This window comes from Macaca mulatta, chromosome 2 (assembly GCF_049350105.2).
Source record: "Macaca mulatta isolate MMU2019108-1 chromosome 2, T2T-MMU8v2.0, whole genome shotgun sequence".
Classification (NCBI taxonomy): domain Eukaryota; kingdom Metazoa; phylum Chordata; class Mammalia; order Primates; family Cercopithecidae; genus Macaca; species Macaca mulatta.
In genome coordinates this window covers 80,598,567-80,670,655 of record NC_133407.1, presented here as the reverse complement: position 1 = coordinate 80,670,655, position 72,089 = coordinate 80,598,567, and positions in this window count along the sequence as shown.

The window sequence follows — 72,089 nt, the reverse complement described above, 5'->3', positions numbered from 1 at the left end:
GGGACTACAGGTACGTGCCACCAGACTTGGCTAATTTTTGTATTTTTTGTAGAGATGGGTTTCAGCATGTTGCCCAGATAGGTCTCAAATTCCTGAGTGCAAGCAATCCACCCACCTTGGCCTCCCAAAGTGCTAGGATTACAGGTGTGAGCCACTGCATCCTGCCAAGTCCATCACTTTTCTATATCTCAGCAATAAACAAGTGGAATCTGAAACCAAAAATGCAATACCGTTTACATTAGCACTCCAAAAAATAAAACACTCAGGTATAAATCTAACAAAGTGTGTACAAGTTCTACATGAGTAAAACTAGAAAACTCTGATGAAAGAAAGCAAAGAACCAAATTAATGGAGATATTCCATGGTTATAAACAGAAAAATGACATTGTCAATATGACAGTTTTTTCCAATTTGACATACAGGCTCAGTGCAAACCCAATCTAAATCCCAGCAAGTCATTCTATGGATATTGACCAACTGAGTCTCAAGTTTAGATGGAGAAGCAAAAGACCCAGAAGAGCCAACACAATGTGAAAGGAGAACAAAGTTGAAGGATTGATGCTACCTGCTATAAAACCATAGTAATCAAGACAGTATTATATTATTAAAATAATAGAAAAACAGATTAGTGGAACATAATGGAGAGCCCAGAAATAGACCCACATACTATAAATATAGTCAAATGACCTTTGATGAAGAATTAAAGGCCATACAATTGAGAAAAGATAGGCTTAAAAATTATGTTGAAATAAACAGACATCCACATGCAGTAAATTAAGCTGGACACAGACCTTACACCCTTTATGAAAAGTAACTTGAAATGAATCACAGACCTAAAAGTAAAACACAAAGTGATAAAACTTCTAGTAGATAACAGAAGAAAATTCTAGATAGGCTAGGGTAGGTGATCGCTACTTAGATATAAAACCAAAGACAGTCTATAAAAGAAAGGATTGATAAGCTGAATGTCATTAAAACAAAAAAATTTTACTTCATAAAAGTTAAGAGAATGAAAAGAAAAGCCACAGACTGGGAGAAAATATTTGCAAAAGGCAAGTTTGGTAAAGGACTATTATCCAAAATATACAAAGAACTTTTCAAACTCAACAATAACCCAGTTTAAAAATGGGCCAAAGACTTACAGACACCTAACCCAAGAGGACATATACGTGAAAAACGAGCATATAAAAAGATGCTCCACATAATATGTTAACAGAGAAATGCAAATTAAACAGCAGTGATATACCACCTCATACTAGTAGAATGGCTTGAATCTAGAACACGAACAATACCAAATGCTAACAGGGATGTGGAACAGCAGGAACTCCTGCTCATCACTGGAAGAAATTCATTGCAAAGTGGTACAGCCACTTTGGAAGATAGTTTAGTGATTTCTTACAAAACTAAAAATACTCTTACCTTAAAATCCAGTAATTATATCCTTGTTATTTACTCAAACAAGTTGAAAACATTATCTACACAAAAAAGTTCACGCAGATATTTTTAGCAGCTTTACTGATAATTGCCAACACTTGGAAACAACCAAGTTCACTTTCAGCAGATAAGTCAATAAATAAATTGTGGTACATCCAGACAACAAATATTCAGTGCCCAAAAGAAATGAGCTAGCAATTCATAAAAATACATGGAAGAAATTTAAAAGCATATTACTCAGTAAAGGAAGCCAATGTGAAAAGGCCACATACCACGTAATTACAACTATATGACATTCTGAAAAAGGCAAAGCTAAATTAGTGATTACCAGAAATGAGACTGGAAGGAGGGATAAATAGGTGGACCAGAGGGTATTTTTAGGGCAGTGGATCTATTTTGTACACTGTAATGGTGGATACATGTCACTATACATTTGTTCAAACTCACTGAATGTAAAACACCAAGAATACACCCTAATGTAAACTGTGGACTTCCAATTATAATGATGTATTAATGTAGATTAATCAGTTGTATCAAATGAACTACTATGGTGGTGAATGTTGATAAAAGAGGAGGCTATGTGTTTGTGGAGGTTGGGGTTATGTGGGAAAACTGTGCTGTATTTTGTTGTGAATCTAAACTGCTCTAAAAAATAAAGTCTATTAAAAATATGGGTAAAAGCTATATTCTAAAATACATAAAAAATTTTTAAAAGAAAGACCTAAATGAATGGAGCAATTACATTATATTCATAGATTGTTGAAAGACTCAATGTTGTTGAAATTAAAGTGTCGATTGAATTCAATATACATCAAAATCCCAGGGGCTTTTCAGAAAAACAAAAGTTTTTCTTCTGTTTTTCTAAAATTCATATGAAAAGTCAAAAGCTCTATCTGGAAATACCAACAGAATGTTATAAAAGAGCAGCAATGTTGGAGAACTTACAGTAACTGAATTTAAGATTTACTTATTATAAAGTTATCTTAAACAAGACTGTGGTATTGGCATAAGAATAGACAATAAGTTAAATAGAACAAAACGGAGATTCTAAAAATAGACTGACGCATACATAGTCAACTGATTTTTGACAAAGGTGCCACAGTAATTCAATGGAGAAAGGTTGGACTTTTCAACAAATGATGTCAGAAAACTGGATATCCAAATGGAAAACAAAAATTAACTTCGGTCTTTAACTCAGCCACATATAAAAATTATCTCAAAATGGACAATAGATTTAAATATAAAAGCCAATGCCATAAAAATGTCTTTAAAAAAAGTGTAAGAGAAAATCTTTGTAACCTTGGAAAAGGCAAAGATTTCTAGAATACAAAAGCACAAACATAAAAAGTTGATAAATCTGACTTCATTAAAATTTAAAATGTTTTAATATTCAAAAGTCTCCATGAAGAAAATGAATAGGCAAGACAGAGGCTGGCAGAAAATCTTCACTGTACATACATCTGAGAATAATATGTATTTTACAATATAATAGTAAAAAATACAAATCCAGTAAGAGTGAGTAAAAGACTTGAAAGTTTTACCAAAGGTATATAAATGGTGATTAAGTCATGAAGAAATGTTCAAATGCATTAGTTCTCACGTAAATGCAAATTTAAACTGCATGAGATACCATTACACACCACTGAAACAGCTCAAATTACAAAACTAAAAATACTCTTACCTTAAAATCCAGTAATTACAGTCCTTGTTATTTACCCAAACAAGTTGAAAACATGTTATCTACACAAAAATCTTCATACACATGTTTTTAGCAGCTTTACTGATGATTGCCAACACTTGGAAACAACCAAGACCACTTTCAGTAGATAAGTCGATAAATAAATTGTGATACATCCAGACAATAAATATTCAGTGCCCCAAAGAAATGAGCTAGCAATTCATAAAAATACATGGAAGAAATTTAAGAGCATATTACTCAGTAAAGGAAGCCCATACGAGAAGGCTACATACCACACGTAGTGGCAAGGATGCGGATGTGGAGAACTATGGGAATGTAAAATTGTACATCCCTTTGTAAAACATTTGTATAGTTTCATATAAAGTTAAATATACACCTACCACATGACTCAGCACTTCCACCTCTAGAAATTTACCTAAAAGAAAAAAATACTGGGAAGGGTATTGGGGGGCTGGGGAAGAGGTGGGGATGCTTAACGGTTACAAAAAAGATAGAAGGAATAAATAAAATACACAATTTGGTAGTGCATCAGGGCGATTATAGTAACTAATAACTGAATTGTACTAAAATAAAGAGTGTAATTGGATTGTCTGTAACTCAAAGGATAAGTGCTTGAGGGATGGATACCCCATTCTCCATGATGTGCTTATTTCACGTCACTTGCCTGTATCAAAACATCTCATGTAGCGCATAAATACATATATCTACTATGTAGCCACAAAACTTAAAAACAAAGAAAAATATAAAAATAATTTTAAAACTGGACAAAAAAGAAAAAACACATACATGTCCATACAAAGTTCTTTCATAGCAACTTCATTCTATAATTGGAAACGAAGTATTCAACAGGTAATTATGGAAAGCCATACAAATAAATACGATGCAATGATAACGAATAAATTCCTGATATGCAACAATATGGGTAGCTTTGAAAAACATTATGCTGAGCAAATCATACCAGAAAAAAAGACTTCATACTATATATTCATTTTATATGAAATTCTAATGCATAGTGATAGAAATCACACTAGTGGTTGAGAATAGGGTGGAGATTACTGGGAAGAGCACAGGAAATATTCTGGGGTAATAGAAATGTTCTAAATCTTCACTTCGGTGGTAGTTACAAGGGTCTATAGATACGGTCAACCCTCTGTAGGTTTTGCATCCACAGATTCAACCAACCACATATTGAAAAATTAAATAACAACACAACAGTAAAAGAATAGAAATAAAAATACAGCATAACAACCATTTACATAGCATTTGTATTGCGTTGGGCATAATAAATAATCTAGAGATGATTTAATGTGTATGAGAAGATGTGTGTAGTTTATACAGAAATGCTACACCATTTTGGCTAAGGGAATTGAGCATCCGAGGATTTTGGTATCTGAAGAACATTCTGTTCTTCAGATGTTCGCCAGATATAGAGGGATAACCATATATATTTGCAGTGATGGTTACATAGGAACATTTTATCATGTATAGATTATACTTCAATAAAGTTGATTTGTTTAAACAGCTTTCAGCTTACTGAGAAAGATATGCATACATAATACAACATGAAATGCTAATATATCATGATATGTTTCTAAAACCATGAGACAGTTACTCATTCCTGCAGTTATGTCATTAGATTTTTCTGCTTCCAAAATTTTTCTTTTAGAAATTCTGTCAAAAATTTATATTGAAAAATTATTAGAATTTTGTTGCTACTTTCTCAGACCTATTGCCCTGGTAATGAGAAAGTCATCTTTACCCTTTAGAGGTGCATTGGCTTCGGACCTAAAGCTTCACATTTGAATTAACACAATTTTAAAAATTATTTTATGTCAAAATAAGTAACAAAGGGAATAGCAAAGCAGTTTTTGAAGGGTGTTTGGCCTTCTTTGTAGCTGTGCTCTTTATATCGGCTGTGAGGAAACAAGATAATATCCTATTTCTCCCTATGTAGAAGAAGGATGCTTGGGGAATCACACCTGTGAACAGTAGTTTGTAGATGTGGAATCAGATCCAGAAAAGAAAAGTCAAACTCCACTGACAGATTAAATGAAAAGTAAACAGGTTTGTTTAAGGTAATGACAATGAGATGGGTGTTTTGACAGGATTCATGGTGATGAAGAGTTAAAAGAGTCTTTACCCAGCTTGGGATCTGTCTTCCATCTCACCCTTAGTCCCCTAGTCTTTCACCATGTGAAGGGCAGATGGTAGATAATGTCATCATGACAAGCAGCATTTAACACACATCAGACAGTCATCAGTCTATTCTCTCATTATTAGAATCTGTACTTCACTGTATTGTTTTTAGTGGGGAACAGAATACACAACAAACAGTCCCACTAAACCAGATATCATGTACTGATTGATCTCATTTTACAACCTGGTTCTTATATGACCTTGTCTTTCTGCTCTCACTATGTGATATGGCCAGACTCTGCTCTTTGTGAGTGACAATCAGCTCTTATTTCTCCAAAGTAATATTTATAAGAATCTCAGAAAATAAAAAATACCTACTCCTCAAGAAAAAGTCAGCAATGTTATTACTAATGACTAGTACAATTAATACATTAGCATTACAGACTGAAAGTATAGGAGACTAGAAAGCAAAGTGGTTATGCCAGAAGTTTGGGAATTGGGTTGACAGGTTTGTTTCCTGGTTTTCCTGCTTTCTAGCTTTGTGATCTTTTGAAAGCTACTTTTTCGTATTTCACATGAGAGTTCTAATATCTACTGTAGGCTGTTTTTTGAGGATTCAAAGAGATAAGGAATGCAAGCACTGAGGACAGTTCCTGATACACTGTTTGATGTATAGTAGCTTTGATTATCATTACAGATTTTATAAGGAATTTGGATTCCTGACTCCTAATGCTCATGGACAGCTCCAGCAACGAGCAAATCTTAATTTTATGCCCAAGTTTTGTTTTCTATAAATTAGGGTATGACACCTTTCCTGTCTATCCAGAGGGATCATTAAGAGAATCTAATGGGAAGGAACTCTGACACGTGCAATGGCTAATTAATAGTGTGCCCACTTTCTCTGTATCTATGGTGGGAGTAAAGAGTGGGAGTCAGAAAAAGTGAAATTTAAAATAATTTTGTTTTTAAATTGACTCAGAGAGCATTTTAGAGAAGAGAAATGCATAACTGCATAAATTACAAAGTTTGAGGAAGACGACGAGCGTGAGAAACATGATTCTATTAAAATCAGAATAAAAAATCATGCATTATCCTGAAAGTATACACAAATGTGAAGAATGTTGGATTCCAGGAAATTATTTTTTAAGATTATTAGGAAGTTTTACTCGGTTCTTTGTTTGGCCTACTTCACCACACACATACACGCAGGCACACACACGCGCGCGTACACACACACATACTCTTAATTCCATGTGATTAAGAGCTCTGTTCCTGTCATTTTCAACATGCCACTGCTTCCCAGAACTTGAGGAGGCTTTGCGAGATAGGGCTCCCTAGTTCTTAAGTGTCTCTCTTTGCATAACTCTGGTTTCTGAAGAGGTACGCCAGAGGCAAAGTGCACATTGTGTCATTTCCAGGATTTATGGGGAACCAAACGCTTGAGTCAGAAGTTGCCAAGTACACATTTCATTTTGATTTAAAAGACAGTTAATGTCTAAAGTTGAAAAGAACACAAACGATTATTAATAAAATAAGTAACAGTAACTAACAGCTGAGAAGCAGATCTTTTTTACATGCAGCAGATGATGCTAATTTGCAGTTAGGTAGCTAAAGTGGGCTCCTAATAAAATGAGAATCAGTTTTCTGAATGATGGTACAGTAAGGCATTGGATTCTCTTTGAAGATAAAGAGGCAGAAGGGGCATTTTGATATGTCACTGGAAAAATCATTTTCTCTAGTTGTACTATAATGTTCTGTTTATACCCCTAACTTCAGTGCCACAACGACTTGGCAAGGAGCTACAATGGCTCACAAATGAAGGCTTATGGGGGCATTAAATGGTGCAGGCTTAGTTGCAGACTAGAGAAAATGAAGGGGCTGATGGTAACTGTAAATGTGGACCTTTCCAGTGAATGGTGATATATAAGACTGATGACTAATAAACATACCCTACATGGGAAACATTTGAGTGATGACATCTTTTTTCTTTCACCCTTTTAACTAGCCACAATAGCTGGGATTTTACTTAAGGAATATATGGGAAACAGACTAAGCCCCAAGGCAGATCACCCTGGCAGCTGTAGAAAGAGAAGGCTACACTTTCTCATGTGTGTTATCTGCATTTTTCTATTGATTTAACATCTGCCAGGGGGATCAGTTTGGTCCCTTGCATGCTGCACATTGAATGCCCAAGTCTGGTGGACAACAGTAGCTTCCTGCTCTAAGAGAAATGAGACAGGTTATTCAACTGTGGCCATGAGGCCCCTGGCTCCAGCCATGGCCATGCTGTTTGGTTTTTTGGACAAATATACCCACAAAGATTCCCTGTTATCTTAGGCACAATTCATGTCTAAACTACTTCTTTCCCTATGTCTCAACAAGGAAGATATGTGCACTTCCTTGATACTCATTCATAGGGATATTATGATGATCAAGTGACAAAATTATTACAATTTTGCAAAGCATAAATCATAGTACAAGATGTCATATTATTGGCTAATGCTATTTTGAAACAAAGAAAGAATTTCTTTAAAACTTGTCAGTGTGATTTATTATGTCCTAATATTTGCCTGTAGATATATATTTTGGAGTGCAAAATTAGCTTGGTATGCTATTAGACTCTATCACATCACTAAGCATATTCTTACCCTTTTTATCTACTCTGTTTCCTCCTATGTTGCTGTACTAGTCCATTCTTTCTTTGTTATAAAGAAATGCCTGAAACTGGGATGTCTAATTGGCTGAAGTCTCTGCAGTCTCTACAGTAAGCATGATGCTGGCATCTGCTGAGCTACTAGGGAGGCCTCAGGAAGCTTACAGTCATGGTGGAAGATGAAGCACGAGCTAACACATCATATGGTGAGAGCAGGAGCAAGAGAGAGAGAGTGAGCAAGGAGGTGCCACATACTTTTAAACAATCAGATCTGATGAGAACTCACTCGCTATCATGAGAACAGCACCAAGGAGATAGTACTAAACCATGCATGAGAAAACCACCCTTATGATCTAATCATTTCCCACCAGGACCCATCTCCAACACTGGAGATTACAATTCAACATGATATTTGGGCAGGTACACATATCCAAACTGTAACAGTTGCTGAAATCAACCTGGTGCAGTGGCATGTGCCAGCTACTCAGGAGGCTGAGGCAGAAGAATCACTTGAGCCCAGGTGCTCATGTCCAGCTGGAAGACAGTGAGGACCCATCTCTAAAAACTAAAATACACAACTTGCTATTTCTTTCTATTTTTGAACCTAAGTTAGATGACTTTAAGCACGCAGGCAAATCATTTCAGTTTTTTTTGATATTTTCAGCAACTTGCTTTTCTCTCACTAGAAAAAAAAATCACTTTAGGATAAAAAGAACATGTACCTGTTTATCCTCTTCCGGTCATTCTAGGACCATATTCTTGGTCCCTACCATCAGAGAAGGGAAGGGGGGCCTGCTTTGCTCAGATATACGCTTCTTCATATCAACATAAACATAAACTGTTTCTTGATAGCTATAGTACCTCAAAGTCTATGGGTCTTCTTATTTTACCTTTATTACACTCAAAGCAGATTCAAGGGTCCAGCCTCTGTGTTAGAGAACTAAATGGAAGATGTTAAGGTCAGCATGACTTAACATGACAATCAGGTCAACATGACCCTTTTCAGGACTAAGTGCTAATCCTGTGGCCAGCTCAAAGAATAATGCTGTCCCCCTCCCCACAGTTTTTCCTTTCATCACATTTGTTACGAAGACAAACTGTTCTATTTAGAGTCAAGATTGCCTATTTAACGGGATGTGGAAAAAGAAATTATAAAGTGATTTAAAAAGTTCTTCCTCCCTACTCTCCATTCTCCACCATTACCCTGCCCAACTACATAAACATTAAAATCCAATCTCGCCCTCATTGTGAGACTTAGGAAGGCATGTTTCTATTGGCAACCAAGTTCCTTAACATCAGTGCACACTGACTAGAAAGGAATCAGGATTGACGAAAACACAAAGGTAAGATTTGTTCTAGATGATTTATTCTGCTGTAATTTCTTCCAAAAGCTCCCTATCCCCAGAACACACACCCCCCCTTTTTTTCCCTTAAATAAATAATGAGCTTTGGAAGTCCTTTAACCTGTTTTTCTTATAGACATCTTTCTAAAAGAAAATAGAGACAGTATATTCTGAAGTTTATATAAGTTCCAAAAAAGGAGTCACTCTGGTGCAGTTTCAACCCTCACCTACAGCAGGTTTCTTTATGGTGAGTATGACAAAGGGCAGGCTGTGCTGCAAAAATGCCAGCCATCTCTGTGTTCAGAAACCTTCTATCACTCTTCTTGATTTGACATGAAATATTAAACACCAGTTACCAGCAAAAACTTATTGAACACAGATGTCCACTATCACTTTCAAATTGCTAAAGTCAATTTAGGTTTATATATTTTCTTTGCTTCAGCATTCGCATGCAACACAAATGTTCTGTGACAGTAATGATTTCGCAATATAGCGTTTCAATTAGGAAAGCACGTTGTATATGTGTTTTCATTTTTAAAATGCCTATTTTTTTTTTCATTTTGAAGCTCTGTGTCCCTCAATAATAATGGGACCCTGGATTGAAAAATAAATAAAAAGAAAGAGCTCCACCTACTGATTCATTTTACAAACGTTGTTTCTGTTCTACTTGAATTGAAAATGCTCTTTGGCACAACAGGGACCTTGTGAACATGTAACTCAAACTGTTTGGTTTGAAAAAAAAAAAAAAAAAAAAGATACAGGACTTGCCCCCATGGAAAGGAATTGGTTAGAATGGAGCTCTGTCTGTCTCTGTGACTTAAAAGGCCCCCTCCCCATTTTCTGTGCCCCTCAGAAGACCTAATTAATAAGTCTGCTTCAGGTTTAGTGCTCCCCAGGGATATAGGTTAACTGTGGCATTCCCTTTTGCTGGGTTTAACAGAATTCTGGCGAGTCACACATTTTGCTCTACTACAATAATCGTATTCATGTCACTGGCTGCCCCTTCCTTCTGAAGGACTTGGTGGGCGCCTTTTGAAAGGATTTACAGGGCCATTTCTCCCACTGGTGAAGCTGGAATTGTTCAGTGCCTACCATACTACTTCCCCGCCCCCACCAGCATCTAGACTCAAGTGATTTCATAGGGAAGTGAAGAAAAACATCCACTGGGAACCTGGGGTAACTTAAGGAGGCCAAGATTAATTACTTGAGGAGGAACCGCCTGGGCCGGACACTGGGGGTGCTCGTTGGGAGCAGCAGCTGGAATGATGGCCTGTTGTGATGTCTGCCAGCTCTGGTCCTGCTAGCTCAGTTGCTCAAAAGCTTCCAGAACCATTTTTAATTTCTGCCTTGGAGCTACTTTTAAGGACGTGTCCCCAGGAGTCTCTCATTGTGCGCCAACCCACGCAGTTTTCTGGTTGTATCACATCAGACAGATGTGACTTATTGGGGGAATATTCTAACCTCTTGACAGGTCACAGTGTCCTGGGCCTTCCAGTTTGAACCCTGCTTCCTACATTATAGAATTTCTTTTAAGATGAACAAACCCTAGACTGTATTCGTCTCATACATTTGAGAAGTGACTATAGAAAATATTACCAATGGGCAACAAGATGATATCTAGAAACACACAATGGAGTGGTTTCAAGTCCCCTATCTTTGAACCTGTCTGCTCAGTCATGCATTCCATAGACATGATTAACTAACCATAGGACCCAGGTACTCAAAGTCTGAATTTGAACTGTTTATTCTTCCCCCAAATGATTCACACGTCACCTATCACTGCAGAGTTGCCAAACTCTATGGTTTTCTTGTCACACATAAATTCAATAGCTGACCACAGCCAGGGACAGAGATTTCTTATAAATCAAATAACTACAAACATTAGAGAGAGAGGGAGGGGACTCACTGCCACATTTCAGTCAATCAAAAATATGTGTAATGAGAGTCTACTTTGTTTAAGGTGCTGTGCTTGGTGCTATGAGAATATTTAATAAAATATGACTGGCCCTAACTTTGAAGCAAGGGAAATATCTACCTCACATTGGTGCTATGAGGATTATATGCAATTACCCAGCCCAGTGCCTAGCACATAGTTGGTGACAGGTAAATGGCCACTATTATCTTTTCTAGTAATGTTATATTTAGGCAATATTTTAAAAATAAAAGAGATGCCCAAAATGGAAGAGATAATGGATTACAAAATAGTTGACCAAGACACTGATTGTTTCGAGATCAGAAAAAAAAGGAAAATTCTTGGAATCGAAATAGGTTTGCTTCATGCAAATTATATTTTAGCCCTAATTACAATTTACCATTTTGGGAAGCTCAATAAGTTCCAGATGCTAGGCTGAGCTCTTGACAATTTCATTTCTTTTTGACTTTCACAACCAAATGATGTAGATATGATCACTCCTATTTTACAGATGAGAAAATGGGGCTCAGAGAAGCTTAGTCACAAAGGTCTGACACTGATGCACACGGTTTTTCCACCTAATTAAACTGTCTCCATCACAGAATTATAGTCTATTAGAGCTAGAAGGAAATGCAGAGGCCAGCTTCTTCTAATTGCTAACTTGACAGGTAAAGAAGGAGAGGTCCAGAGAAGAAAAGTGATTTGCACAAATTCACACATTTAGTGACATAACTGAAATTAGAAACCAAGGCTTTTGGTTCCAAGTTGGTGTCATTTTCAATATTTTCACATTTTTTTCCCAATGAATCTTAAATCAATAGCACTTATAAAATGCAAATATAAAAAGACTGTGCTGAGAAAAATCTTTGTGCTTCATGTCAATTTTATATTACCTGTCTTCTTGTCTGGGTAAATACTTAATGATTTCCTATTTCTGAGAAATCATTCTCTACCTCACAATCCACTCCATTTCACCAACAGCACACCCCCAACACTCACAATACACACGCCCTATTTTAATTCAGAAGGTAAAATGCAGGCTAAATTTATATCCCAGCATGTGGGGCTTCTTTTTAAGCCCAGGCTTAATTGAACCATTCCCTGCCCAAACTCACTTTTCTTCGGGATTTGGAGCTAATCTGTTTACTAAGAACTCAGCAACCTAGGACAAGTATGAAAAATATCTACTAACAGATATTAATAATTGATCACAGAATCCTTTTACCCTTCTCTCATGAATGGTCCCAAACTCAATCAGAATATCAATCAATCAGATTGTCAAGTGAGATGAAAACTTTTTGTTCTCCCTAATCCTTTTCCTTGGTCTAAAATAATTTTACTGCTTTGTCCCTCTTTTGTTTCTGTTATAGTGCTCTACCATTTTCTAAAGTTTCCTTAAGCACAAAAGCAAATCCAAAAATCAGTAGTTGATTTGCTTTATCTTATCTTTCAGTTCTTGAATTCAATCCTTTTTTTACTTTTAGGAAAGTGCAAATGTTTGTCAGAAAGCAAACACCTGTGTAACCCTCAAGACTAGCAAATAAAATATTGTCAGTGCCCTTTGTGCCCCCTCTCAATCATGGCCTCTCAAAGTTACCATTACTGTGAATGGTAGGCAATTGCTTTTGTTTATACCATCTAAGCTGGCATTGTTAAACATTTCATTTTGTCCTGTTTTTGAACTAGATTTAAATTGAGTCTTACTATACATATACATATACACACACACACACATAAACACATAAACAGCGTGCGCACACACACACATATATATGGCTTCTTGCACTCAACATTATTCCATGCACTCATGGATATTCCCCATGTTTAAAAATTCTACTATTAAAGACATTGAGTAGTTTTTAGTTTTGACTATGGTAAGAAACACTGCTATGAACATTTTTATGCGTATCTCCTAATATAAATATTTCGCATTATCTTAGGTATATATTAAAGAGTAGAATTACAAGGTCATAACCTACGTGTATTTTCAGCTTTAGTAGACACATTTTTTCCAAAGTGGTGTAGCAGTATACAACCTGATCTCTCTAATATTGATTAGTGGTATTTTAAAATTTAGGCTTTTTGTATAGGCGGTTTTCATTGGCAGTTTCCTCATTACTAATGAGGTTGAATATCTTTTCCTATATTCTGTGTCTTTACTCCATATTTGTCTATCATTCTGTGTGTGTGTGTATGTGTATGTGTGTGTGTGTATGTGTGTGTGTGTGTGTTTAGTGCCTTTTCAGTTGTCTTGTCCTTTTTTCTATTGGGTTGTCTGCCTCCTTGCTATTCACATATGGAGTTCTTTATATAATCAGGAAACAAGTTCTTTGCCGGCAATATGTGTTGAAAGTATGTTTTCCCTCTTAGTATTTTTGCCTTTTCACTTTTTTATTTTTATATATTTATTTATTTTTCTGAGACAGAGCCTCGCTCTGTCTCCCAGGCTGGAGCACGGTGGCACAATTTCAGCTCGCCGAAATTTCTGCCTGTTGGGTTCAAGCAATTCTCCTGCCTCAGCCTTCTGTGTAGCTGGGACTACAAGCATGCACCACCATGCCTGGGTAAGTTTTGTATTTTTAGTAGAGATGGGGTTTCGGATGTTGACCAGGCTGGTCTCAAACTCCTGATCTCAGGTGATCTGCCCGCCTCGGCCTCCCAAAGTGTTGGGATTACAGGCGTGAGCCACCACACCTGGCCCCCTTTCACTTTTTTAATGGTATGTTTCAACGAACAGAAATGTCCAGTTTTTATACATGAGCTGATTTATCAATCTTTCTCTTAAAGTTAATAATTTTGCTTCCCATTTAATAAATTTTTTGCCTGTAGAGATATTATGACTATATATTACTATATTATCTCTTAGATGCTTTGTTATTTTCCTTTGCACATTTAAATTTTTGATACATATGGAATTGATGTTTGGGTATTATGTAAAGCAGGGATCAAGCTTCTGTCATTTGTCTCTTTGCATTGTAAGTTTTCCCAGTACATTGTTAAAAACACCACCACACCACCATATCCCTAATATTATAGTACCACTACTGTTGTAAATCACTTGTCTCTCTCTCTGTGTATGTGTATGTGTGTGTGTGTGTGTGTGTGTGTGTGTGTATATATATATCAGTCTGTGGATGGGTTATTGATCGTATTAATTTGATTATTTATATCTTTATAAACCAACACCATGCCCTTTCAATTACTGTAGCATTTTAAGTTTTGACATACAGTAGAGCAATGCCAACCATTAATGGTTAGTTAAGGTGGAGATGAGTGTGCAGAAAATACAAAGAAAGAACATCAGAGAAAGAATGAAATATCCAGGGCTCAATCCTTGGACCACTTCTCTTTTATGCCTACACATTTTCTAGGTCATCTCATCTAGTCTCATGGTTTGAAATGTCATCTGTATACTAATGGATCAAAACTTTATTCCTGGACTTCTCTGTATTCTGGACTCAACTCTCCCAGAGCCTAAATAGCCACTTGGAAATCCAAGAGTCATCTCAAATTTAACATGTATCAAACTGCCTCCTCATGTCTACCTCTCTCTAACAAACTTTTAGCTCTTTTGCAGTCATTTCCATCTCAGTTAAATAACAATTCAATTATTCCATAAATCTTGGTGTCATTTTAAACTCTCTCTTTCTCACAGTCCACACCCATTGCATCAGCAACTTCTTTTTGTTGTGCATGAAATTATATCCCAAATTAACGACTTCTTCCTACTCCTACTGCTGACACTGTGGTCTAAACCACCATTTTCTTTTGCAGCTTCTAGCTGGTCTCTCTGCCTCTGCCTGGAGAGAAGTCTCCCATAATCTATTCTCTACGCAGAAAACCTAATTATTATTGCATTATTGTTCCTTTTGAAAATAGCTTAATGAATTTTACTTAGAGTAAAAGCCAAAATACTCATTATGTTAAACAACCACCTAAATAATCTGATTCTCTGATATCTCTTTGATTTCATGTATTAACATTTGTCCTCTTACTCTCTCATTTCCAGCTACCTTGGCCTCAGACATTCCACGCATGTTCCCTTCTTGCTGCTTTCACTTGAGTTGTTCCGTCTGCCTGGAACATCATCAGTTGTCTCCCTGCAGATAGCTATGTATCTGAATTCCTTATTCTGTTTTGTCCTTTACTCCAAAGTTATCTTCTCAGCGAGACCATTCGTGGATACCCTATCTAAAATTTCATAGTCTGACATCCTTTCATATTTATTTCTATGCCCTATTTTTCTCTCAAACACTTGTAACATTTAACATATTCTCTAACATGCATATTTTACTTATTTATAATACTTATGACCAGGAGGGGAATATGGTAAAAGTCCACATAAGTGAGTTTATGAATCTGGTTGGTTGAGGAGTCCATAATCTACTCGATAGAATGTGCCTAGATGCTGCTACATAGTATCTCCAAAAGGCTTGGCTGGGAAGACCGAATTTCTTTGAACTAGGTTTTGAAAGACTTATTCCTGATTGTTCACTTCTGTGCTTTATGAACATATTTGGACACTTTGTCTTTTAAATATAGTTGAAAGTGGGGAAGATGAAGAGGTAGAACAGGGACAAGAAGAGAAAAATATGCATATGCAAGTCCAATGTAAGCTCACTTGAGCTTAAAAATTCTTGGCAATTTAAGAAGTAGTTGAAAGTTATATCTATAGATTTAGTTATGATGGTGTCAGTGCAAATGTAGTAAAGCCTGAAATCTGATTGGCTTTATAAAAGGCCCAGATAGTTAATTCCAGGTCACTCGCAGTAAATATAAGTTACAGTGTTGTTAGAAAATATTAGCACTATCCAAGCACTACCACTCTCCTATGAGGCACTCAATGAGTGAGGTGACTTTCTAGATGAACAAATGGACATTTTGGATTCAAAGACTGTCTGTTACGGATTAAGTAATGCCTCCCCACCAAAGATGATGAAAGTATTATCCCATTACCTGTGACTGTGACCTTTATTTGGGAATTGGGTCTTTGCAGGTGATCAAGTTAAGAGAAGGTCATTAGAGTAGAGCCTAATCCAATGTGACTGGTATCTTTATAAAAAGGAAATTTGGACACAGACTGACATGCACATGGGAGAATGCCATATGAAGATGAAAACAGTGATCAGGGTGATGAATCTACGAGCCAAGGAATGTCAAAGATTGCCAGCGAACCACAAGAAGTGAGGCAAGAGGCATGGAACAGACTCTTTCTCACAGCCCTCAGAAAGAACCAACCCTGCCAACACTTTGATCTCATACTTCTATCCTCCAGAACGGTGAGACAATAAATTTCTGGTGTTTAAGCCACCCAGTTTGTGTTACTTTGTTATGGCAGCCCTAGGAAACTGATACAGTCCCTATTCTATTATAGGACAACTTGAGTAAATAACATTTGACGTGACCATGTTCAAAGGAAAATAATTTTCATCAAGTAAGATTGCCAAGCATTGAAGAGTCATTATTTTAAAAATAAACTTTCTTTTGTAGAACAGTTTTAGATTTAGATAAAGATTGCAGGCTGGACACGATGGAGTGCACCATTGCACTCCAACCGGGTCAACAGGGCAAGACTCTGTCTCAAAAAAAAAAAAAAAAACCTTGCAGAGATACTACAGAGAATTTCCATGTCCCCCCAACCACATAAACACATACATTCGCCTATTATTACCATCTTACATTAGTATGGTATATTTGTTATGACTAATGAACAAATATTGACACATTATTATTTACCCTTATGAATGGATTAGTGCCTTAAGAGCTGCAGGCAAGTAGTTTAGGCTCTTTTTGCTCTTTTGCTCTTCTAAGAGCAAGGCATTCCTCGCCTCCAGAGAGTGCAGCATCTTGGAAGCAGAGAGCAGTCTTCGCCCAGCATGCAACCTGCTGGTGGCTTTAATCTTGGACTTACTAGCCTCCAGAACTGTGTGAAATAAATATTTTGTTACACCAGCACAAATGGACCAAGATATCATGTTACATTTAGTTGTCATGTCTTTTTAAGCTCCTTTTGGCTATGACAGTTCTTGACTTTTCTTGGTTTTGATGACCTTCACCATTTAAAGGAGTACTGATCAGGTATTCTGCAGAATGACTCTCTATTGTGATTTGGCTGTTGTTTTTCTCGTGATTAAACTGAGGATGAGTCTTTTGGGAACAATCACGGAAGTATGTTACCCTTTTCATCACATTGTATAAAGGGTACATACTATCAACATGCTGACATAATTGTTGATGTTATTCTTGATCACCTAGCTGAAGGAATATTTATAAGAGTTCTTCACTGTAAAGTTACTCTCTTCATTCCCTCTTTCCATACTGTATTATTTGGAAAGATGTCACAATGAGCAGCTCATACTTCAGTAATGGAAAGTTATGCTTCACTTCATTTAGGGTGGAGAATATACATGAATTATTTAGAATTTATCAGAATGATAAATTTATCTCTTTTAGTCCACTTATTTATTTATTTAACAATGTCTTATATCAGTGTAGACTCATGGATGAACATTCATGAGTATATTACACAACATTATTATAGTTCAGTATATTATAGTTTGAATATATTATAGTTCCATCATAATTCAACACTGGTGATTTTATTGTTGAAATTGTTACACCTTTAGTCATTGGAAATCCTTTCAGTTGCCTTCTGTGTTCTTTTGACTATTAAAATTATCTCTTTCTTCTTGAATGAACTTATCTCTTTCTTCTTTAGTTTTTGCCTTTCAAAAAAACGGTCCATTGAATCTAAGTTATCAAATTTGTGGGCATAGAGTTGTTTGTAGTATATTTTCATTATTCCTTTAATGTCAGTAGGAACAGTAGTAGTTGTGACCCCTCTTTCATTTCTCATATTGTTAATTTTTGTATTTTTTTCTTGATTAGATTACTTAAAGGTATAGCAAAGTTATTGATCATTTCAAACATTTGTGCCCTAATTTCTATTATTTCATTCTATTTGCTTTAGGCTTAAATTGCTCTTTCTGTATTTTCCTAAGTCAGAAGTTTGATTATTTATTTGGGATCCTTCTTTTTTTCTAATTATTTGCATTTTATGCTATAAATGTCACTCTAGGCCGGGCACTGTGGCTCACACCTGTAATCCTAGCACTTTGGGAGGCTGAGGCGAATGGATCACTTGTTGCCCAGGTGAGACCAGCCTGGGCAACATGGCAAAATCCCGTCTCTACAAAAATTACAAAAAATAGTCAGGCATGATAGTGGGCACCTGTAATCTCAGCTACTCAGGAAGCTGTGGTGAGAAGATCATCTGAGCCTGGGAGGTCAAGGTTATGGTGAGCTGTGATCATGCCACTGTATTCCAGCCTGGGTGACAGAGTGAGACCCTGTTTAAAATAAATCAATAAATCAATAAAGTCATTCTAAGCACTGCTTGTTTTGTATCCCATCCTTTTTAATATTTTATTTTCATTTTTATTCAGTTCAGGATATTTTTTATTGCCCTTAAGACTTCTTTGACCTATGTGTTATTTAAAAGTGTGTTGTTTAATTTCTAAATACATTGGCATTTTCCATCTGTCTTTCTTTTATTGATTTCTAGCTTAATTCCACTGTGATCTCAGAGCATCCTTATATGATTTCTGTTATTTTAAATTTATTAAGATGTGTTTTGTAACACAGAATATGGTCTATCTTGGTGAATTTTCCAAGTAAGCTTGAAAAGAATGTTTATTCTGCTGCTGTTGGATGAAGTATTCTATCAATGTCAATTAGATGCAGTTGATTGATGCTGCTGTTCAAGTTAACTATGTCCTTACTTTCTGGCCTGTTTGATTTATCAATTACTGAAAGTGGTGTGGTGAAGTCTTCTATTATAAGAGTAGATTGTCTATTTCTCCTTGCAGTTCCATAAATTTTTGCCACGTGTATTTTTATACTCTGTTGTTAATTGTATACACATCAAAGATTGTTATATCTTATTGGAAAATCAACCCCTTTACCATTATTTAAGGCCTTTCTTTATCTCTGACATGTTTTCTTGTTCTGAAGTCTGCTTAGTTTGAAATTAGTATAGCGACTTCAGCATTCTTTTGATTAGTGTAATGACATATCTTTCTCCATCTCTTTAGTTTTAACCAATCTGTGCCATTATATTTAAAGTGGCTTTCCTGTAGACAACATATGGTAGTGTTTGCAAAAAAATCCACTCTGACAATCTCTGTCCTTTAAGTGGTGTATTCAGATAATTCATATTTATTTATTTATTTTAATTTTTGCTTTTTTTTGGGTAACTTTTATTTTAAATTCAGAGGGTGCATGTGCAGGTTTGTTATCTGAGTATATTGTGTGATGCTAAGGTTTGGGGTAAAAATGATCCCATCACCTGGGTACTAAGCATAGTACCCAAGAGCCTTACAACCCTCATCCGCCGTTTCCCATCTAGTAGTCCCTGGTCTACTGTTACCATCTTTATGTCCATGAGTACCCAAAGTTTAACTCCCATTTATAAGTGAGAACGTGCAGCATTTCAGATCATTTACATTTAAAGAGAGTATTGATGAAGCTAGATTAGTATCTACCATGTTGTAACTGTCTTCTATTATTTGTATTATTGTTATTTGTTCCCACTCATTTTATTTTGTGCTTTCTCTAATTTAATTGAGAATTTTATTTAGCTCCATTTTATCTCCTCTCTTTTCTTGAAAAAAAAAGTCAGCGGTTACCCTAGAGTTTGCAATATATATTTTTAATGACTCTAAGTTTAACATAAAATAGTACTCTACCATTTCACTTGTAGGGGAAGTATCTTGTAAGAGATTATTCCCAATTCCTCTTCCCATTTTCAATGACATTGCTATCATTCATTTCACTTATTTATATGCTATAATCATTCAGTAATTTATTACTATAATTGCTTTAAACAATTATCTTTTAGATAAATTAAGGATAAGAAAGATAAAAGATTTTATCTTACCTTCATTTATTTCTCCTCCAGTGTTTTTCCTTTATTGATGTAGTTCCAAGTTTCTGGACCAATGTAATTTTCCTTTTTATTTGTCTGAGAATGTGCTTATGTCTCCCTCACTTTTGAAGAATGATTCTGGTGGATACAGAATTCAAAGTCGGTGGTTTTATTTTTTCAAAACTTTATAAATATTTCACTCCACTCTACTCTTGTTTGCATGGTTTCTGATAAAAAGTGCATTATAATTCTTATCCTTGCTCCTCTCTAAGCAAGGGTATATTTCCCCCCTCTGGCTTCTTTTTCTGTATTTTTTTAATAGAGTATTGCTCTGTTGCCTAGGTTGGAGTACAATGGCCCGATAATAGCTCATTACAACCTCCAGCCCCCGGGTTCAAGTGATTTTCATGCCTCAGCCTCCCGAGTAGCTGAGATTACGGCATGCACCACCACGCCTGGCTAATTTATGTATTTTTAGTAGAGATGGGGTTTCACCATGTTGGCCAGGCTAGTCTCGAACTCTGGCATCAAGTGATCTGCCAGCCTCGACCTCCCAAAGTGCTGGGATTATAGGCGTGAGCCACAGTACCTGGCCCCCTCTGGCTTCTTTCAAGATTTTCTTCTTGTCCTCAGTTTTTTACAGCTCAAATATAATATATAAAGTTATATATTTGCTGTTATTTATCCTGCTTAGTGTTCTCTAAACTGTGTCTGCCATTCATTTTGTAAAATTTTCAGCGATTTTTACTTCAAATATTTCTTCACTTAAGCTTCTTTTTTTTCCCTTCTGGTATTAAAATTACCTATACATTATACCTTTTAAAATTGTTTCACAGTATTTGGATGTTCTTTTCTAACTTATTTTTCTATCTTCAAGTTCACTGATTCTTTTCTCAGCTGTGCTTGGTGTGTTCATGAGTTCATCAAAGGCATTCTTCATTTCTGTTAGTGTTTCTGCTTTCTAGGATTTCCTTTTGATGATTTCTTAGGGTTTTATCCCTCTGCTTGCTTTATCCATGTGTTTCTGAACGTTGTCAACTTTTTGCATTATAGCCCTTTTGTATTATTTATAGTTGTTTTAAAGTTCTCTGTCTGGTACAGGTTGAGCATTCCAAATCTGAAAATTCAAAATACCCCCAAATTCAAATCTTTTGAGTGCTGATATGATGTTCAAAGGAAATGCTCATTGGAGCATTTTAGATCTTGAATTTTCAGATTTGGGATGCTTAACTGGTAAACATAGTGCAAATATTCCAAAATCTAAAAATATTTCTGCCCTAAGCATTTTGGTTAAGGATATTCAAAAATCTATGCCATACTCGAGTCAGATTTTTGATGTTTTTCTTGTCTGTTCAGATTGTACTTTTTCCTGCCTTTCAGCATGACTTGTAATGTTTCTTTTAAAAAAAAAAAAAAAAAAGGTGTGTCAGGTAATGGAAAGTAAGGTGAGTATGTTTTAGTGTGAGGATTTATATTAGTCCAGCTAGGAGTTGGGCTTTATTTAATATTTGCTATGGCTGTGCGTTCCAGAGGCTTAAAACTTTTATAGTGTCGTTTTTTTGTCTCCCCTATTTTCTTTGGACTTTTCTTAAGAAATTCTTTGATAGAGTCTGCATCTTGCAGTTATTTCAGCTATAACCCACTGTTATTAAATGGAGTCCTGTTGGTATGGTTGTAAAATACTGAAGAGGGGAAGCTTTCTATAATCTTATGATTACATTTCGGTTCTTTTAGTGGGCCCGTATCCCTGGCCTGTGTCCTTCACAACTGTTTCTTAGCTTTTCACATCCCTTAAGTGACACAGGAAGGCTGGGGATAAGGGGGTAGGCTAGGAGCAGGGGGTAGGCTGGGTTGGAGTCAGGAAAATGCTTTTCCCTCAGGTGATTTTGGCAGAGGTTTTGGCAGACTATTTTCATCCGAAAAGTAGGCTTTTGTTATGGAGAACACTCAGAGCATATTTCACGATGATTACTTTTCACCTCAAATTCCCAGAACCACAAAGTGATCTTTCTTGGCTCTTTACCATGAGAACCTGGTGGAATTCCTAGAGGTCAAACCCACTACAGTGTTGAGGCCCTCACAGGACAGTGATTGCCCCAGGAGAGAGAAGCTAGCAGCCATAGTTTAAATACAAACACTCCTTGACTTACAATGAGTTGAGCTCTATTGTAAGTTGAAGATATCATAAGTCAAAGATGTATTTAACACACCTAATCTAACAGATGTCATAGATTAGCTTAGCCTACCTTAAACATGCTCAGAACACTTCCATTACCCTACATTATGGGAAAAATCTAACACAAAACCATAACAGAAGTACTGTTCACACTGAATGCATATCACTTTTGCACCATTGTAAAGTCAAAAAATTGCATATTGAACCATCATAAGTTGGGGACTATCTGTATTCCTAAGGGAAAATTCAGTGGAAAATAGAGTTTCAATCCCCACCAGGACTCAGACAAAGCCCCTAGGTTGATCTGTTCTAGAAATTACAACTCTGTCTCAGGAACATAATTGGGCAATTGTTCTATTATGTGGTATGGGTTTGGTGCCCTATTCTAAGATATTCGTATTTAATTTGCAGATATCTTTCACAAGCTATCATGCATAATTAAAGATTCAAATCAAATCAAAATGTGAAAGCCATCATTTAAAATTTCATAAATCTGTACAAGTAACATCTATTGTTATTTGGTATTACCTACTCCATGATCTTTGAATACAAATAAAGACTCAATGCAAATAAAGATTCATTTCTTTTATTTCTCAATCCTTACCATTCTTCCCTTACCAGATTAATTCTTAGAAGCAATGATCCATCTTTTCTTCTTGAAACTCTCTCTCTTTCTTGCTGCTGTTGTTTTAATAGGTGTTATATTTTAGAGCAGTTCACAGAGAAATTTAGTGAAAGGTACAGAGTTCCCATATACTCCTTGCCCCTACACGTACATAGTCTCTCCTACTATCATCATCCCACATCAGAATGGTTCATTTGTTACAACTGATCAACTTACATTAATACATCATCAGTCTTTATCTATAGTTTACATTAGGGTTCACTCCTAGTATACATTTTATGGATTTCACAGATGTAGGATGACATGTATCCATTAATATAATATCATAAAGAATAAAGAATAGTTCCACTGGCCTAAAAAGTACTCCTCTAATTCATCCCTCCTTCCCCACATTCCCCGACAACCACTGATTTTTTTTACTGCCTCCATAGTTTTGCTTTTTCCAGAATGTCATGTAGTTGTAATCATACAATATTTAGGGTTTTCAGACTGGCTTCTTCCACTCAGTAATATGCATTTCGGGTTTCTCCATGTGTTTTAATGGCTTGATGGTTCATTTCTTTTAGTGTTCAATGATATTCTATTATGAAAATGTACCACCATTTACTTATTCCTTCACTCTACTGAAGGATATCTTGTTTGCTTCCTAGTTTTGGCAATTATGGACAAAGCTGCTATAAATATCTGTGTGAAGCTTTTTGTGTGGATGTAAGTTTTCAACATTTTGGGTAAATACCAAGAAACTCACTTGCTGGGTCATATGGTAAGACTACTATAGCTTTATTGTAAGTCTTAGAGTTGGGTATTACTAGTCCTTCAACTTTGTTCTCTTTCAACATTGTGTTGGCAAGTCTCTTGTTGTCTCTCACATAAACTTTAGACATAGTTTACCAAAATTCACAGAATGATTTGCTGGAATTTTGACTGGGATTACACTGAATATAGATCAAGGCAGGAAGAACATCTTGACAATATTATATTTTTCTTAATGAATGTGGAATATCCATTTATTTAATTCATTGATTTCTTTCAGCAGGATGTTTTATGTTTCATCATATAGATCTTGTACAAAATGTTGTTGGATTTATTCCTAAGTGCATACCTAAGGTATATTTAAGGCATAACTTGTTTTATTGTGTTTCACTTTATTGCACTTCACAGATACTGTATTTTTTACAGTTAAATATTCATCCAATCTTGCATCAAGCACGTCTATTGGTGCCATTTTTGCAACAGCATGTGCTCACTTCACGTCTCTCTGTCATGTTTTGGTAATTTTCACAATATCTCAAACTTTTTCATTATTATTATGTCTGTTTTCATTATCTGTGATCCGTGATCTTTAATGTTACTATTGTGATTGTTTTGGTGTGCCACAAACTGTTCATATGAGATGGTTAACTTAATCAATGAATGTTGTGTGTGTTCTGACTGCCCCATCATCCAGCCATTTCCCTGTCTCTCTCCCTTGTCTTGGCCTCTCTATGCCCTGAAACACAAAAATATTAAAATTAGGTCAATAAATAACCCTACAACGGCCTGTAAGAATTCAAGTGAAAGGGAGAGTCACATGTTTCTCACTTATTTTTTTTTTAACTTTTAAGTTTGGGGTATATGTGCAGATTTGTTACATAGGCAAACTTGTATCATGGTGACTTTTGTACAGATTTTTTCATCATCCATGTAGTAAGCTGTTTCTCACTTTAAATCAAAAACTAGAAATGATTAAGTTTGGTGAGGAAAGCATGTCAGAAGCTAAGGTAGGCCAAAAGCAAGGGCTCTTCTGGAAAAGATTCAATTGTCCACAATTTTCCTTTGCATTGTGAACTCTCTTTAATTCTATAAAGATTGAGAGAGGTAAGGAAGCTACAGAGGAAATGTGTGAAGCAAGCAGAAGTTTGTTCATGAGGTTTAAGGAAAGCAGTTCTCTCCATAACATAATGGTGGAGGGTGAAGCTTCAAATGCTGATGTAGAAGTGACAGCAAGTTATCCAGAAGATCTAGCTAAAATAATTGATGAAGGTGGCTACACAGAAGAACATATTTTCAATGTAGACAAAATAGTCTTATATTGGAAGAAGATGTCATCTAAGACTTTCATAGATAGACAGAAGTAAGTGCCTGGTTTCAAAGCTTCAAAACATAGGCTGACTCTCTTGTTAGGGGCTAATACCATTGGTGACTTTAAGTTGAAGTCAATGCTCATTTACCATTTTAAAAGTCCTAGGGCTCTTAACAATCATTCCCAATCTATTTTGCTTGTGCCCTATAAATGGAACAACCAAGACTGGATGAGAGAGCATGTCTGTTTACTGCATGGTTTATTGAATATTTTAAGACCATTGTTGAGACCTACTGCTCAGAAAGAAAAGATTCCTCTCAAAATATTATTATTCATTGAAAACACACCTGGTCACCCAAGAGCTCTGATGGAGATGCACAGGAGATTAATGTTGTTTTCATGCTTGTTAACACAGCATCCATTCTGCAGTTCATGGATCAAGAAGCAGTTTTGACTTTCAAGTCTTATTATTTAACAAATACATTTCATAAAGCTATAGTTTGCATAGATAGTGATTTCTCTGATGCATGTGTGAAAAGTAAATTGAAAACCTTCTGGAAAAGATTTACTGTTCTCGATGCCATTAAGAACATTTATAATTCATGAAAGACATCAGCATATTAATATAAACAGGAGTTGGGAAGAAATTGATTTCAACAAACCATGGATGACTTTGAGAAGTTCAAGACCTCAATGGAGGAAGTAACTGCAGATGTGGTAGAAATAACAAGAGAACTAGAATTAGGAGTGGAGCCTAGAGATGTGACTGAATTGCTGTAATCTCAAGATAAAACTTGAATGGGTGAGAAGTTGCTTTTTATAGATGACAAGGAAAGTGATTTCTTGAGGTGAGATCTATTCCTACTGAGGATTCTTTGAACATTGTTGAAATTACAAGACAGGATTCAGAATATTACATAAACATAATTAATAAAGGAACAGCAAGGTTTGAGAGCATTGACTCCAATTCTTAAGGAAATTCTATGGGGGGTAAAATATCATTAAATAGCATCTCACATTACAGAGAAATCTTTGGTGAGTAAAAGAGTCAATCAAGGCAGCAAACTTCATTGTTGTAGCATTTTAAGTAATTGTCATATCCATCCCAATCTTTTCTAAACATTACTTGGATCAGTCCACAACCATCAACTTCGAGGCAAGATTCTCCACAAGCAAAAAGATTATGACTTACTGAAGTCTCAGATGACTGTTAGCATTTGGAAGCAACACTGCATTTTTAAATTAAGGGACATATATTGCTTTTTAGACATAATGCTATTGCATACTTAATAGACTACATATAATGTAAACATAACTTTTGTATGCATTGGGAAACTAAAACATTTGTGTGACTTGCTTTATTGCAATATTTGCTTTATTGCAGTGGTCTTTACCTGAACCTTCAATATCAAGATGTTGAGATATTTTATTTTTTAGGGTGCTAATGTAAATGGTATTGTGTTGTTAATTTCAAATTACACTTACTCATTGCTGATGTATAAGAAAGTGATAGACTTCCATATATCAATCTTGTATCCTGAAACCTTTTAATATTTGCTTATTAGTACCAGGAGGTTTTTTGTTGGCTCTTTCAGGTTTTCTACATAGACAATTATGTCACTTGTGAATAAAGACAGCTTCATTTCTACCTCCCTCTTGGTTTTGAGACCTCTTTCTCTTGGTTTTGTCCTTTTGTCTTCTTGATCTCTTCTCTTAGCAAAATTTATTGTCTAGAACATATGTAATTCATCTACAGTAGTAATGCTCTCTCTACCAAGATTTCTTTCCTATGCACTCAACTTAGTCATGTATTGACTTCCAATTAAAAAAGCCTGAAACCCACATGGGTATTACAAAGAATCTTAGATCATTTTATCTTGCTTTCATACATTTAACTTATATACAATATGAAAAAGAATTTATTCAAACCACAGCCAAGAGTGTTTCTGATTAAAAAATAAAATTTTTAAAACTCATTTTCAGATATCCATGGTAATTCAACATATTTTATGGCTCCAAGTAATCAATGAAATAATCTGGATTATAATTACCTGGAATAGGCTAGGCACAGTGGCTCATGCCTATAATCCTAGTACTTTGGGAGGCTGAGGTGGGCGGATTGCCTGAGCTCAGGAGTTCGAGACCAGCCTGGGCAACACAGTGAAACCCTGTGTCTACTAAAAATACAAACAAAACAAAACAAAACAAAACAAAAAATTAGCCGGGCATGGCAGCATGCACCTGTAGTCCCAGCTACTCAGGAGGCTGAGCCAGGAGAATTGCTTGAACCTGTGAGACGGAGGTTACAGTGAGCAGAGATCACGCCACTGCACTCCAGCCTGAGTGATGGAGCAAGACTCTGTTAAAAAACAAACAAACAAAAAAACCCCCTGGAATTCCATTGAAATGGAATAACCATTTTAATACCCTGAAAATAAGAAAACTATTAAGAAAGAATAATTCAAATGTTTACTGTATAATTTCTCTTTAACACAAAACAAAACAGTATCAGCATTTTATTTATAACAGAGAAAATATCTTGGTCCAGGCAAACAAAATAATAGCAATATATATTATTATTATATGTATATTATTATACAATATAATAATAACCATATATATATTAAAAGGCTTCCTTTGATCATACAATATGAATTTTTCTCTAATTCTCAACATGTATTCTCAGTTATCAAGAACATAAAAATGGATACTTCCTGATAGGCAAAAAACAAAACCCAAAACAAAACCCTTAGATTCTTAGATACAACAATGGTGTTTGATTTTCAAAGGGCTATATAATTTAAAGAGATATAGAATAGATCTGTGGTATTAACATTTCTCGGAGGAGCAATTATGAAGAAAATATCCAAAGGGGTGTCTTAGTGGGGCAATACTGGATAAAAGATTAAGAAAAATTACTTGAGGATTATCTCAGATGCAATTCGTTATGAGTTGAATAACATCTTCTCCCAAAAGATATGTTGAAGTTCTAACCCCCAGTACTTCAGAATGTGACTTTATTGGAAATGGACTGATTGCAGATGCAATTAATTAAGATAAAGTCATACATACTAGAGTAGATTGGATCCCTAACTAAATCTGATTGATGTCTTTATAAGAAGATACCCATGGAATGAGATAGAGACACAAGATGAATGCCGTGCTAGCCATGCTATGCATCTGCATCGTAAGGCAGGTCAAAGATTAACAGCACACCACCAAAAGCTAGAAAAAAGATTCTTCCCTATAGGTTTCAGAGGGAACATGGGCCTGCCAACACCTCAGTTTTAAGCTTTCATCATACAAAACTGTGAGACAATACATTTTTGTCTTTTTGAACCACCCAGTTTGTGGTACTTTACTATGGCAACCCTAGGTAACTGACACACATTCTTTCATGCATTTATTCATATGCTAATCCACAAACATGTTGCCTTCTCTTCACCTCCATCTTCTCATTAGCTTATTCCTTTCAGTACACCTCCTCTTCCCTTCCAATACAAGAAGCAGCATCATCGCTAGCCATCTTGAGGTCTTTGAACACCTGGAGTATTTTGGGTCACAAAGCAGTTGAAATGGTTTGGCTCTGTGTTCCCACCCAAATCTCATGTTGAATTGTACTCCCATAATTCCCACATGTTGTGGGAGGGACCTGGTGGGAGATATTTGAATCATGGGGGTGGTTCCCCCATACTGTTCTTGTGGTAGCGAATAAGTCTCATGAGATCTGATGGTTTTATCAGGGGTTTCCACTTTTGTGTCTTCCTCATTTTCTCTTGCTGCCCCATGTAAGAAGTTCCTTTCACCTCCCACTGTCAGGCCGCTGAGCCAAAGCCTCCACATATATATCCAGATGGCCTGAAGCAACTGAAGAATCACAAAAGAAGTGAAAATTGCCAGTTCCTGCCTTAACTGATGACATTACCTTGTGAAATTCCTTCTCCTGGCTCAGAAGCTCCCCCACCCAGCACGTTGTGAGCCCTGCCTCTGCCCACAAGAGAACAACCTCCTGTGACTGTAATTTTCCACTATTACCCAAATCCTATGAAACTGCCCCACCCCTATCTCCCTTTGCTGACTCTCTTTTTGGACTCAGCCCACCTGCACCCAGGTGATTAAAAAGCTTTATTGCTCACACAAAGCCTGTTGGTGGTCTCTTCACACAGATGCACGTGACATTTGGTCCAGAAACGAATTTTCCCCTGCCCGGGACTGGCAAACTGACTTTACTCCCATGCCCCAAGTCAGGAAGCTAAAACACCTCTTGTCTGGAAAGATACTTTCACTGGATATGTGGAAGCCTTTCCCACAGGGTCTGAGAAGGCCATTGTGGTCATTTCTTCCCTTCTGTCAGACATAATTCACTTTCTTGCTCAGCCCCAACTTCGTCCCAGACAGCAGCCCCCTAGGTGACTATCTTCCAGTCCTCCAGCAGGCTAGACAGGAATTTCGCCAGGCTGCTAATCTTCTCTTGCCTACTCCAGATTCCCAGGCATATAAAGACACCCTAGCTGGACAACCAGTTCTCGTTAAGAATCTGACCCTTCAAACTCTACAATCTCAATGGACTGGACCGTACTTAGTCATCTATAATACCCCAACTGCCGTTTGCCTGCAGGACGCTCCCCATTGGGTTCACCATTCCAGAATAAAGCTGTGTCCGTCAGCCAGCCAGTCTGATATCTCCTCTTCCTCCTAGAAGTTGCAAGTACTCACTCCTATTTCCCTTAAACTCACCCACATTTCTAAAGAACAGTAGTAAGCCTTATGAACCTAATACATCCTTTCACTTTGTTAGGTCTATTCATCCTTACCCTACTCTGCAACAGGGCTTTACGCAGTCACCCCCACTACTTAGCCTGCATCCTAAAAACTTTTCATCCCTGCTATCTTGTGTCTAGTAATACTGTTATTCTTTGTTCTTACCTATCCATAAGTGCCCTGCCCTTGTCTACACTACTGGCTTATATTTTTTCTCCAAACCATCATAGCTGGCCCTGGGCTTATCCCTTAACCACTACTCTTAACTCCCCCTTAGAGTGGATAAATGACCTTTGCTGAAAAAACACACTGCAATTCTTTCACTCACTTTACATTTCCAGTTTTGCCTTACACAAGGTCTCTTCTTCCTCTGTGGCTCCTCCACCTACGTGTGTCTACCTGTTAATTAGACAGGCACATGTACACTAGTTTTCCTTACCCCCAAAAATCAATTTGCAAACATGACCAAACAGCTTTCCATTCTCCTCATGACACCAACACTTTATCACTATCTTGTTTTGTTTTTCTTATTATTAATATAATAAGACAGGAATAGGCCTTGATTTACTGCTGAAAAAGGAGGACTCTGTATATTTTTAAATGAAGAATGTTGTTTTTACCTAAATCAACCTGGTCTGGTATATGATAACATAAAAAAACTCAAGGATAGAACTCAAAAACTCACCAACCAAGCAAATAATCATGCCGAACCCCCTTGGGCACTGTCTTAATTGGATGTCCTGGGTCCTCCCAATTCTTAGTCCTTTAATACCTGTTTTTCTCCTTCTCTTATTAGGACCTTGTGTCTTCCATTCAGTTTCTCAATTCATACAAAACCATATCCAGGCCATCACTGATCATTCTACATGACAAATGCTCCTTCTAACAACCCCACAATATCACCCCTTACCATAAAATCTTCCTTCCGCTTAATCTCTCCCACTCTAGTTTCCCATGCTGCCACCAATCCCACTTGAAGCAGCCCTCAGAAACACCACCCATTGTCTCTTCATACCACCCCCAAAAATTTTCGCAGCCCCAACACTTCACCACTATCTTATTTTGCTTTTCTTACCAATATAAGAGGACAGGAATGTCAGACCTCTGAGCCCAAGCCTGCACATATACATCCAGATGGCCTGAAGCAACTGAAGAATCACAAAACAAGTGAAAATGACTGGTTCCTGCCTTTGAAACTAGGCCTCATAAAACTTAGAAACTAGGCCTCATATAGAAAAAATTAACACCAGGTGGCTCTGGATAGGGTCCCACCCTGCTTCGATAGGGTCCCACCCTGCTTCGATAGGGTCCCACCCTGATAGGGTCCCACCCTGCCAATTCCGGGAAACAACCTCATGGGGTCCCACCCTGCCAATTCCGGGGGTCCCACCCTGCCTCGAAGTTCCCGGAATCAGCAACTCCAAGAAAAAAACCTCATAAGGTCCTGCTCTAACCAATTAGAACAAGACACCTTGCTCAGGCCATAGCTAGACCCAATTACCACGCACCTAAAGCTTTGTTTGAATTTCGCGCCTTAAGCTGTGTTTGAACTTGTGTTTGCCTATATAAACAACCTGTAACAAGCATTCGGGGTCCCAGGGCCAACTTAGAGCTTGGGACCCTAGCGCGCTAGTAATAAATAACTCTCTGCTGTGAATCTCGTGTCGGTGATCCTTCGCGGCGACCCCTGCCCAGGAGGGAATCGACAGTTCGGTTCCAACACCTTAACTGATGACATTACCTTGTGAAATTCCTTCTCCTGGCTCAGAAGCTCTCCCACTGAGGACCTTGTGACCCCTGTCCCTGCCCGCCAGAGAATAACCCCCTTTGACTGTAATTTTCCACTACTTGCCCAAATCCTATAAAACTACCCCACCCCTAACTCCCTTTGCTGACTCTTTTTGGACTCAGCCCACCTGCACCCGGGTGATTAAAAAGATTTATTACTCACACAAAGCCTGTTGAAATTCTTTTCACATAGACATGCATGACATGATTCTGAGGCCTCCCAGCCATGTGGAACTGTAAGTCCAATGAAATCTCTTTTTCTTCCTAGTCTTGGGTACGTCTTTATCAGCAGCATAAAAATGGCCTAATACAGTAAATTGGTACCAATAGAGTGGGGGTGTAGCTGAAAAGATACCTGAAAATGTAGAAGCGACTTTAGAATAGGGTAACAGGCAGTGGTTGGAACAGTTTGGAAGGCTCAGAAGAAGACAGGAAAATGTGGGAAAGTTTGGTACTTCCTAGGGACTTGTTGAATGGCTTTGACCAAAACCCTGATAGTGACATGGAAAATAAGGTCCAGGCTGAGGTAGTTTCAGATGGAGATGAGGGACTTGCTGGAAACTGGAGCAAAGGTGACTGTCGTTATGTTTTAGCAAAGAGACTGGCAGTATTTTGCCCCTGCCCTAGAGATTTGTGGAACCTTGAATTTGAGAGAGATGATTTAGGGTATCTGATGGAAGAAATTTCTAAGCAGCAAAGCATTCAAGAGGTGACTTGGGTGCTATTAAAGACACTCAATTTTATAAGGGAAGCACAGCATAAAAGTTTGGAAAATTTGCAGACTGACAATGTAAGAAAAACCCATTTTCTGGGAGAAATTCAAGCCGGCTGCAGAAATTTGCATAAGTAACTTGGAACTGAATGTTAATCACCAAGACAATGGGGAAAATGTCTCCAGGGCATGTCAGAGGTTTTCACAGCAGGCCCTCCCATCACGGGTCAGGAGGCCTAGGAGGAAATGTTTAGCGGTCCAGGTCCAGGGTCCCAGTGCTGTGTGCAGCCTAGGGACTTAGTGGTCTGTGTCCCAGCTGCTCCAGCCGTGGCTGATGGAGCTTGGGCCATGGCTTCAGAGGGTGCAAGCCCCAAGTCTTGGCAGCTTCCACGTGGTGTTGAGCCTGCGAGTGCAGAGAAGTCAGGAATTGAGGTTTGGGAACCTCAGCCTAGATTTCAGAAGATGTGTGGAAAAGCCTGGATGCCCAGGCATAAGTACGCTGCAGGGGCGGGGCTCTCATGGAGAACCTCTGCTAGGGCAGTGCAGAGGGAAATGTGGAATCCGAGTCCCTCCTGGGTCCCTGCTGGTCACCCCCCTACCCGCAAGGGCCACAGAGTCCTTGATGGGGCACCACCTAATGGAGCTGAGAGAAAAGGGCCACCGTCCTCCAGACCCCAAAATGTTAGATCCACTGACAGCTTGCACCATTCACCTGGAAAAGCTGCAGACAGTGCCAGCCCATGAAAGAAGCTGGGAAGGAAACTGTACCCTGCAAAGCCACAGGGGTGGAGCTGCCCAAGACCATGGGAACCCACCTCTTGCATCAGCGTGACCTGGATGTGAGACTTGAAGTCAAAAGAGATCATTTTGGAGCTTTAGAATTTGACTTCCCCCCTAGATTTTGGACTTTCATGGGACCTGTAACCCCCTTTATTTGGACAATTTCTCTCAGTTCGAATGGCTGTATTTACCCAATACCTGTACCCCCATTGTATCTAGGAAGTAACTAGCTTACTTTTGATTTTATAGGCTCATAGACAGAAGAGACTTGTCTTGTCTCAGATGAGACTTTGGACTGTGGACTTTTGGGTTAATGCTGAAATGAGTTAAGTCTTTGGAGACTGCTGGGAAGGCATGATTGTTTTTGAAATGTGAGGACATGAGACTTGGAGGGGCCAGGGTGGAATGATATAGTTTGCCTCTGTGTCCCCACCCAAGTCTCATCTTGAATTGTACTCCCATAATTCCTATGTGTTGTGGGAGGGACCCAGTGGGAGATAATTTAAATCATGGGTGCAGTTTTCCCCATACTGTTCTTGTGGTAGTGAATAAGTCTCACAAGATCTGACAGTTTTATCAGGGGTATCCGTTTTTGCACCTTCCTCATTTTCTCTTACTGCACCATGTAAGAAGTGCTTTTCACCTCCTACCATGATTTTGGGGCCTCCCCAGCCATGTGGAACTGTAAGTCCAATTAAACCTTTTTTTCCTCCCACCCTCGGATATGTCTTTATTAGCAGTATGAAAATGAACTAATACAATAGTAAAGTTGGTGGGAATATTTAAGGTCATTTAATTTAAGTGTATTTTTACCTGTGGTGAAGCTGAACCTCAAACAGATTATGATAATTTATCATAATGTCCATGATAATTTTAAGACAAAAAGTTGTACTAGAACATGGAGCTCCAGACTACAGGTTGGTTTTTTGTTTGTTTGTTATTCACAATATGCTGGTTTTACAGTAATTATGAATTTAATCTAACTTTATTCACTTCAACAAAGGCAATTTATTATTTGTCTTACGTGTATTTATTTGATAGTATGCTTTTATTATAAATACATTTCCAAATGTATTTGGAAATAACTGCTTTGTCAGTACTTTTACACAGATTTCAAAGGATCGGACTAGATTAATATAACTATAATACACTCCCTTCTGATCTTATTATTTTACCCTGAATGTTACATTCAGCATCAAATCATTTTTGGCAGTGCTTAGAATAAAGGGGGAGTATCTTCCATGAAATATTATTTCCACAATACATTTACCCTGGATCTTCATTCATTCATTTTCAGTTGTAATAATGCATTTTCTTTCCTTATCCTCAAGGAAACAGTCAAGTTGAAAAAGTCTCTATACTCTTCTCAAGGAGACAAATAGTTCTTCCCAATCACAATATTTACTATGGGAACACAAAATGTTTTAACTTCTATTGTCACATAAAAGGTTTCATATCCTTGCTCATCACCCAATACTGCCCTTGGTTTATGTTTATACTCTTCCTGAGGTGGAATAGAGGTTGGGGTGAGAGGGAGAAAGTCTCAAGCTTAATCCAAGAGGGTAGGCTATGTCACTAACTATGGGTATGAGTCAAGTCAGATATTCTAGATTTTGCCTTCCAAAGCATGGAGTTGCACTTCTCATCTTTTTTTCTCAGACAAAACTGATAAAGTGGTATTATGGAAAAGTTCATGCTTCAGGGAACATAACACAGCACATTTAATGCATCAGTTTTATTCATTCAGCAAACATTTATGGAAGGCCAGCCATGTGCAAAGCACTATGCATGGTCCTGAGGAAACAACACTAGGAAAGCATAGATAGTTTACTTTGACATAGTTTTAAACTTGGTGAAAAAGACAAGAATTGAGTAAGAATTTAAAATGTGCTGAGTCAAATAAATAAAATTAGCGTGATAAGAGGACTTAAAATATGATCAGGGAGTGTGTTGGTAGCATGGCTGCTTTGGTGCAGAGAAACAGAAGGCTTCTCTGAGAAAACTGTGTCCAAGTAAAATTTCCTGGATGCACAGGACCCGAGTAAGTATGTAGAGTCTATTTGGGGAAGATTATCATATTAAATTATATAGGCCTGGTTTCAGTGAGAGTTAAGTTCCTCTTGCTCCACAAGGCAATAAAAATTTTCAGAAAAAGTCTTTAATAAGGCTAAGACTGATGTTCAGAATGTTTTTGAAAAGTAAGTTAAAAACGTCTTAATGCTGAAAATTTATTATAAACAATTAGGAACAACTCACACTATTATTCCTTCTTCAAAAATGGAAATAGCAATGAGAGAGTGCTTTTTACAATGATAGAGTTGTTTACTGTAGTCAGTGCTCAATGCAAATGATAAAATTGTGTGGTTGTTAGAATATTTGCTACAAAGGGGAAAATAAAAAATCTGAGGCAGCAGTTTCTTTTAATGTGGTAACAGCCTAGTCATAAAAGAACATCCTACTTCATTGTCATGAATATATGAATGATTCCCGTATTTTACCATGAAACTTCATTGTCATGAATGTATGAATGATTTCCATATTTTACCATGAATATTTTCACCATTTACAAGAAAACAGCTGCTACAACTAGAAGAATGATTTACTGTTAAATACATAAGAATTTTCTTTTTAGGATTGCTTTCCAAAGTACCCCCATTTCACCCTTCACTTCATTCAGGTGTATGCATATTGATATAAGAGGGCATTTCCAGAATTTTCTGGATTAAGTAGAAGCAAATTCTTAAGTCCATAAGGTAAAGTTTCTGCTACATTCAGAATTTGAGCATTTCATTGAATTTACTCCATCCCATTTTCAAAGAGTAAAACCCTTCTCCCACCCTCCAGAACATATCTTCAAGGTTAATGTTTAAGAATTAGTTAAGTCTAACCACCTCTTAAGAGATACGTAAGTAAATAGGCTAGTCATGATAACAAGGTTTCCAAGAGTAGACATAAAGGAATGTTAATGCATCTTTCATAATGGAAACAATAGCTTTATAATCTTAGACTTAAAGTAACTATGGTTACAAAGCCTTGTGCTGCTTTACCTTCACTTGATTCCTTTCACTGGAGATCCACCTCTGTCATCAGGAGAGAGTCTCCTTGTGCTAATGGCTCTCCGTTTGTCATCATGAGAATATAAACATTAAATACCTTATGAACCGAGGGTGTAAATTTCTTTATCTGCTTAAGAAATGTCTTTTCAAGAAGGAAGACTTAGTCAACAAAGAAGAAAGTGTTCTCAGTTTAAGCTAACTTTTCAAATAGAAAGCATTGGCTTTCTGTTGTACCTGAAGTGTTTTGTTATCAATGATTACCAGGCCAGCTCTTCAAGTCTTTGTAGCCATCTTCCTGATGTTGACTAACTACTTTAAAAAGAATCTTTGCAGATACTTAGGGTGAAGAGGTCAAGAAGAAGGTATTATCAGAAGAGAATACTGGATATAGGATGAATTGCTGATGACATCTTCTAAAGAGCATTAAAGACATAGAAAATTGTTGGAATCATAACATTGGAAACAAAGCATGACTCAAAATTATTTATATAACCTATTTTTTAAAATGATATAAAATACATAAAGAAAAGTACATGAAAATGTAAACAGTGGTTACTTCAGGGTGGAATTATGAATGATTCAGCATGATATACATGTATTACTTACATAATTTAAAAAATTAGGTTCTAGATAATGTATTTTAAACCACAGCCCCATGGCTTTGGAAATTACAAAAAGGACTTACTGTGTATCTTCAGAGGAGGTTGGTTAACAATATCAGGAGCTATTAAAGCACTGATTTTTTTTACTTGGAGAAAAAGTAATGAAACATGAAAGCTACCTTCATCTATTAGAAGAATTGTCAAGTAGAGGATTGTCAAGACTAGAGGTTCTATGAAGACAGCACTTGTCTTAAGAAATACATTTCTAGCAACAAAGGAACAGACTGATACTCAAGAATATGGATGGCATTCAAGAAGAGGTGGGGTGGGGGGGTGGATATCAGACATATGGTTATAAAAATGATTGCTTCACTCCGTGAGAACTAAAACTGAGGTTTTTTTGAAAGATCCCTTTCAACCTTGGATTCTATTATACATTGCCAACATATTTGCCCCACATTCTACAGGTCAGAGGTGTTGGTTTTTCTTTTCTTCTCTATTTTTAACCCACCTGACTCCCACCTTCTTCCTGTATTGCCAGAAGGTGCTGACTTTCTACGCAAAGAATCACTGGGGCAAGTTGCCCTTGAGAACAATGCTAAAGAGTGGCAAATTGCTCGTGATAAAGTCTCTGATTTAAGTAGAATCAGAAGTGACAGAAAATAGTGATTTGTTTAATTTACCACAATGTGTTAATTATGTACAATAAATGGTGGGGCTGGGCGCTTGACTTGGGGCTTGTGGGGGCTTGAGACAAATCACAGAGGATAAGATGGGTTCTGATTCCGACAATTCATCTAATCACACAGACATAGCCCATGCTATCCGTTCCTTCCTCCATCCCATTACTCTCTATACTATCTCACTCAGAAATGGTCAAAAACATTCTCTGAACAATCTTCCTAAACATCCAAGTCCCCTAGTCCAGGGTATTCTTTGGGTGGTCCCCAATGAGTGTGATACCCTTACCTCTCACTGACTGTGAGTAGGAAGCAAACATTTTTATAACACTATACTTTTAGGAAACAACCAAAGAGTCCTAGAAACTTTTCTTTCAAATGCCCATGACCAATTATCTTCTAACAAAAAGAACTTCATAAAGATATTTAGAATTTTAGGCAACTTAGATATTTAGAAAACCTATTCTACTCAAACATGTAAATACTAGAGGGATAATTCAGCTGTTTGGGTATGTTTCTTTGATAATATTAAAAATGTGGATTTCTTTTACTTTGATTCTGAAATACAAATACATGCCATAGACAGGAGAACTGTAACATCCAGGGCTTAGACCAGCTTTCTGCACTCGGCAATGAAGAGGAGATAAGGTAACGTATTTTCTTCAACCCATCACAAGGTTCATAGCTTCAAGGTTCAAGGAAAACATAATAAATGTATTTAACCATAGTTCTACATGACACAGAAGCTGTCAGAAATGAAGAGCCAAAAACGCAGGGAAACTGTGTATTTCATGAATAGTTGTGCAAAAGAAGTATGATTGGAGGACAAAAGTGTATGATCTAATGGTAATAAACTGGAAGGAACATAGCAAGGTCTGTCTGTCCAGATTCTTCTTAGCCTCTCTAAGAAGTGTGACACTTCTTCTCTTCGCATTCAGGGCAGAACACCTGTCACATTAGGGTCTTCAGGGGAGAAGGGAGGGAGGTCAGAGAGTAACTTCCTGCTTCTGTGATTTTTTCAGGTCCCTTCAACTTAAAATACTCAGTACACTAAGGTGCCACCTTTTGGGTTATTATGTTCTGAGCCCCAGCATTAAGAATGTGAAATCTGTGTGCCATTATTATTGTTGTTAATGGTATTACTATTAACAGGTGGAAAACTTACATTCTGTAGTTCAGATTCAACTTACATTTATCATCTATATGTTCCAGATGATGGGCTTTTTGCTTTCATTTAAAACACTATAACTTTGAGTGAGGAACTTTGTTCCTCTCTGTTCAGATGAATAAATGAAGTTCAAAAGATTAAGTGTGCTTGACTCACACAGCTGCCCAGAGGTAGAGCTGGGATGCAAACTAAGGTTTCCTGAGTCCAAGACTGAGGCAAATAATTTACAAAATGCCTTTACCTGATTCATATCTAATTCCCCAAATGACCTGTACTGCTTAATCATAATATGAAAATGTTCACATTAACCCATAAGGTAGATATAACACCATTATTCCCTTCCTGAGGCAGATGTGTTAAACTAGTGGCCAAGACCACTCAATTGGTACAGGACGCATATTGGATTCAAAGTCACGTTTCTGTGAAATTCTTCCTTCTGTTGTGAAGAAAAGCATTGTGAAGCATAATGGTGCTCAAGGAGAACAACAGATATTAACAGTGACAAGCCCTAAAAACCTCTGTTTGCCTGCAATGTCTTGGTCTTTACATAACACACATTATAATAATTATTTCTCAATATAGAAGCTCTTTCTTTGCTAACCATCTAATTCCTATGGATGAGTTATATTTCAAATGTTTCTATTGGTAGGTTAGGGGAAAAAACTGTCAAAATTGAAGTCTTAAAATGGAGCTAGAAGATGTGGCCAAAACGGGTGAAAGAACAGGTGTCTGCCTTTATTCTACACTACTTCCGACTGGACTATGAAAGAGCAACACTCTTACTGGGGATATGTGCTAAAGAAAATAAAAAAAACAAAGTCGAGTTGTTCAGTGAGTCTCATGAATATATGGAGACATGTTTGCTTGTCTTGAATTGAAAATTGAATTCTAGTCTCCTTAGACTGTGAGCTATATTTTAGAAGAAGAGGCCAACAAAAGCCTGCTTGTATTATCTAATCATTCTCTCTTTTGGGAACACTCTAATTTTGCTAAAACCAGGATCTCAATTTGGCCTAGCTATAAATTAAAAGAATACTACATGGTTACGTAACTCTGCTCAAAAGTTTATTTGCCCTTACATTAAAAAATAACTCAAGTTACTCTCAATGGATTCATTAAAAACCTGATTTTTCCACTTTATAGCTATTTTGCCTGACAGATGGGATCTGGTTTTTCCCTTATGCTGCATTTTTTGAACCAAGTATATATGGTGGGAGAGCAGCACATTCTTCCACCAACAAAAAAGCCACATTCATATTTCAATAAAATTGCATTATTTGGCATCTACTGTTCACATATGTTCATTTGGCTATTGCTAGTCCCAGTCAATGATAGCACAAGTGGAGTGGGTATTTGAAGTTTAAACAAGGAGCTTTAAATTTTGTAAGAGAGAAGAGGCCTACTGACAGGTAGATCAGTCTATAATTCATTTTTAATGCAGTTGAGAATTCTATAAATCATTTGTTTTTCTCCCATTACATACTATCTCCTGTGCTATAGAAGCCTTAAAAGAAACTTTCTGTATAGTTTTGGGTAGGGTTTGAGGGGTAGGTAAGACTCTTTGAAGGAGCCTTTAAGGATGAATAACTTTGCCATGCAGGAAACATAAAGTATTGCAAGCAGAGAAAATGTATGGAGTTGTGATGAGTTCAGGACTAGGTCAAGCTCTGCTTACGTAGCTGAAGGTACATAGTGAAGAGGTGTAGACACAATGGTAGAAAAGGTAGATTTTTTTGCTATAAAGTGCCATTATCAAATGTTTTTGAGTGAAGAATGTACGCTCTATCACTGTGAATACTGAGAAATGGAGTATTACATTCCACAAAATGTGAAAAGAAAACTAGCAAAGAATGTCTATGGCCTAGGTCTGAAGTTAACTGGACAGGCAACTAGGGACAACATGTATTTCAAAATATTGTTATGAAGCTAAGAATAAAAGTATGCAATACTATAGTCAGCTTAACAAAAAAAAATTTTTTTTTCCATTCTGATTTTTAAGAATTTGATTGGGGTTTGGAAGAGAACATGGTAGAGATGGAATCACTGTGAATGTTTTTTGGTTAAAGTTAAGGTCATTCAGAGATACTGTTTGTTTAACCACTGCTTATATACATGTCAAAAGAAAACACTCAAAAGACAAAATGTACTCACAGGTTTTTTTTTTTATGCATCAAACATAAAGGTGGTTGAAACTATGACTACCTATGTATGTCTTGATTAGCAACTGGAGTGTGAACTCATTCTAATTTGAATTCATCAAAATTTTATCACTTTCCAAAATTTACAGGTATAGATTTTCATCCTAGATGGTAGTGTTTTATAATTGCATCACACTATAGTTGAAAACGTGGCCTCTGCAACGAGGCAAACCTGAGTTCTGCTCCACTTAGGAGCCATATGATCTGAGCAAGTTATTAGATTCAACTGTTAAAAAGGAAAATCAGACACTTAATCATATGTACCAAATAGTTATAATGAAGATTAAGTAAAATGTTGTAACCACGCTTATTATACTGTCTGGTATATACTAATAACTTGATACAAGTTATTAGTCAATTCTGTAATTATTATTACCACCCAAAGATCAATGCGCATAATCAGTTTGAGGAAAAATCTGTAAAAACAACTTTATCTATACACTGGAGCCAATTGATTCACTGCATTTTGCCTGATTAAATCATGAACAAAGGGGTAATAATATGAGCATATAAAATACTTTATTGCAGGGATGTCCAATCTTTTGGCTTAACTGGGCCATACTGGAAGAAGAAGAATTGTCTTGGGCCACACATAAAATACACTAACACTGATGATAGCTTATGAGAAAAAAAAAATCACACAAAAAAACTCAATGTTTTAAGAAGGTTTATCAATTTGTGTTGGGCTGCATTCAAAGCTGTCCTGGGTCACGCATTGGTCAAGCTTGCTTTAGTGCTTAAGAAGTATTCTCTCACAAAAAAAAATTTGGTTTTTGTACCAACCCTGCGAGTTAGAAAATATAAAATATTCTTATGGTTTACAAAGAAGAAGAAGAAAAAAGAAAAAGAAAAAAGTATCAAACAGCCAAAAGAAAAATACCAATAAATTCATTCCAGAATAGATCAACAAGACAAAGGAAAAAGACCGGTTCTTTCAAATAACTAGGGTGGAAAAATATGATGTCAACTAGTGAATTGATATTGTCAAGTTAAATGAGGAGGATCTAATAACTATCAGATTTATTTAGCCTTTGTAAATAGCTGGCTATTAATTTCTCAAGTGTAGATGATTCACCCCAACAGTAGTGTTTCAGTTATAATTCTTTTTTTTTTTCTTTTGAAACAGAGTCTTGCTCTGTTGCCAGGCTGGAGTGCAGTGGTGTGATCTCAGCTCACTGCAACCTCCGCCTCCTGGGTTCAAGAGATTTTCCTGCCTCAGCATCCCGAGCAGCTGGGATTACAGGCACACACCACCACACCCAGCTAATTTTTGTATTTTTAATAGAGACGGGGTTTCAGCATGTTGTCCAGGATGTTCTCTCTCTCCTGACCTCGTGATCTTCCCGCCTCTGCCTCCTAAAGTGCTGGGATTACAGGCATGAGCCACCGCTCACGGCCTCAGTTGCAATTCTTAACACATACATTATCACAAAGAAAACATATTATAAAAACATCTATTTAAAATAAATGTCATAATATGACACAGGTTTATTTTTAAAAAGTACATTATTGCATAAAGTTTTCATTTATTTCAAAAATTATATATATATAGATCAAAAAACAGATGCCATGTTTACCTTTTAATCAACAAACTATAATACAGACTTTGAATTAATAGTCCTCAAACTACGCAACTTGGGAAAAGGGTTCCATTGCTTAGTTGAATATAACCAATCTTTCTTCAAGTTTGCATTTGATTAGATTTTCTTATTTAACATTTTCACCAATAAGAGTTTCTTTAAAAAAAAATTTGATGCCAAATAATTATTGAGTCTGGCAAAGTGAATGTCCAAGTAATATAAAATATATTGATGAAATTTCTCAGAAAAGTGATTGTATCTAACTAAAGAGTTAGGAAAATTTTGTGGCCCTATATGTGCATGTTTCAGATTTTTATATAATATGCATATAATATAGTTTCCCTAAGAAATATTGATTCCGGCTCATATATTAGTCAATATTTTAATAACTCATGTACTACCTTGAGTATAATGATATTCGGATGTTCTACCTCCCGATCAAGTTGGAGAAATACTGTTTTAGAAGGACACATATCCAGATTATTCATTTCTAGTTAATTGTCTTAAATTTCCTTGAATATGTCTTGATTGAGTAAGTAAAATATAAGCCAGCAAACTTGGTTAGTCAAATTTAAGGGGAATAAACTCACTAATATTTTATGGGGTTCCTATCACAAGAGTTCCTAAACTAATGAACAGCAACAACAACAAAATAAAGAGAATGCAACTGTTCCTTATGGTTACAAATGAGGCACTCACCAATGATGCTTCTTAGAGGCTTATTTGGCACTTAGATAATGAACTTAAAAAAAAATGTCATGTTTGTGTGAATTAATTCTGAGAATTGTGTTTATCATTAATTACAGAAATTGTTAAGCTGTGTCAATTGAAGGTATTCTTAAAACCTGTTGACCAAATAGTGTTTAAAATATAAGATTTGAATAACATATGCCAAATAAGATATAAAAAACATTAATATTTAAATTACTTTCCTTAAATGATGATGAAATCATTATAGGACCATGAATCTCTCATTAGTTTTAATTTCTTGTATTTGTATTTAACTACTTCTCCCGTATACAGTATGGAATCAAATAAATGGTGACAACTCAAGTTTGAAAGGTCTGTAACACTAAAGCTGGAATTAAAGGGATTTCTGTAAAGTAAGACTCACTGACCCTCCTTGCCAAAATAATGTCTCACATCTCAGAAAGGGGAATTGTGCTGCAATAAACACATGCATCCATGTGTATTTATGGTAGAATGATTTATACTCCTTTAAGTATATACTCAGCAATGGCATTGCTGATCGAATGGTAGTTCTTCGCTCTTTGAGGAATTGCCATACTACTTTCCACAATGCTTGAACTAATTTACACTCCCACCAAAAAGGGAAAAGTGTTCCCTTTTCTCTGCAACCTTGCCAGCATCTGTTATTTTTTGACTTTTCAATACTAGCCATTCTGATTGATGTGAGATGGTATCTCACTGTGGTTTTGATTGGCATTTCTCTAATGATCAGCTTTTTTTCATAAGTGGGAGCTAAATGATGAGAACTCATGGACACGAAGAGAGGAACAACAGATACTCGGGCCTACTTGAGGGTGGAAGGGGGGAGGAGAGAGAGGAGTAAAAAAAAAACTGCCAGGTACTCGGCTTAGTACCTGGGTGAGAAAACAATCTGTACAACAAACCACTGTGACATGAATTTACCCATATAACAAACCTACATATGTACCCCTGAACCTAAAATAAAAGTTTAAAAAAACAAAACAAAATCAAAAGGAAATAATCAAAAGACATAAGATGAGAGACCTGAGAAAACAGAGAGAAGAGATGAGAACGTCTTGGTGCTGTGATTTTTTTCACTATAGGATTGAATTCTCTGAGTAGTCTCAGTTTTCTTGCTTATGAACCAAAAGGACCGGGGAAGTTTTAAAGTCTCTTTAAATTCTGCACTTTTGTGATTGCAAGCATATAAGATTCTCTGCTCCATAATTGTTGCCCCTTTGTTTTCTTTGGTTATCCAACACATAATATAGCGAGGATAAGTATTTCAAAGTATGAATAGAGTTTGTATTTTAGCCTGACAAATTGAGGTTTATTTCCTCATTTTATTAATTTTTAAATTTAAATGGATGTCTATAAAAATCATGTTGAATTGCAGGTATCTATAAGTGAGAAAGATTTTTCTCATTACTAAAGCATATACATCTATTTGTAAAAATTTGAAATTTTAATGTCATTTTAACAGAAGATGTCTTAAATATATAATCCTAAAAGAAACTCCCAAAATCATAGATAGGTCTATGTGTATGTGTATGTTTGTGGAGAGCTGTGGGATAATTCATGTTCAATATTTTATTTAATAAATAATATCAAATTCAGTAGCTAAAAATACTTAACTCTAGCATTATTAGAATCCTCACACTTCAATCATGGCATGCCAGCCACCACTCAGTGATTCTCAAAACGGATTTAATGCAATGTGCTACTTGACATTCTCTCTCTGGAATTTCGATGCATTTAAATAAACCCCACGGGTTATTCAAAATAGGGTATGTAAAACTTCTATAAAATGCCCAGATGTTAGCAAAATTTTGGTCTTTTATATTTTAACACTTATTCCTATGTAACTTTTATAAAATTCAATTTTAAAAGAACACAATGTATTTTACATCTTCCTAATTGTCCTTAATGTTTTAAAAATTAATTTCTCATATTAATTGGACAGGCAAGAAAGGCAAATTTCTCTAAAAGCTTCATCAACATTTTGATTTGTATTTTCAAAGGCCCTTTTGAAAAATGTGTACTGGCTCACAGAGGATTCATGGGAAAGTATAAAGTAATATAGGCCTTGCTTAGAATTCTCTCAGGCAATGACTAAAAACACCATGAAAATATGTGATCAGGGTATCCAGACCAAGGATGCTTCTGAGTGCTCACTTAAGTAGATACTTATCTCTGTTTTTCACAAAAACTTTTCCTTGAGACACTAGTTTTTCCAAAACATTCCTCACAAAAAGGAACTCCTAGTTAAACAATTTGAAATTCTTTATGTACTCTATCTTCCTCCTAGAAATTCACACATCACAACATATTGGGTTCCCAACAAGTACTGCAATAAAGTGTACTATTTAGTTCTATTTAATCCAGAGTTTCCTAGTTATGGTGTTACCAAGTATAAAATCCAACCAATTCTACCCCCTTCCCCCCGTTGTACTTTACTAAATATTATTAATTTGTAAATTTGTAACTCTATCAAATACTCATCAGGAAACACTGCTCAAGACCTCAAGGCCTTGGTATCATGACTGACTTAGGCCAGAGTGGAGCCCAGGGAGCAGATATTTAGGAAAAAGGCAAAAATCTGGGAAATGCATAAGGGTTGTTCAAAATAGAATTATGAGTTCAATTTTTATTTCATAGAGCACAATGAATGTACTGATGTTTTATGTTTTAGCATATTCAGAAACATGATAAAGTTGTGAGCTGCAACCATGATACGCTTAGTAAAAATGACTGCTCTTCTTGTCTCCAGTAAAAGTATAACTCTACTTAAATGTGCAGCATGTCTTTGTTGCAAAAATGCCTAGTAAATGAAAATAAATGTATAGAAAGTATATTTTCAAATAATTAAATTTTTAAAGAATGTGAAAAATTTCAGGAGTGCAGGCAGTACACAACTTACGTTATTCAGGTAGACCAGTAACTTGAGCCTGAGGACCCTGCATGTTACTCAAATGTCATCAAGAAGTTCTTCCTACATTAAAAGAAATAACCCTTGGTGAATATAGCACAACAATGTAATGCACTTAATGTCACTGAACTGTACACTTAAAAATGGTTAAGATGGTATCTTTTATGTTATGTTCATTTTACCTTAATTTTTAAAAATCTAATCTTGTTTTGAAACCCTACTAAAATGGCAAGATTTTGTTAATGTTTGTCAGAATTACTTGCCTAGTAATAAAATCAGATTTCAAAAAATGCCTAAAAACCCTCCTCTATCATTAGGAAACATTCATCTCTGTTAAAAGAGAAGGTATCATGGATGCTGAAAAGGATGAAACAGTTGTCAGAACACAGGGAATATTCTCTTCTTTTTCTCTACTTCCACTACGTAAATCCTCATAACAGTAGGGCTTCAACAACAGCTCTGAGAGTGAACTTTCCTTTTACATTGCAAAGAATCATACTTCTTTCTATAAATGTGAAATGGTATTTCAGGAGTTTTTTTTTTTTTAATTTAATTCTTATCACAGCACTAAGAGCAAAACCTGCTACATGAATTTAAGGTTAGGTAAAATATATTTGATTTATCGAAGTGTGCATTAACATAGGAGAATTAACAAATTTGTGAGAAATACACTTAGGAAAGGATTAATGAACTATAAAAGGATTGATGAACTATAAAACTGACTGCACAGCTAGAAATATTTAAAAACGTTGCTCTTGTTGGCTATCATAGTCTCTTGACTGCAAGTTTATGAGGGCAGAGAACACATCCATCTTGTTCACTACTACTTTTTTCATGCTGAAAACAGTACCTAGTGTAGTAGGCACTACAGATTTTAAAATTATTTAGTGAATTCAAGATAGAGTTAAAATGCAGAAAATTTCTTTGTAAGCAATGGTTGAAAATTGACACGAATGAAAGCATTTTTCAATTAATAAACTATTTCAAATATTACCACTTGACCATTTAGATATCTAATCTGTCATGGGTTCCACTGTTCATCAAACACATGTTGAATGCTCTCGTCCAAATTCATCCAAATTTCACATATGGAATTTTATTCACAAGCAAATACTCCATGTTTCAAGAGACCAATATTATCAACACTTAAGCACTAAACATCCAATTCTGAATCGTTTTGTCTGTTGAACTATTGCTGAATTTTTCTCATGAAGTCTGGGCAAAGAAATTACATTGAATACATTTTCTTATAACTTTTTAAAGTGGAGGCATTAATATTAAAACATTTTATATATTTTTAAGACTTCTGTTGGAAGAAAAACACCTAATTTGTTAATATATGTTATTTGAATTAATTAATATTCTTCAAAATTAGAGCTGTTTGCACACAAACATCAAAATGAAGAATTATTAAATGATGTTTCATGTAATCCTGATATAAGATTTAGAGATAGAAGTCTGTAAATATTTGGAGGAATATAAAAGAGGCATCTATCACTTTTAAATGCATATCTTAGACTTTATTTTTATTTGTTTTTTTTATTTAGAAAAAGTAAAATATAAGCAGGAAAAGTAGAACATAGCTTTTACATAATTAGCTAAAAGAGACAAAGCTTTGGAATGTCTTTTAAATCTATTTTAAAAGCTCAGCTACTTTGATTTTTTTTCTGTTACAGACTCAAGAAAAGTTATTTCAACTGAATCGCATACATAACTCCTAGAGTGTAGACAGTTGCTATTATTTGTTCACTTCATCAAATGCTCTTTTAAATTCTTGCTACATCTGTATTACCAGGTCCTAGAGAAACCAAGGTGAAAGAGGCCCAGGAGAGGCCAAACACTCTTTGCTATTTCTAACAAAGGAAATGCCATTCTTGCCACTAACTCTTGGAATGATTTTCAAGTTCTCGAAAAATAATTTAACCTGTGTCAAGTAGCTGTCTTATCTGGAAAACTCAATAAACGAATGTAGAAGTTAGAAAGAGTAGGGGAAAGTTAGGTGTTATACTGAAATGGTTTATCCCAGGCAGGTTGAATTGAGACTCCAAATTAGCCAGCATACTTCCATACATCTGCTCACTTTTCTTTAAACTTGAGCTATATTATTGCAGAAAAGCATGATAATCCCCACTCTGATCTTGTATATCAAATGAAGGAGGTTGAAACATCATAGCACATGCACCTTTCTAGGTCAGTTAAATATTATGAGTGGATACATTTCCTCTGGGGATCAGCATTTTTACATTTAAGGACAGATTAAACAGGCAGAAAAAGTAGAGGAGAAATATATAAAATATTTGTATCCAATGACAAGGATTCCAATTTTACATTAAACTTTAGCTTAAAGAGGACATGCCTATTAGATTATACTTCACTAAATAGTTGGATCCTTTAACATTTTGTGCAAATTATTTCTTGGTAGCCAAATCCTACTTCACTGTACCTGAATAGTGGTTCACATGTAAAAACCTCAGGCAAAGGCTCATGTAGTGCCAAAGTGAACAGTATCCTTTATTTATTTGTTTAAAAAGGTGAGGTCTTTGTACACTATTTTCTTAATTTGAAGCAGTTTTAATGTGGCAGTTATAAAAAATAAAATTTTAAATTATATTACATAAGTTTTCAAGGAAATTATATTTCATAATTTTCCAGCTGTAGAATTATTTAATATGAATGTTTATTATATGTTGGTTCATGCATGAAATATTTCTTACAATAATTTTAAGGACATCTGCTAGTGTTCTCAAGCAGAAGAACTGAGGTATTTTTAGGAGGGATCACTCTGCATTGCTTATCAATATTTTTCAAGAAAACCAAAAGTACAATGGAAACATTCTACAATGTAAACATTTTCTCATTTTCATTTTTTAATATGAAAGACAACTTATAAAAATTTTTATAAAGAAAAGGGGCTACAGTAAATTGCACTTGTTCATGCTGACTGGTATAAGAATGAATATTCAATTTGTCTAAAGGGTCCTGGGATGGCACAAATACAGGTTCATGCTCTGACTTTGCTTTCCCGGTCCCACAATTTGCTTTAGTGTTGGCTGGAAAGGGGATGAAAGGAGATAATATATGAAACATCTGCCATTTGCCAAGAACCTTGTTTAACATTTTACATATGGTTTCTCACTTATAAAAAGTAATATAAAATCAAAAAGAACAGCCAAAATAAATCCCTTATTTTTCTTCCTATCAAATCTAGATTTTTCTCATCTGCCTGAATAGAAATACAGTCTCTAGTAAGGAAGAAAAGCCTGATTTCTTTCTCTTTTCCCTGTTTGTAGTCACAATTTTAAGAGTCATGAAATAAAGAAAATCCAGAGGGGGCTGGCAGCCCAAGAGAGAATGCTGCTTTTATTTACCTTATTCTCTCTGAAGGTTAGATGGTGATAGTTGAGAGAAACTGGACAAATAGCAGGTAAAGAAAATGGGCAAACGTTCAGAATAAAGAATAGTTTTCAGCTGATTTGAAATAACAGATTATTAATGACTGATTTAAAATGGTTAAAATGCACTGAAATGTAAATCTTCAAGTCCAAATACTGGGGGGGATAAAGGTAATTTATTTAATCTCATTTAAGACTAACTAAATTTATAATCTCTTGGAGAAGCCAGGAGTGGTGGCTCACATGTGTAATCTCAGTGCTTTGGATGGTTGAGGCAGGAGGATAATTTTAGGCCTGGAGTTCAAGGCCAGCCTGGGTGACATAGTGAGACCTTCGTTTCTACAAATTTCTAAAAATCAGATGGACATGATGGTGCATGTCTGTAGTTCCAGCTACTCATGGGGGGCTGAGGTGGGAGGATTCCTTGCGCCTAAGAGTCTGAGGCTGCAGTGAGCTATGATCATGCCACTGCACCCAAGTCTGCGCAACAAAGGGAGACTCTATCCCTAGAAAAATAAAAAGTATACGCCGGGCGCGGTGGCTCACGCCTGTAATCCCAGTACTTTGGGAGGCCGAGGTGGGTGGATCACGAGGTCAGGAGATTGAGACCATCCTGGCTAACACAGTGAAACTCCATCTCTACTAAAAATACAAAAAATTAGGCAGGTATGGTGGGGGGCGCCTACAGTCCCAGCTACTCGGGAGGCTGAGGTCGGAGAATGGCGTTAACCCAGGAGGCGGAGCTTGCAGTGAGCCGAGATTGCGCCATTGCACTCCAGCCTGGGCGACAGAATGAGACTCCGTCTCAAAATAAATAAATATAAATAAATAAATAAAAATAAAATAAAAAGTACAAATTTTTTTTTGGAAAGTGATTTCATTAACTCCCTTATATCATTTAATAACATTAAATTTGGCATGGCTTGTCATTATAGGTAGCTATATCTCAGCTCTGCTAAAAGTGATGAGATTTAGAAAGATAATCGTTAAGATGAGAAACTGTACTGAATTGATAAAAGTATTTTTATAAATCCTTCAGTCAATACTATCCTAAATCTGTTTTGATTTAAAAGCCATCCATACATATCGTATAAATCAAATTTTCAGTCATATAATTGTAATATTCTCTATTTTTATCCCAATAAAGCATGGGTAACATGGGAAACAACATTTCCAATCAAGAAAGTTTTGTTTGCTGATGTGAATTAACCAGTAGTCTCAAAAATTTAAGTGCTTATAAACTACTTGAGAGCAAAAATAAAATAGTATTTATTGCTGTCTTTCTTGGCTTATCACAGCACTCACCTTAGGCTCATAAATGGCTATATAGTTGTCCTAAATGATAAACAATTTGAATCAAGATTACCACTGTGAATTAAAAGCTGGATTACAAGTAGATCTTGATTTATAGGAAATTTGTGTCCCCCTGAGTAGGCTAAGCCCTGGCCTCGGTCACTGCTACCCACATTTTTCCTGTCTGCTGGCCAGTGACGGAGAAAACACACTAAACATTTTGATGTTTCACTATAAAAGTGCATGTCATTATGTGGCTAAAGTCTTTATAGTCTCCCACACCAAAGTCATGTTTGAAACACAATACATGAGCAATCCCGAGCAGAGTTTGTTATGAAGAAGGATACTGAGAATAAATAGATGAAATTCTAGACATTTCTAAAGAGGATCCAGCTATTTAATGGCCACTGAAGTCTTCAATGAATAGGTGTGAATATTTCAGTGTAGTCCAACCTGAACTGAAAAGCAGTTCTTACGTCCAAATTTAAATACCTCCTGTGCATATAAAAAAGGTCCACTTATTAGTCCAAACATTACTATGATTGGGATCCTGAAATAACATTCTCTTATTATTGGGTATATTATTCAGCAAAAAACCGTTGGGAAGGCTAGGCTAGAGACTGAGACTTGTGCTTGGAGATGACAAAGTTGAGACATCCTGGTATTTACCCCACAACAGGTCGGGATGGGCTGAAGATGGCTGAGTAAGTACATTTCTCTGTTAAAGTTAAAATAATAAACCATGGATGAAAGTCTGCAAAATTCTATTCACCAACTGAAAAGTTGTTAGTATTTGGATATTGAGGATCATCTGAACCACTTTCCTCATAGGTTGGGTCCATTGTCTTAAAAACGCAAGTGCAGCTCCCACTGAGAGGGCTGCAGTGAGCTACGTGACCACACTGACACTTGAGAGCACAGTTTGGTCCATACAGGCCCGGCCTGCATTCTGTGAGGGAGAAAATAAAAATAAAAGCAATTCAGATATGCTTTCAAAAACACACTGTGTTCTTACTATTACTTCTTGGCATTCAATAAGATAAATATACGTTTGTAAAGTATTCTTTTTTACCATGGGGTATCTTCCCATGCTAGAATGCTATGTGATAAAAGTAAGAACGCCGATGGAAAACAGGAGAAGGCTGGGAGTGTCAAGGAAATTAGTGGTAACACTGAAAAGAGAAGTCAGGACAGCTACTTACATTTTTAAGGTGCCTTCTCAGAATCAGAGTATTCAGTAGAGCTTTAGTGGTTGCACTGTGAAGGACACAGGGAAAGTTGGCTAGTTGTCTTGAGGTCAGAAAAAGGCAACACTCACGCTGAATGCCCAATACAGGAGACTTACCTTTAGGATGAAAACACAATTATTTGTACTTATGTTATTGAAAATAAAATGGCTTTAATTTCAACTGTTTCATTTCTTAAAATATGTCAGAAGGTCCATAGATCCCCTGATCTATGTCCTACAGGACTCTAACTATCTTTAAATTGAATTGCATTGTGCTTGCAACTGAAAGAGAAATGATGGAAGATTATAGAAAGTGTTAGCTTTATTAAAACAACCAAATGTTGACCGAAAGGCCCAGCCTGGGTGTTTGCTCTTAGCCTAATTTCCATCAGAGAATTAACAAGTTCTATTTCTGAAGAATTATGAGGATAAGGAGAAAGCCCTGCCCAGCTCATGGAAACAGAAAATAGATTCATATTTCCCACTCGGTCAGGCAGGACTGGGAAGAAACTCAGTTTATCAATGTTCAAGGATCAGAGAAACTCAACTGTTCAATCCTAATAGTCACCTATCCTTGTGGAGTTTACAAAGTGTGTCTCTAATACATTATCTCTGTTGGTTCTAACACCTGTGAGGTGGGCAAGGCAGTTAGTTAAGCTCTCACATTCTACAGAGAAATAAACTGAGGTTTGGTATGGCTTAAAAGATCTCAATTACTACAATATATCTCTGATAAACAGCAGAGCTGGGTTTTAGAATTCCTACCTAGTGCTTTTTCCCCATTTTACACTACTATATGAGTGGATACAAGGTGTTAAGCATATGCAGAAGAAAGCCCTAATAAAAAAGTAAAAAGCAGGAAAGTGAGAATTTGGGAAATGTCAGTAAATATGAAGATATAGTCCCTGGGGCAAATTCTGAAACTTTGGGCAAATTTTGTTTAAAACTTCTTTATTGACTCACTATCCTTTGTGCTGGGTTAGAGATGAGCAGCTGGATGTAATTTTTTTATTCTTTTGCATTATGAACGTAGGTTAAGATGTGGCCTAGCTCTCTTGCCTTAATTAATTAATTAGATTAGAAATATAAGGTAAATAGAAACATAAACCAATTTTGAAATTAATTATTTTCACAAGGGTTCAACATCAGCAAACAGTAATTCAATCCCTTCCTAAATGAAGCAGAAACAGGTTCCTTTAGGAAGAAGCTTTGGAGGCAATGGAAATGCTGCTCTAAATCTTTAAACCATGAAACTTTGTGAAAAATTAAAAAAATCCTGTATCATTTTAAATGAAGTTCAACCCAGATACTTCTGCCCAGCGTGTGGGAGGATTACTTAGTTTGGTGGCAAGATTGAGTGTTCTTACTAGAAAAAGTTGTGAGTCAGGCTCTCTCCTGAGCACTCCAGAATCTGATTTTAATTTATAAAAATACCACATTTTCATGTTAATAATGATGTATATTTAAGACATCTGTCTGAATGTCTGCAAATGTTAATTTACCAATGGGGGAAAAATAATCCAATAAAAAGTTGTTATATTCTTTTATGAATTAATATTATGGCTGTTTAATAGCTCCTTTACCAGAGTTCAGGTTAAAATGAGGTCTTTTATCTTTATGGTGCCTGCATAGACACAGCTGTTCACACTTAATATCACAGATGACCTGTGCTTAATTGAAAATAAAAATGAAAATAAAAGACCTTGTAGGGCATCTGTGTAGGCCATGACTTTATTTAGAAATAACCCTTCTTTTAGAAATGAAGCTTCAACCCTTCTCTTTTGCAGATGAGAAAAGTAAATTCTGAGATTAAACCCTCTATTTTGGGAAATATCTGTGGCAGGGTCAGTCCTTCAGGTCTATTGTGAATTATATAAAACTTTTCATCTGATAATCATCCATTAAATCTAGTAGCAAGTGATTAGTTCAAAATTACTCAATCTACTCTCTCTTCTTCTTAAGACAGTCCCTGAAGAATTAGAACTTTATATTTTAGGTCATTCTTTCTCTGAGTCAAAAGAAAAATGAAATATGCATTTCAATTCCCAAAGAGTAGCCTGAAGCTTAGGTCCAAAGAATACCATCTGGAGGGACCACACCTTAATTGCCTTAATTCTAGTGATTTCTATGAATCGCCTTTGTGATGGGGCATTTAACTGTGTCCCTTTAAATACTTACCATGTTACCATGTGTCCTCCAACAGCTATAGTGTTGTTTGAGCTGCCTGTGACGTAACAGTTACAAATCCTGCTCATCATACTAAGGGCAAAGTATCAAGCAATTCTGGGCAATGCTCTTTAATAGAGTACCACTTCTAGTAGGAAAATGTCTACAGATATCTTATAACCATGGGTCAGGGGGGAGTCCTTAGGTGCTTTGGGTCTTACCAGCATCACATCTGACTCAGTTCTCCCAGGGGGGCAGAGGCATTTTTCAGTTTTTGGGTGGCAGAAGTTTTCTCCTTCACAGTCACAAAGTTGATGGCAATCATCTCCAAACATGGCAGGTGAACACTGACCAAAAAAGGAGAAATGCTGAAAAATTAACACCTTGCACTTTCATTAATGCATCTTAATTAAAATTAGATATAAAATTTCCTCAAGATTGAGTTCCAAATAGTAAAGTGGGATGATACTGGAATTTGCTGGTAAAAAGAAGAGAGAAACGTTTTGGAATGTCAGAATGAAGGTCCATTCTATAACTGATTTGACTTGCAAGTCTTAAAGTTGATTTACTTTAACACTAGTATATATCTTTAGAATGCAAATAAAATTTTTGAAGGTAGGAGCTTTAGGAAGGGAACCAAGTCTACAAGCCTATTGTTTTACCTTTAATATTTCCCCTTAAAGTGTTTTTATTATTCATTTCTCTAGAAGACAATAAACTCCATGTTTTCCACTATATTTCCAGAATTTAACACAGGGCCTGCTACTTGTCATGTGGTAGTATACCAGAGTCAGGTTAGAATTTGTTATCTTATTGCTACCACAGATACATAATGGGTGACATTTTATTGAATCACTAAATAATACATGAATAATGAAGGATGTACAAAAAGATTTGTGAGTCAGTATCTCTCTTGAGTACTCCAGAATCTGATTTTAATTTATAACCAATGACTTCTTCTGATGTGCAGCCAGAAAAATATTGATCTTCTCCAGTCTTGGAGGTAAAATCTCCAAGAGGTTTAAGTCCTCCGTATTGGACTTACTAAGAGACAATTCTGTATTACACTTGATTGGCCACCTAAGGAAATGTTTCAAAGATTAAATTTTAGACTTTAAAACCTAACTTCCTTGTAAGATATTTACCTACCATATATGCATCATATTCTTTCACACTCTTTCTTCCTTCTTCTCTTCCTCCTTCCTTGGTCTCAGACCCATGTTTGTCATTTACTCCCAGGATTCAAATATAAAAAACTATATGATATCACCTTCCACAGATACCCTCTTATTTATTTACATAATTTAATTGAAAAATCATTCTCACTAAATTTAGCCTGGATTTGAACACATTGCTTCTTTATGTCTTATTTATGATTGTGCCACTGCAGCCAGAAAAATATTGATATTTTTCTTTATAGTGACATCTGGGAACGTAGTATGAGACTAATATACAGATCCTTTTTAAAGGCCACAGACAATAACTTTGACTACCATTATCATCATACTATAATTATAATAGTCGTGATTGTTGTAACTATATGCACAAGACTGTACATAATATAGGCCAAAACAGGACTTTGTGTTGTTTACTGAGTTTGTGGCTTTTAGGGCTTTATAATATTTTATTTCAAACTGAGTAGCCCAAATTCTCACCTTTACATCTTTATCTCCACTCATGGCTATGATTACTTTCTAGTGGTAAACGCCTAATTCACATCTTTAAATATTTTCATAAATTCCTTGTATCTCTTTCAATGCCATTGAACCCAATACATAGGTCACATTTGTTAAAAGCATTTAATGAAATATTTATTCTCATTCAGAGGTAGAATCCTTGTCCATCAAAGACTATCATTTTTAGTGGTGTTTTGAAATATCTCACAACTTTATATAAAGAAAACTAAAATTTTGACCAATCGGCCACAAAATCAGAAGGACTCATTATATTGGCCATTGAGTGAATTCCTACCACTTTAATGTGCAAGTTGAATGGTTAAGTAATTGTTGCGTATTTTCAGTTTCATTACACGTTTGTGACCAAATGAGAAGATCTCACAGTTACACAGAATTCTCACATTTATTTCCTTAAAAATGCTCTGGCAATACCTTCTTCACATCAGCTGCTGTGGACACCTGCTGGGCAAATGCACTGTTCCCTTGCTGCATCACAACTAGCTCCATTTTTTGCAGTCATAGATGTGAGCATAATTCAAGCCATAAAATCCAGGAGGGCACACTAGGAAATGGAAATGTCAAAATGCTATTACTTTAAAAGTAAATAAAAGGAAAATTAAAATTTTATTTACTTTAAAAGTAAATAAAAGGAAAACTAGAATATGTTCAATTCATTTGTTTCCCAATACCAAATACAGAGATGAGAGAATTGGAAAGAAAGAAAAAATTATACAGAGAAGCATATTGACGATAATTTGGTCATACAAATAAGTGAACATACAGGTGCCAGTCTCTATAACTAGTCTAGAAAAATGAATGAGGAAATTGAAATAGCTTTAAGTAGATCATGCTTATGTCTTATGATGTGCACATAAACATTTGGTCAAAGCCTTTCCTAAAATCCTTCAATACTGGCTGGGCGCGGTGGCTCACGCCTGTAATCCCAGGACTTTGGGAGGCCAAGGCGGGTGGTTCACGGGGTCAGGAGTTCGAGACTAGCCTGACCAACATGGTGAAACCCCGTCTCTACCAAAAATACAAAAATTAGCCAGGCATGGTGATGCATGTCTGTAATCCCTACTCAGGAGGCTAAGGCATGAGAATCGTTTGAACCTGAGAGGTAGAGGTTGCAGTGAGCCGAGATTGTGCCACTCCAGCCTAGGTGATAGGTGACAGAGTGAGACTCCATCTCAAAAAAACAAATAAATAAAAAATAAAAAAAATCCTTCAATACCTTAAAGACATAAAGAAGCAATGTGTTCAAATCCAGGCTAAATTTAGTGAGAATGATTTTTAAGTTAAATTATTTAAATAAATAAGAGTATCTGTGGAAGGTGATATCATATAGTTTTTGGTATTTGAAGCCCTGGGAGTAAATGATGGGTGTGAGAGAGATGATCTTTCTCTCATTTCTTTTGATATTTGATCATTTTGATATTTGAAGTCCTGATATTTTGATATTTGATCATTTTGATATTTGAAGTCCTGGGAGTAAATGATGGGTATGAGAGATGGGTGTGAGAGAAAGGAAGGAGGAAGAGAAGAAGGAAGAAAGAGGGCAAAAGAATATGATGCATATACGGTAGGTAAATATCTTACAAGGAAGTTAGGTGTTAAAAGTCTGTAAAATTTAGTCTTTGAAACATTTCCTTAGGTGGCCAATCAAGTACAATACAGAATTGTCTCTTAGTAAGTCCAATATGGAGGACTTAAAACCTCCAAGACTGGAGAATATCAATATTCTTCTGGCTGAACATCAGAAGAAGTCATTGGTTTGTATTTAGAAATCATGTAGTCTAAGCAAATACCCTTATTTGAAAGCTAAAATTGTCATCTGCCTGGGGAGATGCTCATTCTGAAGAGGTGTGGGAGAGCTTGACTGTGGACAAAAGATTTCCATTTCTTTTCTTGAATTTTCTCTGGGGCTGTGCTTACCACTCACCCATGGAATACAATTTCCTCACCTTTTATTTATTACCTCCTTTTGCCTTTGTTTTTCTCTCTTCTCGCTTTCTCTCTCTGATCCCCCTCTGCCCTCTTAACAGATACGTGGAGTTGAATTTGACTAGGCTTGATGTGGATGATACTTCTCCAGTATGCATGAAGTTACCCACGACAGATTTATCATTAGGAAGCACTGACATTCAAGGAGCAGAAAAAAGAAGTAAAACTGAAAGAAGATAAAGGAATGAATTGTATACTATATATTCTTTCATTTACTGACCTCATACAATGCTTAAAATTAAGAGAGATCCGTGCATAGTTTTCTTCTGTTTGTTCCTATTAATCAATTTTTATCGAGAATACTTAGCAATATCAGATTTCCTTTATCTCCCTTACTTTATATATAAAACTGAGATACGCCGTGGCTCACACCTGTAATCCCAGCACTTTGGGAGGCCGAGGCAGGCGGATCACCTGAGGCCGGGAGTTTGAGACCAGCCCGGCAAACATGGAGAAACCGCATCCCTACTAAAAACACAAAATCAGCCGGGCGTGGGGGCGCCTGTCTGTAATCCCAGCTACTCGGGAGGCTAAGGCAGGAGAATCACTTGAACCTGGGCAGGGGCAGGAGCCGAGATCGCGCCATTGCACTTCAGCCTGGGCAACAAGAGCAAAACTCCATCTCAAAACAACAACAACAACAACAAACGAGATAATAAAGGTTGCCACACTTGATGTCTCCATTTTGCTAAATAATACTATCATTCTTCCAAGTTCCCTCCCTGGCTTGGAATTTTGGAGCCATCTTTGATTCCTCCATTTTCCTTATCTTTATCTCCAATACTTTGGGATGCCGAGACAGGTGGATGGACTGAGGTCAGGAGTTCGAGACCAGCCTGGCCCATATAGTGAAACATCATCTCTACTAAAAATACAAAAATTAGCTAGGCACGGTGGCAGGTGTCTGTAATCCCAGCTACTCGGGAGGCTGAGGCAGGAGAATCGCTTGAACCCAGGAGGTGGAGGTTGCAGTGAGCTGAGATCGTGCCATTGCACTCCAGCCTGGGCAACAAAAACAAAACTCTATCTCAAAAAAAAAAAAAAAATTAGCTAACCCAAGCAAGATAAAATTGATAAAATGCAAATATATGACAAAGATTTTTTAAGGTGGAGGGAATGACCATCAAATGAGATAAATATAAAAATTATAATATGAATAAATTTTAAAAACTGAACGAAATGAAAAATGTTATAGAAAATAACTTACCAAAATTATCCCAATTTGAGGCAGAAAATCTAGACAAGGCAATTCAGTTAGAAAAACAATATAGAAAATAGTAAAATAGCCCCTGCATTAAAAGAACAAACAAACAAACAAAAACAACAAAACCCAGCAGTTTCAGGTTCACAGAAAAATTTTATAAAGCTTTACCAATCAGATCATCACCTTACTACTTACACTGTTACAGAGCATTATAAGAAAGGAAAATCTCAACTACATTGAGCTGAGTGCATATAACATGAATTTCAAAATCTGACAAAAGTTACATTAAAAACTAAAGCTCAGTTTCACTCATGAATATCAATGTCAAAATCATAAAAAAATGTAAGTATACAGGATCTAACAGCACATTACAGAGTATAAATCACAGCAAAGTAGTATTTATTCCTAGATGTAAAGTCATTCATTATAAGAAAGTTCATTAATACAACACATGATATTTATCAGCCTAAAGAGAGAATCTTATCACTAATTGTGTAGGTAAAGAAAAGACATTTGCAAGAGAGTCACTATAAATTTGGTATAAAAATATTGAATAAATTAGAAAATTAATAGCTATATATTAATATGAATATTAAAAGCTAACATCTTTTTTTTTTTTTTTTGAGACAGGGTCTTGCTCTGTCACCCAGGCTGACATGCAGTGGCATACCTTACTGCAGCCTTGACTTCCTGTACTCAAGCGATCCTACCACCGCAGACTCCCAAGTAGCCAGGAGAACAGGCATGTGCCACCATGCCTGGCTATTTTTTCAAAAAACGGGTTTGTAGACATGGGGTCTCCCTATGTTGCCCAGGCTTGCCTCAAACTCTTGGGCTCAAGTGATTTTCCCACTTTAGCCTTCCAAAGTGCTGGGATTACAGGCATGAGCCACTGGCCCAGCCCAATATCTTATTTAATAGGAAACAAAATGTTTAAACAAATGCAAAAATGCACCATGTTTGTTCTTGGAGAGTTAATATAAATATGGCAGTTCTCCCTGAGAGAAAGTAGGCACAACATAATCTTTGGATGATGCTGTGAGAACAGACATTTCATATATTGCTTATGACAATGCAAAATGATACAACTCCACAACGGAGAAGAACTTCTTGTACGTCACAGAATTACATTTTAATTTACCCAAAGATGCAGAACTCACTGATATTGCTAGAGAAGAATTGGCAAAAATATTAAACAATATATGCACACAAAAAATTTTGTATATTGATACAAAATTTATAATACCAAAAGCTTAGAAACAACCTAAATATCTGTTATTAGGAGACTGGTTGAATAAATTATGCTGCATTCACAGTGAAGCACCATTCAGCTATGAAAGGGAGTGAAAAATAGCTTCACGTACTATTATAGAGCAATCTCTTGGATACATGTTTATGTTCCATAATATCCTTGAAATTATAAAACTATAAAGATAACATCGTATTAGTTACTGCCAGAAGTGGATTTGGGGATGAAATGGGGGTGGATGCAAATATATAATGAAGAGACAGTATGAAGTAGTTTTTGTGGAAATAGAACTATTCTATATCTTGATTTTGGTGGTAATTACACAAATCTATACAACTGCATAGAACTACACACACACACACACACACAGAGATATGCACATACAGATGAATGTAAGTAAAAACTATATTAGTTCTGTAGTCTAGTTAACAGTAATGTACCAATATCAATTTCTTGGTTTTAATATTGTACCATAGTTATATAATATACCACTGTTCGAAGAAGATAGGTGACAGATACAAGGGACTCCTACTTTTGTAACTTCTTGTGACTCTATAATTATTTCAAAATAAAGAGCATTTAACAAGGCAAAGTGGAAAATTGCATGTTATCAAATTATAAGAAAGGGAGATAGGAATACATATGTCTATTTTCTTACATTAAAAAATTGAATAGTATGCCATACAAACTTTTTTTTAAAAGGCCATTTATATTTGGGAGCAGGGAATAGAATGGAAACAGCAAGAAAGAAGCTAGACTTCTCTGATTATAACATTTTTCAGATATTTAAATATTTTATGTTACTGTAAATAATAATTAAAATCAATGAAGTGAACCTAACTATGATTGAATTGGTGGCAAAACTATGTAGCAAAGAACTGTTTCAAATAACTTCAAAACACAGTAATTGGACAACATGTGTCTAGTGGAAAGTGTAAGAAAAAAACTACAAAAAATTTAAATATTTAAAATATGTATTAATGATTTAAATATTTAAATAGTAAATTTAATTAAATTATTAAACTGATCAACTTAAAATTAATTAAACCAAAATTACTTTTTAAATTATTTAAAATAGTTTTATATTTAATTGAGATAGTTAATATTTAAACTAATTTTCAGAATTATACTGATGTTAGTAGTGTTGCTATTTTGAGATTTGACTGTACTATGGAATAAAGCAAATGAGAAATTATATTGATGTTGTTCAGAATCAAGAATTTTAAAATGAGAGAAAGAAAATGCATATGTAAGAACAAAGAGGGTATGTAAAATTGCTGTGGTCCTCAGTTTGAACTGCATTTGTATGAACTCATTATATAGTTGATATGTAATAAAAAGGCATTTCATAGCTCTGTTCAGAGAAAGTCTTAGAAAAAAATTACTATCCCAGTTGCAGTGAGCACAGCCAAATTTTGGTTTCTATACACCGTTTCCAACTAAAAGAAACCAGAGCACTTTGGAAGAAGTGGATTATTTCAGATTTGGAAATGCATATGTAGAATTAAGCATAGAACAAGCACCTAGTTATCTCAGATAACAAGGAATGGATCATATTACTGGGGTTGTGCAATTGGAACTCAAGAGCCAATTGTAAGAGGCTCCGTCTGTCCAATGATAGAAAAGTGTGACATCAGTAAGTATACTAACTGTATGAATTTAAGTGTATCAACATGTTTGACCTCCATGATTTCATAATAGTGCTGCCAAAATGTAGTTTTTGTTCATCTTGGAAGGATACTAGTAAATCAACTATCTTGTAAATTGATAAATAAGTGGAAAGTAGAAAGCATTTATCTTGCCTTTTTCATGTGAACCATGCCTCAAAATAACCAAATATGTGATCAGAGAAAACTTCTCTACATAGACCTATTCTAACTAATAAGTAAAGAAAAATTTATGGACTTAGAATATCAATCTTCTGTAAGCTTTAATGAATTCATGGAGCAGGGCAATAATGATCATTGACTGCTGGTATAACAAAAGGATAGGCAAGCCTGACATGGGCCTTATTGTGGAAGACACATCACCCATGAAGTGTTCTCATCAATATATCAAGCCTGAATCTGATCAAGACTTCATCTACCCAGGGAAGGCAGAAGATAGAGAAACGTGTGATTATAATACCAAAATACACAAAGGGCAAAATGAGAAACTTGACAACAGCAGCAACCTAATTTTTTCAACATGTATCTTACAAGGGGGAGAAAGAAAAAGAAGGAACTTCTAATTGTTAAAAGATATTAAAGAAACTTATATCAAGGACTGAATTTTAGAGGTAGTATTTGAATCTTGAGTCAATAAATGTATTAAAAAATCATAATGCTTGAAGACTATTTGACTATAAAAAGAAATTAGTATTTTTGATATGAAAATTGTATCATAGTTACATTTAAAAAACAAATTCTTATCTTTTAAAGATATATACTATGAGAATGTTTGGATAAAATGAAACGATGCTTAGGATTTGTTTCAAAATAATTAGGAGAAAGGAACAGAACTAGCCATGAGTTTCTAATTATTGTGACTGGGTGACAGGTACATTAGGATTCATATATTATTCTCTAGATTTGCAGAGGATTAAAATCTTCATTAAAAAGAAAATCCTATACTTTTATTAAAGACATATTTTGATTGGTTCTGTTTAGATTAAACGATAAGATAATTAAAATTAAAAGTTTTTTAAATGATTAGATATGGTGAAGTATTGTGGGTATATTTTTAAAAGAATACTACTAATACTTATCAATATTATGACCATGATCTGCTTCTAAATAAAACCATAGAGGTACAGAGTGAGGGATTGGGTGAAAGTATAGATGACATAAGATTAATCATAAATTGATAATTGTTGAAGGTGAATGACAGATCTATGGAGATTCATTATACCATTATATCATTCTCTTAACTCTTGTATGTGTTTGAAATGTTACATAATAAAAAGTTTAAATGATAGAATCAATGGTAAAAATATCCCACATACTAAATGCCAGAAAATTACTCAATTTACAATCAAAAAGAGCATGGACATGATAGTTCTGTCTGTTTTTAAAAAGTTGATGTTTTAATCTCAAATCACAAAACTGGTAAGGGCCATCTCCCATGAATTAGGGAGGATATCCATCTTGTCAAAATCCCATGAAAAATGGCCTTGAATCTTAGATTTGGAAGGACTGTCAGGTATTATTCAGCTCAGTACCCTCATATTCAGATGGGATAATTAAATCACAATGAGGATGTGAACTGCCCAAAGGCAGACCACATGGTGTTAGCAGAGCCAGGGGTAGGATTCATGTTTATCCATGCCCATTGCAATGTGGTTTCTTCTGCACCATGTTGCTGAATTTCTTTCATGACAGTTGAATTAGTAGTGACAGATGGTAGATAATCACACTCATTGTCACCAGGTCTAAAGAATCACACCACCCGTAGTTGCAACCATCTAGGTAAACGTACACTGTGAATTTTTTTCTACTCTGAGTGCCTCAAGTTTAGGCCTCCAGCACAAAGTTCTCACCACACTTTGCCAGAACCTTTGCTCTGTAATCTGCCAAAATACAGTGTCTCCTACAATAATGTGCTCTAAATAAAGCACATGCTTTCCAGTGTTGTACAAAATAATAAATTGTGGTTCAGGAAAACAAACATTAGAACAACTATCAATATTCATTTTATCCATTTTTATCACTTTAAACATTTATCTACATTTTATAATATACTTATTAGTCAAGAAGTGCAAGAATGTCATTTATAAATAAAAATGTATATATAGTGGTATAGCAGGTCCCCCCATCCATGGAGAATACATTCCAAGACTCCCAGTGGATGTCTGAAAGCTCAGATAGTATTGAACCCTATATACACTATGTTTCCACTATACATACATAGCAATAATAAAGTTTAATTCATAAATTAGGCACAATAAGGCATTCACAATAACTAATAAAATAGAAAATTACATTAATATACTTAATTAGAGTTTTGCCAATCTTACAAAAATCTTATTGTACTGTACCACAGGTAAACCACAGGCAAAGGGGGACCACTGTACTAATCAAATTTTTCCTGATGAAATAAATTTTGGAAACTTTTAGGAAGCCCTCTTCCCTCCTTGTAGCTGTGCCTACTCTTACTCGGGTGATCTGGCTTCTCCCAGAGCCCTGTATCCTCCACCTTACCTGCCTCAAAGCCTCAGGGGCGTTGGAGATTCTTCAGCTTCATGCCTAGAAACTCAAGACTTAGTAGATTCAGTGTCCACAAAGCCTTTGGGTTTAAAAAGTGGCTGGTAGGGGAGTTAAATTTAGGTCTCAGAGGAGCTCTTTCACATTAATACTACTTCAGTTACTTAAGGAATTTAGGAGTTTTCATGTGATATTTCAGTAACAAGGGAATATATCAATCATATTTACATAACAATTTTATTGGAAATTCAATTATAGTTATAAACAATTTGAATTAGCTTACTGGAAAATAGCTTCTTCAGAAGCTTCTGCTGTATTTTATCAACCAAAGACAGTATTCTCAAAAGCAGATCTTTTTTATTTTTTTTATTTTATTTATTTATTTATTTTTTTGAGACAGAGTCTTGCTCTGTTGCCTGGCTCGAGTGCAGTGGCTCAACTCAGCTCACTGCAGCCTCTGCCTCCAGGATTCAAGCAATTCTCCTGTCTCAGTCTCCAGAATAGCTGGGACTCTAGGCGCCTGCCACAACGCCTGGCTAATTTTTGTATTTTTAGTAGAGACGGGGTTTCACCATGTTGACCAGGATGGTCTGGATCTCTTGACCTCGTGATCCGCCCGCCTCGGCCTCCCAAAGCGCTGGGATTACAGGTGTGAGCCACTGCGTCCGGCCTAAAGTAAATCTTTATTGAGGGAAAAAAGGCAGTGAATCAACTTGCTTTTTTCACAATAATTTCCTGTCCACCCAAGGCCACAGATAGAACTTCCATCTGCAGAATTGTAAAGGCCACCATTTTTGCAAGTACATTTTAGCTGATAATAATTGAAGCCATATCTTATATGGGGACTACCTATAATAAAACTTTTAAAAAATAAAATAATAAGGCCGGGTGCCGTGGCTCACGCCTATAGTCCCAGAACTTTGGGAGGCGTATCACGAGGTCAGGAAATCGAGACCATCCTGGCTAACATGGTGAAACCCCGTCTCTACTAAAAATACAAAAAATTAGCTGGGCGTGGTGGAGGGCGCCTGTTGTCCCAGCTACTGGGGAGGTTGAAGCAGGAGAATGGCGTGAACCCAGGAGGCGGAGTTTGCAGTGAGCCAAGATCGTGCCACTGCACTCCAGCCTGGGCGACAGAGCAAGACTCCATCTCAAAAATAAAATAAATAAATAAATAAATAAATAAATAAATAAATATAAATAAATAAAATAATAAAAATAAATAAAATAAAAGAATAAAAACAACTTCCTTCCTTTTTTTTTTTTTTTTTTTTTTGACAGAGTCTTGCTCTGTCACCTAGGTTGGAGTGCAGTGGTGTGATCTTGGCTCACTGCAACCTCTGCCTCCCAGGTTCAAGCAATTCTCCTGCCTCAGCCTCCTGAGTAGCTGGGATTACCGGTACACGCCACCACACCTGGCTAATTTTTGTATTCTTAGTAGAGACAGTGTTTCGCCTTGCTGATCTCAAACTCCTGACCTCAGGTGATCCGCCCACCTTGCCCTTCCAAAGTGCTGGGATTACAGGCATGAGTCATCGTGCCCTGCTGGAAAAACAACATTTTTCTCTACTTCAGATACAGTAACCTATCTAGATAGCAAAAGCATAAGAAATGTTAAAATTAAAACAAAGAACTACTCACATGTTATCTGTAAGGTAGCAAATACATCACTTTCATTCATTCATTCATTCATTCATTCATTCATTCATTTTTTTCATTCACTTCATAAATATTGATTAATACTGTGTGTTTGTTATATTGGGAACTGCAGAGACCCTTGTGAAGAAATAGCAGTCCATCCCAGATGGCTAGGGAAACGATTTTATATATTTAGTCTTCTAACTGATAAAGAAGAAAAATGAGCAGTTTGTTTTCAAGTTACTAAAATGGTAAAAGTATTTCAACTTACAGAGGCTGGTGACACAAACTAAAATGCACTACGAGGAATTAAGACACAAGTGGCCCGGGCGTGGTGGCTCACGCCTGTACTCCCAGCACTTTGGGAGGCTGGGGCAGGTGGATCACGAGGTCAAGAGATCAAGACCACCCAGGCCAACAGGTGAGGCCCCATCTCTACTAAAAATACAAAAATTAGCTGGGTGTGGTTGCATGTGCCTGTAGTCCCAGCTATTTTGGAGGCTGAGGCAGAAGAATCGCTTGAACCCGGGAGGTGGAGGTTGCAGTGAGCCAAGATGGTGCCATTGCACTCCAGCCTGGCTACAGAGAGTCTGTCTCAAAAAACAAACAAACAAAACAAACAAACAAACAAAACCGCACAAGTGAATGAAACTAACCAGACAAGGAAAACTGAGCCTCTTTTTCTTCAGTATCAGGAAGATAACTGAATAATGGGAAGTGCAACTGATGGTGAGCCCCTCCAAGGTGAGAATTGGACTTGCATTTTGCTGCTTCAGATATGAAGAATGCAAACCCAATATTGCTAGCTAATATGAGTTTTTAAGGAAAACTCAAAAATCCATATTTTATGTGAAATTAACAAATCTTTGAAAGTTGACGACTAATTAAAATTGTTTTACAGTACTGCTAAAAGCCAAAACTATGACAGCCAATTCAAACATATTTGTGGCTACATTTGGCCAGCAGCCTGCCATTTTATGACCTGCAGTTTATAGTATTTTTACATAATAATATTTTCCACATGGATTATCTCATTTAATACTAAAAAATACCCCTGTGATGTGGGTAGCAGTATTCTTATTTTACTCTTGAGAAAATTGAAGCTCTGAGTCTAAAGTCTTGCTCAAACTTAGACACCCTGTAAGGATAAGAACAATATTCAAATCTAGAATATCTGACTTCCAATCAAATTATTTCTATTCCAACTAGCAGAAGCAACCTTAGAGTAATTTTTTAAATTCCAGCTAGCAGGAGAAACAGAGACATTTTTATATTCCAGCAAGCAGAAAAAAAAAAAAGTTAGAGAGGCTTTTTTTTTTTAACTTGACCAGAGGCATTGGTCAATACATAGCAGAACAGGTACAGGAATTCAAATGCATGATACTTTCTTTATTGCTTTTATTTGAGTGACTAGCTGCACTGAATTCCGGTATCAAATGAAAAAAAAAAGTTTTGATTTTGTTACTTAAATAACAGTTATATTTGTACAATTAATGGTTGAATCATCATTACATGTGTAATAGACTACCTTGAATTAAATCCATTTTACCTTTTGCCTGTAGGGCAAATTAAGCAGCATCAATATCAGGTCTTATTAAAATAAACTTTTGTCTGTTTCCCTTCTACCCTCCTAAAACAACCCTGTCCTTGTCAGCCAGGAGACCCATTCATCTAACAGCCTATACGTTGAAATGGCTTGATGAAATCAATGAATCTGTGAAAATACAGGACTTCTACTAAGCCAAGATAAGACTTAACACATAATTGGGAAAAAAAAAAAAACCATAACTGGAAAAGTGAGAAGAACTTCAAAATATTTCTTTCCACAGGTCTGTCTTATGACAATATTGACGCAGAATTGTGTAAATGACTTTATGGCCTTTTTAAACTTTATATAATCACGTTAATTATTTCAAACAATATACAAAGACATATTATCAAAAAAAGTATTCCATTCCTGTGTTCCAGTATTCTCAGTTCCCTTCTTAAAAACATCATCAAAAACATCATCATTACCAGCTATTTTCTGTATCATAGATTTCACTTCTTTCAATAAAACTCGCCGAGTACTCTAAATTTTCAACCCATCCTGCGCTCTCCAGCCCTATTTCATGTTCTTTTTTCTCTTACCACAGATTTTACTCCCTCTGGAGCACACACACACACACACACGCACGCAGACACACACGTTACTCTTAAGAAAATGAAGCTCAGAGTCTCAAGTCTTGCTCAGACTTCAACACCCTTTAAGGATAAGAATATATGTATGTTAGAGGGATATAAATAACATATATAAATTTATGAATTTCCTTATTATTTATATTTATTGTTCATTATCGCTCTCACTAGAAAGTAAGTTGCATGAGCACTTGGATAGTCTGTATTTTAACCATACACTTTATGTGCTTAAAACAGGCATTGTCATTCAATAAATATTTTTTGAATTAAGTGGATAAATGGCTGGATATATCCAGAAATATCCTATGGCTAGTAAGGCATAGTATATCTATCTCCTGTATTCCTTAATGCTTTTCTACCCAAAGGTTAATGTGTATGTATGTGTGTGTGTATATATATATAATATATAATAAATAATATTGTAAATGTTGCTTTATTTTACATAAAATTTCCCAAGATTTTTCCAAATTAGTAAATAGATTAGCAATGTACTAAATTAGTACATGTACATAAAATTAGTATAGTACATAAATTAGTACACAAAGTATTATCTTTCAATATCTTAAGTTTTCCAAATTAGTACATTAGTACATATATGTCTTATTATTTTTTAACAGCTACATAGGAATTTATTGTACTTTACAAAATTTATTTTGGCATTCCAGATTGTTTAAAATAATTTGCTACTACAAACAATGCTGTAATGAATATCCTTATGTAAATCTTTGCTCTTATATAATATAGGATAATATCATAATATAATAACTGTAGAGTAAGTTCCTCAAATAAAATATGTGCTTTTTAAGTAGTAATTAACACTGTCAAATTTCCCTACAGATTTTCCAATTTACGAGGGATTATTAATGTGCCCATTTGTCAATCTTTAGCTAATATGGCATGCCATGATAATCTGATAGGTGAAGATGGTACAAAGTGCAACTTAAATTTGGATTTGTCACACTATAAATGATGCTTGTGATCTTTTATAAGATCCATTGGGTGTTGTAGAGCCTCTTCTTATTGATATATGAAATAAATCTCTTTGTTTATTAAGAAAATTAGTCCAGATACAGTGGCTCACACTTGTAATCTCAGCACTTTGTAAGGCCGAGGTAGGAAGATCACTTGAGCCCAGGACTTGAGATCAGCCTGGGAAATATAGTGAGACTCTGTCTTCATGAGAAATAAAAAAATTAGCTGAGCATGGTGGTACATGCATGTAGTCCCAGCTGCTCAGCAGCCTGAGGTGATAGGATCACTTGGGCCCAGGAGTGAGAGGTTGCAGTTAGATATGATAGGGTCCCTTCATTCCACCCTGGGTAATAGAATGACACCCTGTTTCAAAAAAATGAAAACAACAACAAAAACCCCCCACAGATCTTAAAGCTTAATCTCCCGTTCCAGCAGTGTAGCTTAAAAAAGAGAAAAGTAAAAGAAATACAAGAAAATTAGTGTGCTTTGTTAGTCTTTCTTCATCCAGCTTATTTATACATTTTTTTTGTGTGTGTTTTATACCTTTAAGAAATTTTTTATTTTCTTTAAGTCAAAAAGACTATGGGTTTCTTTTCTAAAAAATGGGTTATGAGTTTTTGTCACAGCCATACAAAATAATTTTTTTATCCCCATGTTAATTTTGGTACTTGTATAATTTTCATGATTATCTTTAAATACTTTACGCATCTGGAAGTAATTTGGGTGAACAAAATAATGTAGGAATACAATTTTATCTTTTTCTAGATTGCTGTAATTTCTCTTAATGGAACTCATAAGGCCAGTCATATTTTACCTTTTACTTAGTAATTCCTCATTTCCATTTAAGTTAATTTTATTGTTTTTATTATTCTTTATTTTCATCCCTTCTTATTACTAAATATTTACATAAATATTTTGGAAGATAAATTCAGTCTTTCATCACTAATTATGATGCCATAAGCTTTATATAAATGCAAATTATCAAGCTGAGGAAATTCCCTTTATTTTTAGTTTTCTGGGTTCTTTAAAATCATGAATAATACTGAATTTTGTCAAATGCTCTTTCTGCATCAATTGGTATGATACTCCTAAATTTCATCTTTAGTCCATTAATATGGTAAAATTGTCAAACATTGAACCAGCCTCACATCCCTAGAATGAACCACACTTGTTGGTGGTGTATAATTATTTTTTAAACTAATTTTTAAACTCTTGACATATTTTCTAATATTTTGTTAAACATATTTGCTATGTTCATGAAGGACATTATTCCGTAGTTTCTTTTTTGGTAATACTTTTGGTTTTGGTATCAGAATAAAATGAATTGGGTTCCTTTTTCTTACATTTTAGAAAGAGACTGTGTAGAATGTTAATTCATCTTTGAACATTTTATAGAATTCTCTAGTCAAATCATGTGGAACTGGAAATTTCTAACTTATATTTATAGGGCTATTCAAATTACCTATTTCATATTGGATTAGTTATTGTTTATGCTCTTCAAGGAACAAGTTCCTTCTATCTAATTAGTCAAATTAATATGTGTAGAACTATTTATAGTATGCCCTTATTATTCATTTCATGCCAGCAGCGTCTATAATGATATCCCCTGTGATATGGTTTGGCTGTATGTCCTCACTGAAATCTCATCTTGAATTGCAATCCCCACAGTTTGAGGGAGTGACCTAGTGGGAAGTGTCTGTATCATGAGGGTAGTTTCCCCATGCTGTTCTCATGATAATGAGTGAGATCTCATGAGATCTGATGGTTTAAAAGCTTTTGGCAGTTTCCCCCAGCTCGCTCTCTCTCTCTTCTGTCACCACATGAGGAAGGTCCTTGCTTCCCCTTCAACTTCCATCATGATTGTTAGTTTTCTGAGCCCTCCACAGTCATGCAGAACTATGAGTCAATTAAACCTCTCTTCTTCATAAATTACCCAGTCTCAGGTAGTTCTTTATAGCAGTGTAAAAATGGACTAATGTAGGAGAGTGGTACTGGCAGAGCGGGACACTGCTATAAAGATAGCTGAAAACGTGGAAATGACTTTGGAACTGGGTAACGAGGAGAAGTAGAAAGAATTTAGAGGACTCAGAAGAAGAGAGGAAGATGTGGGAAAGTTTGAAACTTCCTAGAGACTTGTTGAGTAGTTTTGACTAAAATGCTGATAGTGTTATGGACAAGGAAGCCCAGGCTGAGTGGGCTCAGATGGAAATGAGGAACTTATTGGGAACTGGAGCAAAGGTCACTCTTGCTATGTTTTAGCAAAGAGATTCATGGCATTTTGATCCAGCCCTAAAGATCTATGAAACTTTGAACTTGAGAGAGATAATTTAGAGTATCTGGCAGAGAAAATTTCTAAGCAGTGAAGCATTCAATATGTGACCTGGCTTTTTCTGAATGGATACAGTCATATGCACTCACAAGGAGATGGTTTGAAACTGGAACTTACATTTAAAAGGGAAGCAGACTGTAAAAGCTTGGAAAATTTGCAGCCTGACCATGTGGTAGAAAAGAAAAACCAACTTTCTGTGAAGAAATTCAGGCCAGCTGGAGAAATTTACATAAATAATGAGGAACTGGATGTTAATAGCCAAGACAAAGGGGAAAAGGTCTCCAGGGCATTTCAGAAATCTTCATGGCAGCACCTCCCATCACAGGCCTGGAGGCCTAGGAGGGAATAATGGTTTCATGGGCTAAGACCAAGGTTTTGCTGCTCTGTGGAGCCTTGAAACATACACCCTGCATTCCAGCCACTCCAGCTCCAGGCATGGATAAAAGGGGGCCAAGGTACAGCTCAGGCCATTGCTTCAGAGGGTGCAAGCCCCAAGCCTTGGCAGCTTCCATGCGGTGTTGGGCCTGTGGGTGCACAGAAGACAAAAGTTCAGCTTTGTGAGCGTCTTCATAGACTTCAGAGGATGTATGAAAACACCTGGATGTCCAGGCAGAAGTCTGTGGCAGGAGAGGAGCCCTCATGGAGGTT